The sequence below is a fragment of the Mixophyes fleayi genome, chromosome 2, assembly GCF_038048845.1.
Source record: "Mixophyes fleayi isolate aMixFle1 chromosome 2, aMixFle1.hap1, whole genome shotgun sequence".
Taxonomy (NCBI): domain Eukaryota; kingdom Metazoa; phylum Chordata; class Amphibia; order Anura; family Limnodynastidae; genus Mixophyes; species Mixophyes fleayi.
Genome location: NC_134403.1, coordinates 14,083,794 through 14,155,882, shown reverse-complemented (window position 1 = coordinate 14,155,882; position 72,089 = coordinate 14,083,794). Strand labels below are relative to the sequence as shown.

At 42.0% G+C, this 72,089-nt stretch overlaps 1 protein-coding gene across 2 annotated transcripts; it reads right to left on the bottom strand.

Annotated features, from left to right (window-relative positions):
- Positions 1 to 22,470: 22,470 nt before the first annotated feature.
- FAM168A (family with sequence similarity 168 member A) lies at positions 22,471 to 64,257 on the bottom strand. 2 transcript variants are annotated; one of them, XM_075198528.1, is made up of 7 exons: positions 64,172 to 64,257; positions 44,892 to 44,972; positions 32,196 to 32,321; positions 27,575 to 27,717; positions 26,075 to 26,249; positions 25,561 to 25,691; positions 22,471 to 24,637 (listed from the first exon to the last, which is right to left on the bottom strand). In XM_075198528.1, the coding sequence occupies exons 1-6, from the start codon at positions 64,239 to 64,241 to the stop codon at positions 25,579 to 25,581; spliced, it is 708 nt and encodes a 235-aa protein (XP_075054629.1). In that variant the 5' UTR covers positions 64,242 to 64,257; the 3' UTR covers positions 22,471 to 24,637; positions 25,561 to 25,578. The 2 variants fall into 2 exon arrangements, with proteins under 2 accessions (XP_075054629.1, XP_075054630.1); XM_075198529.1 differs by lacking the exon at positions 32,196 to 32,321.
- Between the last annotated feature and the right edge of the window lie 7,832 nt (positions 64,258 to 72,089).

Sequence of the window (72,089 nt, the reverse complement as noted above, 5' to 3'; positions counted from 1 at the left end):
ACCTCACAGGAAGAGGACGTTGGGAGATATTTTCAGTTTTATTTATTTAAACCTAACAAAGTTGCTCTGTTTGTTGATCCTCATTTAACCTTCACCTCAAGCCCTCCGTATTCTCTCTCTCCCCTATTATTAATAATAACTAATAAAAACTTGACATATATGTTGTACAGAGAAATGGCTCTTTCAGATTAGAATGTCCTTAAGCACAGGCCATGATAATTCCAGTCTGAAGATACTACCCTCCTCCAGACCCCTCCTATTCTCAGGCTACATCTTTTTTGGTAGCCTAATCATCTACTGGGGGTAACAAATGTTAGTCAGATCCACCTAGTTTTCAAAAACCAATCATCCTCTGTCTTGTCTTGGTCTTATCTGTCACTGCCCTCTCCTCTACATCCACATTTAGTCCATCTTTAAGTTTTAGGATTAAGGTCCAGGAATTCATCATATCAATCATAAAATACTGTTATCCGCTGTCTACAGCATGCCCTCTTCTCTGTTACCAGGTTCATCTGCACCTCTCATTCCACCATATTGGCATATTACTGTGCTAGTACCATCCATTCAATGGCTGCGCCTCCAGAATCAAATTCTAGCTTAAATAATGATGTCACGTTTTCTGGTTTTCTCAGGACATCCCTGTTTTTTGTTATTGGGAATCCAGTTGGCGTAATTATATCTCTGAATTCTGTCCTGATACACTTGAATATAAGTTAGGATAACTATGCTAAGTTTCTATACCATTTTGGTACACAAAGGGCAGCATAGGGTGACTTTTATGTAAAAAAAAAAGTGTCCCATTTTTTTATTTGAAAATGATGAAAGCCCATTACCTACAAAACAAGTTTGACCCCTCTGAAGAAGTCATTGTCCTAGCTAAAAAAAAAAAGTTTTGGGTATCATAGTATGCAGTGATTTTATTTTGAAGCTCTTAGGATCTCATGGGACTGTTATTTGGTCCCTGACAGAACTGCGTTTTCATGAATATGAACAGCTGACTTTCATATGGAGACCAGAATGATGTGATCCATGTCCCCCATCTCACCCACTTCATTAGGATGGGGCAGGATGCGGGTGAATGGCCTGCGCCCCATGAGACCTACCTGGAATTTGGAAGGTCATAGAACTGAAAGGTGACTATAATTCTTATATCTCACAGAAGGGGGTGTATCATTCCCTATAATAATAGAGCAGTAGGTTCATGACAAAAAATTAAAACCTTTTAGGGCAGCACATTACATCGCTGGCCACATAGCAACATTTATTTTTTTTTGGGGTGGGGGAGCAGTTCTAGCCATGCAGTGCATCCTCCCCCTGATCTATTCTGTTCATCTGAGCATGTGTGGGGCCTGCGCATGCACATGAAGCCCTGTTTGGGCTTTGCTGCAATCTCTTGTCCAGATGGCGGATGCAGGCAGTGACGGAACTACTTGCCTTGTGGGGTGTGAGGCAGCTACAGGGCCCACCCTCACCTCTGGGCCCCACAGCCACTACACCCAGGTTAGGGGTGGTTGTTCGCCAACTGCTTTTACCCTCATAATATGCAGCACTGTACATTGAGAAGATCATCAAACACACAAATTACGTACAATGACCTGAAGGAAACATGAGCGTTTAGTCTGAGAGGTGTGGGACACATTTTATATATAAAATAACAATTGTAGTTGCTGGTGGTGGGGACAGTTTGTGTAACTACTGTAAGGCAGCATCATTATCAGCCACCAATAATAAAGCAGCCATTGGCGACTGGCATCTCACCACTACCGGTGGTGTGGTACAATTGGAATGGTAGAAGCATAAAAGATGAACTAGTCTTTGCAGGGCCGAATTTACCACTATGCAACCTAGGCACTTGCCTAGGGCCCAGCGGTCCCCAGAGGGCCCTCCCAGGGCTGGCGGTGAGACCAACCTTTAAAAATGGGCCACTACTTATGGGACAGTGCTATGTGCTTGCTCCCCTGGGCTAAAGTCTGCCAGCCAGGCCCTGAATTAGGCTATATGTTATGCTAAAAACTATAGTGCTATGGATTTTTTCAGGGAGGGGGCCCCAAACCAGTATCTTGCCTAGGGCCCCATGAGGTCTAAATCCGGCTCTGAGTCTTTGTGAATGTCTTACGACAGTCAGCTACTGGTAACCATGATTGTCTGTATCTAAATCAAGTGTATTAATGAACTTGAAATATAGTTATGTTTGTCCCACTTTAGCATGAATGAAGAAGGTCATGGACTCTGTAATGAGAAATGTTATTATCATTAATCAGTGATGATGTAAGAGGTTGTCAAACCTTTCACAGATGTCTATACAGATATTCACACCACTCAAATAGTAATAATAAAAATTAGTGAGGTTTAATTGGGAGAATACCTACCTTCAGTACTCTGTTACTGTGTGCTGGAAACTGATGGCTGTTTATCATCGTCATCATCACTCACAGCAGTCCAAAAACATACTAGTAGGTTAATTGGCTGCTATCAAAATTGACCCTAGTCAAGTGGTTCCCAAACTTTCTCAGTTCAAGGCACCCTTAGGCTCACCATAATTTTTCCAAGGCACCCCTAAGCAAAAATAGTTACCAGGTAGTCCCGTTTCTTGGGTCAAAATGACGTAAGATGTATTTAGACCCCATTCACCATCACATTGTGCCTCTTTATCACTGCGCCCCTTCGCCATCTCACACCCTGTGTCCCCTCCTTCAGCGTCTCTCTCTGTCCCCCTCCTTCAGCATGTGTGTCTCTCCCTCTCTCTCTCTGTCCCCATCCTTCAGCGTGTCTCTCTCTCTGTCCCCCTCCTTCAGCGTGTCTCTCTCTCTCTCTCTCTGTCCCCTCCTTCAGCGTATCTCTCTCTCTGTCCCCCCCCTCCTTCAGTCCCCCCCCCTCCTTCAGTCCCCCCCTCCTTCAGCATGTCTCTCTCTGTCAGTACGTTTTGTTTTTTTTTGTTTGTTTTTTCTCTTTTTTTTATTGGAGGGTCGATCGCGGCACACCTGTGACAGCGCTGCAGCACCCCAGGGAGCCGCCCTAGTCTCTCTCTGTCTGTCTGTGTATTAGGGAATTTAGACTGTAAGCTCCAATGGAGCAGAGACTGATGTGAGTGAGTTCTCTGTACAGCGCTGCAGAATTAGTAGCGCTATATAAATAGCTGCTGATGATGATGATCAGCCCTGTCCCATTGGGGGAGGGGAAGGGAGGGGGGAGAGAGAGAGAGATCAATTTTTGATAGTAGCAGACAATTAACCTACTAGTATGTTTTTTGGATTGTGGTTGGAAACTCACGTAAACCCGAGGAGAACGTACAAACTCCACACAGCGCTGTGAGGCAGAAATGCTAAAGTTGGTAAATGCCACCTCCAAGGAAAATAAGCAGCTGTCCTGGCAGAAATCTTCCTCTTTGTTTCCCTTTTCTGCTTACATTTCAAATTAAACTTCATCCCACTACTGATCACCCCATCGGTGGGATCATGGCCGACTCATTGTGGACCCAGAGGTTGCTGACTACTTGAAAATGATCCTCATTATATGACACTTCTGTGACTCCGCAGGCTGGAGTGCTCTGCTGAACAATGGTGCCAATGTACAGAGCGGGGAATGAATCGTTTCATTGTTCCAGCCTTCAGCTCCGTATCACTTACGAGAAGTTTACAGGTTGAGGTTCTGCCACTTAATATAGAGAACCACAAGAAAAGACTTGGGGTTATCCCCAGGCGCCTGTAGTGATGGAACAATCAAGGAATATGTATAAGATGTTTAATGTGATCAAAATCTAATCTCAGAGATGAAATAAAAATGTGTATTGCATCTTTTTCTCTATAATACAACCAGGGGGAGGGGTCCCCCCTTTTACAGTGTCCCTGTTTTTGGCAGCCATTTCCTATCTATACTGGTTGTTTGCGCAGGTATTACCCCACAAACTGTCTGCCACTTAATAGCCAAATACCACATCTGTATAATTTAAACCAGTAAAAAAAAAAAATGCCACGGACACTTTTTGATGGGTTTACAGCATTTATCTCATCGACTCACATAACTTTTAAAATGACCACCTGGATGACATTATAAACACTTTATAACAAGGTTATAGGTTGATAAAACATTGCTGAGTGAGACAGTTGTCTGTATGGGTTATTTTGGAGTGATGTGCCATTCTCTTGCATAAATAGACATTTGCAAAGGACTGCGGGTGAGTACTGGGATTTTCCTTTGATTAAATAAATCTTGACAATGCCACAATAAAACCCATCTTCCAAGCCTGCTACCTTCCAGGTATCTGTGACCCTGCCCCTCATTTAGTCGGTCTTTAAGTCCTGACTCCTCCAGAATATGGTCCTTCCACAGGATTCTAATGATCTACTAATCGTGTTCTCATTGTACCTGCTATGACTACTGTCGTCAACTGTGTGTCCTCAACTCTGCCACCAGTCTAATCTACATTATGCGTGCCTTCATATCAGCTTCCTTTTTGGCTTTCTAGCAAAGTTGACCATACATTATGTCATTTAATTTTTCCAGTACAATTTGAGCTAACTGACTTAGCACAGTGTGTTGGCTCCTAATCAATATAACCAATCAAGATCTAATCTTATTGGGTCGTGCTGTATTGCCGACTGTGCAAGATGACGTCATCCCAAACCGCGACTTGTCTTAAAGCGTCGATGGACGGACCCAGCTGTCATTGACGTAATGTACCGTATATACTCGAGTATAAGCCGAGTTTTTCAGCACATTTTTTGTGCTGGAAAAGCCCCCCCTCGGCTTATACTCGAGTGAAGCTCCAGGACCACAATGAAAAGAACCAACCAATAGCATCTGATTAGACGCCCACTTCCGGATATCGTCACATGCGTTCCACTGTGGAACGCACGCCATGCTGAGTGAGACCATACGGATTACAGCCTCTGTGCAACGTCTGGGACTAGTGGAACTTCACCGCTTTTTTTTTGTTTGATCGATGTTCACGCAGACCGTTACGTGGAACTGATTATTTCAACCAGGTCTGACTGATGAACCCGCGGCATATGGATAACGGGACATTCACCTTTCAGGTTTCATATCTGGGGACTGACGGTAATATTCTGTTTACACTTATCATACTTGTATTTGAAGAATCAATTTGCATTCAGCCCCGGAGCTAAGATCATCATCAGCATTTAAGGAACATATCAGCTAAATGTTTTTGGTGTGGCCACACCGGTAATATCTTTTACTCCGGATTATGTTTATTGGAGTGTTCGCAGGACTATTGCAGTTATTCACAACAACCCGTGTTTATGACTAGTTTCAATTTTTTGTGGCTTCAGATTTGTAACGTTTTTTATCCATGTGACTTATATCTAGTGGTATTCTGCAGTTTTTTATTGTTTTACTGGCCAGTGATAGCTCTGATATTGTCATAATATATTTTATCAATAAATTGTTTTTATTTATACAACGGATCATTCTATGTTGATGGGGTGCACTCATTGTCAGCGCTGATATTTGTGCTTGTTCATTTTATGATCCATCTATGCACCGATACAATATATTAATTAGCCTATTTGTTTTATTTTTAATTAATGTAATTTTATTAGTATCTATTTTTATTTTTAAAATTTACCAGTAGCTGCTGCATTTCCCACCTTAGGCTTATACTCGAGTCAATAAGTTTTCCCAGTTTTTTGTGGTAAAATTAGGTGCCTCGGCTTATATTCGGGTCGACTTATACTCGAGTATATACGGTAAGTATTATTTTAGGAGTTAGGATTGGGGGTATTAGGGTTAGAAGGTTAGGATTAACCCTAACCCTAGTCCTAACCTGTAAAATAATACTTCCATTACATCAATGACAGCTGGGTCCTTCCATCGCCGCTTTAAAACAAGTCGCGGTTTGGGATGACGTCATCTTGCACAGTAGGCAACACACAGCGAGTCGTCCCACGAGGACATCTGCATCCTGGTAAGTAGTTATTTTTTCAGGTTGCTCTATTATGCATTCAGTGTCCTCCTGTCATCATCTTCTCTGTCGGGGTAGTCAGTACCGTTATACTGACTACCACCGGAGAAAACAGGGTAAGCAGCTTGGGTGATGGGTCTGTCAGATTCCATTCAGTGGTACTGCAGACAATTTCTGATCTACTCTGGCTTACTGACGTTCCCTTTAGTGATCAAGTCATGGCTGCTGACATGGTAACCAAAGGAAAGACTGTGGTTGGTTAAAAGTGTAGGGTAATTCCTATTGGTGACTATAACAACAGTCATGGACTGATCAGTAGAGGGAGCTTCAGTAAGCTGAGAAAACGTCTGCTTTAAGGACAGTAACCAAATTGAAGCCTGTGACTGGTTAACAGTGTAGGCTGACTCCTATTGATGACCATAACAGCGGCCATGGACTGATCAGAAGAGGGAGCTTCAGTAAGCTAAGAGATTGTCTGCTATAACTACATGGGGAGGGGAAGGGGGCACCACAGCAGATACACAGGAAATAATTATAAAGGGTTTTCAGATGGTAGATCAATAAGTGAATATTTCACATTAAATCATATGTACAAGGAAATGAAAACAATATTTCTGGGAGTGCAGATGTTAGTTTTTATTTTATTACAAATTAATGAGTGTTCTGTCTTGATGTCGGACTTTCCAACTCTCCTGGCTAAAACCTAGTTGATAGGATTTCTAGGAATCTGACGTTTTAATTTTCTCTGACTTCATTTCTGCTCTGGGAGTGAAGGTTGTGAAACTTTCCATTATGTGTAATTGTAATTCAAGAAAATGATATCAAATGCATTGGCTGCCCTCTGTTGGATTTAAAGAGAATAGTGGCAATATAAAGCATACTATTATTTTGTTTCAGAGGTAGGCAGGCTGTGAGTCTCAAGCTGATGTAGAACTATTAATCTTAAGTGGGAGTAGTATGCTGGGACTTTTAGTTGCACAACAGCTGAAGAGACACAAGTTCCCTACTACTTCAATAAAATAATATACCCAACTTATTAACAATGATCTATCATTTGTTTTCTGGGTGGATGTGAGTTCAATTCCTGACAATTATTTTATCCGTGTGGAGTTTGTATCTTCTCCCCGTGTTTGCGTGGGTTTCCTCCAGGTGCTCCGGTTTCCTCCCACACTCCAAAAACATACCAGTGATGTAATTGACTGCTATTAAATTGACCTTAGTCTCTCTCAGTCTGTGTGTGTGTGTGTATGTTAGGGAATTTAGACTATAAGATCCAATGCGGCAGGGACTGATGTGAGTTCTTTGTACAGCGCTGCGGAATTACTGGTGCTATATAAATAGCTGCTGCTGATGATGATGTTTCCCTGATAAAAATGGAAAGTAATTTTCCACACTCATACAACTTTAATTTACATGTTTGTATATGCAGGCCAATTTACAAACTTTTGTTTGAAGAAATTATTTAGTGGAGCAGTTCTGAAAATGTAAATATAATTGGACAGGACAAAATGGAGTCTGACAGAAATATGACAAACTGGCATTAGAATATTCCTTTAGTAAATCATCCTAATAGTTCAAACCCTTTAATGTGATGTTACACAATAAAGGAAGACAGAGTTCTCTAATTGTGACAGCTCATTCGGGAATACAGAACACAGCTTGTCATGTCTCCGCTGTATTATGTATACGCAGAGGTCGAGGTGGAAGTGACGGTATGGAAATTTAGAAGTGGTGGTATGAAAAATGTAATAGGAATGTAAGTGACTACAATGTGATAGTTTTACATTAAAGGCAGTAGGAGAAGTGGCGGTATAGTATACCACTACATACACTCCCCATTTCCACCACGTGAATATGGTTTGGATATATCTCAGTTGTCTACTGTGGCAGGGGAGAGCCGGCAAATTTTAGCCCGGGGGGCAAGACTGGACTCAGCAGCTTATTAGGAACATTTTAAAGGAAAATTAATGCAGGTGCCCCCCTTACCCACAGCCCGGCCATCTTGATAAGACATTATTATACCAACAACTGTAAGCAAAGACAATGAATGGAGTAAACAGATTTAAATCTGAACGTACTATTTTATACTATTATTCCATTCAAATGCATGAATTGATTATTATTTGGAGGTTTTTTTGCATTTTTTTTTTGTTTTTAGGTCGAACTGAAGCATCTTGCCACAGAAAACAGAATATTAGGGAAAGATTGGAAAAGGCAGGGGTATTTCCTCTTCCTCCACTCGCATGCATTCAGCCTTTTGCAGCGCTCCTCGTTAATTAGTGTTAATAGATATCTATGGCTATTTTACTGTGTTTGACACACAAAAGGAGGTGTTTTATGTATTAATAAAAATAAAACAAAACTGTGCCTTTCACTAGTATAGATCTGAACCTAGTCTAGTGTAAGTATATTAGGGTAAATATAGTAGACTTATATTGCATTATACAGAATATGAGAAGATTGACTGTGCACTGTATAAGGAAAATACTGATATCCAGCAGAGAATAATAGGAGTGGGGCTGTGCAGTTGGTATATATGGTAAATATTATGACCCAAGTCTCACTACCAGATAATAAAAATACTTAACCATTTATGTGCTATAATAATGCAAAGTATATTGTGTCTGAGGCAGAATTTACCTCAATATGGCAATGAAATGAGAGTATAATAACTTAATATATAACACAGGGATATACATATAATGTAAAAAAAACGTTCCAGCATTTTCAAGGTGCTTCCAGGTTTATGTCAATATTATTTTGTTGTGTCTTCTATAAATACAGCTTTTTAATGTAAAATATTCTACATTTTCCATTATGTGACTGGAAATCTCTACATATTGAAATTCTTCCCATCCACAGCGAAGTAACATCACATTGTATTCAGTGTTTGAGTACATTTATCAGATAGTCGATATAAATATTATTGTTTATTGTACACGGAGGCTGCCGCGCACGCCCTGATCTCAACCGCCAGCCAATAGCAGCCTCTGGACACTTCCCGCCCGTGTGACGTTTCAAACAGCGGCACATTTCATTGGCCAGGGCTTTGTTTTAAACGCGTGTTCCAGAGTGGTTGCGAACCTTCTCTTGGCCATGACGCGATGGCCACATGCCCGTGATTGGTCGCTGTATAGGGAGTTACTATGGAAACAGTTGCAGCGTATTGTGATTGGTTGTTACCTCAGCGGCTGGAATGCGCTTTTCATATAACGACGTCATAGGCAGACATGTAAAAAGAATGTAGGAGAGAGAAGCAAATAGTTCACCGACCTAACAGAGCTAATTTATATATATATCTATATATCTTGAATTGTCCCATGTCCTTGACACACTGGAAGAACAAATTCTGAATATGTAAAATACATATCTAAAATATGTACATGGGACACTGAAACCAGTAATGCATATAATAAAAAGCACCAGAATATGAGGTACTATAGAGCCTCCAGATAGGAACCTGAGAAGAAAAAAATATGATCACAATCTAAAACTAATATAAGATCTAAAGCCAATATATAAAATCATATAACACCTTTAATACAAATAATGCATCAAATATAAAACAATTATGTTACTCTGCACCAAGATAATTACTTTATGAATACATCATTACTACTACTGGCTGGCCAGTACCAATAGATTCAAAAGAGTCTATAACTCAGTGATGGCGAACCTGTGACACTCCAGGTGTTGTGAAACTACAAGCCCCAGCATGCTTTGCCAGCTATCAGCTAGTTATCACAGGTTAGCCATCACTGGTATAACTTAACTAGGGAGCTGTGACTAGTGTACAAATGTTGGAAATCATGAAAACATGGTCAGCATTATAGGAAAGGGTGAAGGAACCAACCAGATTCCACTTCGCCTCTTCCGTAGACCAGAGGAATTAGTGTATGGACGCTGTAAACCTGTTAAATCCACAGATCAATAATCTGATTATTGTCTCCTAACACATTTAAAGCACAATGGTCATATATATCGTTCCACAGGACCACACTAAGGGGCGTATTCAATTGTTCCTCCGGGCGCCGGAAAAACGAGCGCGTTAAAACTATTACCGTTTATACGGTAATATTGCACGTAAAAACCGTTAATACGGTAGTTTACTCGCTGAATTTCATCTCGCAGCTCAGGGAGCTGCGAGGTGAAATTCAGCGAGTAATTACCGTATTAACGGTATTAGTTTTAGAGCACTCGTTTTTCCGGCGGCCGGAAGAATAATTGAATACGCCTCTATTGCTGACAATTTGCTGCACAGACATCACCGCGATGTCCGGCTGCGCACATTCCCAGCCATTACGTTGGCATCTCCACTCATTTTTCTGAGCACCTCTATGGGGTTGCGCAAATGTTCCGGAGACGCATTGCGCTGAATTGAATCTCCCCCTGAAAGTTCAGTTTTTCTAAATCGTGTATTTTTATTTAAACTGTTATATATACATATATATCTATATATTTATAGATATATATCTATCTATATATATATATATATATATATATATATATATACATATATATATATATATACATACACACACACACACACACACACACATAAATAAAGCCATTCCAACAAAGAACTAATGCACAGTGCAAAAAAAAAGTTCAGATTATGATGGCTGAAACGGAGTATCTACGCATGCGCTGCAGCTCAGTTTCGTCCGTCATCGGCTGCTTTAGTGAAGCAGTTTGCAACAAAGGCAGCCCAGAAAAGTGCACCCTCTACAGGTGGTGTGAAAAAGCCCCATTGGTACAGGCCAGGAACCGTTGCTCTCCGTGAGATCCGTAGCTACCAGCAATCAACAGAGCTACTGATTCGCAAGCTCCCATTCCAGCATCTGGTGAGAGAAATTGCACAGGACTTTAAGACTGACTTGCGGTTCCAGAGTGCGGTTATTGGTGCACTGCAGGAGGCCAGTGAAGCATATTTGGTTGGCCTTTTTGAAGACACCAACCTATGTCCAATTCATGCCAAAAGGGCATGCAACTTGCTCGCAGGATACGGGAGAAACCGCATAGCCACTTGCGATTTGTTTTAATAGGAAATCCTGTATAATACTTTGGTTTTCATTTGTTTTATATTCTGTCTCCTTTTATACCTTGCAATCCATTACATCTGTCACTCAGGATGAATGCTTATGATCATGGCTGCCCTTCTGTCTGCTCCAATTAGAGCCTAACATTGGGCAGTAGGTGCTTTTACTGCTTTTGCATGACTCTGACCCTGTACTACAATGTGTTGCCAACAATGCAATAACTTGTCAGTTATAGATTCTCCAGCCTGTGAACCAGACACAATGACAAATTTACCTTGTAGTCCATATTTGGACTAATGTATTACAGGGTTATTCTGTTGTGATTATGCTGCCTAGAACTTGATCACACGAAATAGTGGGGCTGCTAGTTTTGGTATTACTTACATTTTCTTCATGTTTCATGTAACTCAGAGCTGACAAATTTAATGCAGCTAGTTCAACTTGTGAGGATTTTCTGGTGGTTATGAAGTGTGGATTGGTGTGTTAAGGCAGCTACAGAACACAACTTGCATTTATGAGAGCTATTTTATATATTATAGTGTATATTTTAAATTAAATGTTTTACATTTTAAAAAATGAGGGGCACGTGTATGTGGCATATTATGAATTGAGGGGCACCTCTATGTGGTATATTATTAATTGAATTAAGGGGCACCTCTATGTGGCATATTATGAATTGAGGGGCACATATGTGGCATACTATGAATTGAGGAACACATCATTGTGGAATATTAAGAATTGAGGGGCACCTCTATGTGGCATATTATGAATTGAGGGGCACCTCTATGTGGCATATTATGAATTAAGGGGCACATCTTTGTGGCATATTATGAATTGAGGGGCACATCTTTGTGCATATTATGAATTGAGGGGCACATCTTTGTGGCATATTATGAATTGAGGAGCACATCTTTGTGGCATATTATGAATTGAGGAGCACATCTTTGTGGCATATTATGAATTGAGGGGCACATCTTTGTGGCATATTATGAATTAAGGGGCACATCTTTGTGGCATATTATGAATTGAGGGGCACATCTTTGTGGCATATTTAATGCAGCTAGTTCAACTCGTGAGGATTTTCTGGTGCTTATGAAGTGCGGATTGGTGTGTTAAGGCAGCTACAGAACACAAATTGCATTTATGAGAGCTATTTTATATATTATAGTGTATATTTTAAATTAAATATTTTACATTTAAAATAAATAAATGAGGGGCACCTCTGTGTGGCATATTATGAAGTGAGGGGCACGTCTTTGTGGCATAATATGAATTGAGGGGTACATCTTTGTGGCATACTAATTGGCATAACATAAATTGGGGGACAGAGAGGTGGCATGATATGATTTGGGGGCACAACTATGTGGCATACTATGAATTGGGGAACATATATGTGGCATATTATGATATGGGGGTACATCTAATTAGCATAACATGAATTGGGGGCACAACTATGATGCATAATATGAATTGGATGCACAACTATGAGGCATGATATGAATTTGGGGCTCAACTATGTAACATAATACAAAGTGGGGGGGCACTACTATATCATAACATGAATTGAGGGCACTACTGAGTGTCATAACGCAGTAGTTTGTTGGTCCCATTACTATTAATATTATATTAGCATCATAAAATAGGACACAATCAAATGATTATATGTATATATTATATATATTTATATACACCCAACTGGCACACCTGGACTTGGCTAGCCCCTGACCTATACTCTTCTAATAACTACAGAAAGCCTCCGCCTATACCTTTCTAATATCTGCAGAAAGGCTCTGACTGTATAGCAACTGCAGAAATGCTGTGTCTATACTGTTCTAATAACTACGGAGAAGCTGCACGATATCGATCTAGTTTATTTCAATTTGATTATTAGATAATGGGCCTGATTCATCTTCGATCGCAACTTGTGTTTAACAATTGACCACAAGAATTGAGCATAGTTCTGACCCTATTCAAATACAAGCAGATCTCAGAATGGGTTTTCCATTTCAATCTGGGTATAAGTACGCTGTGCCTTCACGTTACTTGCTGTATGTAAACTGCAGGATACGCACATGAATATATGCAATATAAAATCTCATCAGAATAAATGCAAAAAAAATATATACACATTTTATAAAATAAATTAACAACTCAGGAGACTGAAATAAGAAGTTTTTTGAGTTAAGATCCTTAATGAATCAGGCCCTATATTCTTATATTTTATTTCCATGGTCCCTGTGTTGAGCGATACTTTCTTGCTGGGTAAATAAAAACCTACAGCCCGCCTCTCCTATCGCCATGTCTGGTGGACCTGTCCAAAGATTTCAGCTTCCTGTGATGAATTCTCCCCTTTTGCTGGGTAATATTATTAAAGCACCCCATCCTGAATGATCCGTTTTCTTCTCTTGGTCCTACCAGTAGATGGAATCAACAAACATGAAGATACATTAACCTCCCAGATCCTAAAAATGACTTAATATTTAGTTGTAAACTATGGAGACAGACATCATCCTAACCATTGCTTCATTATATAATATAGCATATAAATAAATGGTGATGATGATGATAGAGGCCATGGGGAAAATGACATCGTCCCTATATAACAAAACCTTTAACTCTGTCTAGATGTTGGACTATGGTTCCTAAGTAATAGAGCTATTAGGAGGCAGCTTTTGGACTATTCCTGAGACCTCTATAATTCAAAAATAGGCATACCCATGTCGTCAGGTTTAATTGGCCTCGAGGTCCAGCTGTCCATTATTTTGGCCAATGGGGTAACAAATTTCCGCTCATTTTCTCCTCATTGCTCTACGGGACACGAGGGGAAAATGTGCAGAGACTTTAGTAGAGACTCTGACATCCACGGTCTGGTCCGGAGACACATCGCGGCCAATTGAATTCTCCCCCTCAGAGTTAGTTTAGCACTATGTCTCCCACTGAGACTTCACCCATCCTCCCCCAACCCCATTCACAACCATTCCCTTACTAATCTTCCACACGTTTCTTAAACCAACATATGGCTGCTTCGATACTATAAACTGGGTCTAGGTTTCTAATACACGTGTCTCTTGTAACTGTTTATGTATTGAATTGTGCATGTATTATCCCTATCAACTGGAATAAGCGTTTGTATTGAAAAAAATAATACATGCTAATAATAAATGTTTATAATCATATTAATGAAATTCCACATTGGGCTTATGCCTGTAAATGTTCAGAACAACTTTGAGTCCACCACATTTAATTTTTCACACTGCAATGCTTGGCTGAAAAGCTTCAAAACAACACAGTCCAATGGTTTACACTCATTATTTCAAAAGCCCCCTTCCCCCTTTTGCAGTAATATTAAGTGGTAATTGTTTACCTCGTTTCTGTTAGAGAGTGCCCATAGCCTTATTCAAACCAGAGAAATATGTTCTGCAGGGATCATTTCTGCAATAGCTCCTTTGTACAAGATCTTTATTTATTTGAATTGCTAATGTCCTCCCTATTCTAAAAGTTGCAAATGCTTTTGTCTATCTACCCTTTGTATGCAAAGGAGGAGACTGAAGGAATTCCTGTAATGTACAAAGGTAGAGAGGCGCTATAGCTTCACACGGAGACATTCATACAATAATTAGAGGCGTTCCTCCACATCTCCTTTAATGATGTTTTGAAGACCCCAGTTTGCTTTTCTGTAGTGATAGAATTTCCACTTAATTGTCTTGGAAGGATCATTAATTTAAATCATTCAGACTTTTTTTTTGGAAACATTTTAATAGTTATTGAATGTTCTACATCTTACAGTAAATATACAGTTACAAACTCTTGGCTTAAATGTTTTGGGGAGATCTTTAAAATAAAAATAGAAACAGATTTACACTTCATATTCACAAGCGAGAGCTGTTGGGCTTTCACAATTCTTTGCAGTCAGGAGCTTGAAGTTACCACTTGGAAGACTCATTTAATTTGCTTTTTTTATTTGTTTATTTTTTTTTAAATCCCACCATTAATACCCAATAAAGCTGAAAAATCAAGAAGTCCAAGCTGTATTTATTTTCTTTTAAAATTGATTATGACCACTGCTCAACAAAATGACAAATTAACGGCTGGTCAATAAATAAAAGTGGGATAGAAAATGAGACTCAGCTCACATTTAATGTAGAATAATAATCATAATAAAGAAACTATATTAATCTGTGAGGAGCAGAGTGTACAACGCTGCCCCCTGCTGGACAATATATAAACACACAACACACACAGGCAGTTTGCGGCTGAATGTGCAGTAAGTTAGTTATACATCTGTTGCAGAACTGTGTACATTTACCATGCAACTGAAGCCATGACCAACAGACAATAATTACACCGAACGGCAGGCTTAAGATTGCGGACAGTAGGTCTATTTCTACACTTACCGTGGAATTTGGAAATGAACAAAAACTACACTTATATTTACTATGAACGAATGACTCCACACGAAATGGCAGCTGAAACGGACCATGTGCATTATACATTGTTCTTTTACAGTGCATCAGAAATAACACGTGTTGTTGCATGGATAGACACAGTAGGATTTACCAACACTGAACATTTTTGGCAAGTTTGCACCAAATCATCGCAAGCAGACACTTGCTTTCACTGTGTAACTGGTAGATAAAAGCTGACTGCCGATTGGTTGATGTGGTTCAGTGCATTTTGTGTACCTACATGCAATGTTGGGAAACGAGCCCTAGGGGTATATTTACTAAAGTGCGTGTTTGAAAAAGTGGAGATGTTGCCTATAGCAACCAATCAGATTCTAGCAATCATTTATTTATTATATTCTACAAAATGACAGCTAGAATCTGATTGGTTGCTATAGACAACATCTCCACTTTTTCAGTCATTTTGTAGAATATAATAAATAAATGATTGAAAAAGTGGAGTCATTAGAAAGCAATGACACCGAGTTTGTGGGCTGAATTGTCACGAATATGGAATGGCTTCCCCCACCGTGTATAAGAGACCGCGATACTTTTAGCCACTTTTGGTCCTGTCTTAAAGGCAAGGCATCTGGGGCTGACTGCGGCTGATGTAAAGGATAATTGGAAGCTCTGGGTGGAGGAGAAATTGACAACATCACTGTCTAGTTGAATCAGACAAGTGATAGTAGGATGGATTGCAGTGTTGTAACCATAAGGGAGATCAGATCGGAGGTTCACCGCACAGAAAATAAGCAATACCTTCCATGTTACCAATCCTAGTGAGCTCCGACCAAAACTTACAACCTGAAATACAAATGTATCCTAAAGAAAGTGTTGTTATGTAATATATGTATATGTCCATGTGCCTTGACCAAGCTTAAGATGTTTGACGTTGTATATATGCTGGCTTTGCAGTTGGATGTGACTTCTTCATGTCATTTTTTTTAAAAGAAGTCTCCTTGTGTACTGTTCTTACAGCCCAGAAGTCCATTCTTCATAGCAGAACACAGAGTAAAAGTCATGTCACTATTTTGCATTGTGATTATTTCTTAAAATGTTTCCAATACCTATGTACAATGGTCAATGGTAGCTCTTCCATAAGACACAAGCTGCACTTACGGGGTTAGTAATCCTGCACCAAGAATTACTGGAAGAGAAATGTCTGAAACGTACAATGTTACCTGTGGATGATGGAGGAGAGTGGAGGTTGGTAACCTGCAGCCTTCCAGCCATGTCCCCAGCACAGGACATTCTAGGACATGTAGTTCAGCAACAGATGAACCAACACAGTCCGCCTAAGCCTAAGGTGCAGTCTCCCATTGGTCATGCTCAGTGGCTGGAAAGAAACATACAGATCCTGCTAACAGCGTCCATTTAATTTTTGTGAGCTTTGTTTTAAAAACAAACACACATTAAAAAAAAAAAAAAAAAGTTGCTCCTACAAAAAAATAAAAAAAAAAAAAGAGAGAAAGCTCCCAGCCTTGTGTTCTGAAATGATACAGAGACATAAATTTCCTCTACTTAAGTATAACATCAACTGTTGAAACATAACTTAAATAACACTTATGGTATAAAAAGTGTCTTAAATTACATAACAGAACTGCAAAAAAATAAAATAAAAATACTAATCATTCATAAAATACAAGAGCAAATACTCATACGCACAGATCAGTCTCTTGAGGTTTTCAGTTCTTCTCCTAGACACTGACATTTGGGCCAAGAAAATTATTAATATGCATTTTTTTCAAGTCTTGCATTACAGTATGTTTAAAGCAAAGATATATTTTATATTTATATATATATATAAGGGCTTGCTTAATAATGGTATATTTGTGGTAACTGAACCATTATAACTACTTTATATTCCCCTTTATAAAGATCCATTCATGATTGAAGATGCATGGAAGGAAATCATCTCTGCTTTTCAATCCACCCTTCCTGAATAAAATAAAAAAAAATGAAAACTATTTCTATACAGTGTGTGCGAATCGTAAAGATGTCTGACTATGAAAACGCAGACGCCTCTGATCCTCTTTGCTCAGTCTCCTCACCTTAAGATGTTGTGGACACCACTAACCCACCCGCAAACAAAAGGGCATTGATGGATACTTGGACCCTTTGGGGTAATCTCTATCTTTTATTGTATCGTAGTGAATTGTGCGTGACGTTCTCCCTTTAAGGCCCTACCAATGTCCTGCACAGAACATACACACTGCTATATCCCCTCGAATACTTATTATATGTGCAGTATTATGAGTTATAAGAGATTATTATACTAACTTAATGACAGAAAGTGTAGTGTTTAATAAACAGAGCTTTAGTCCATATAATGTGGATCCCGGGAACAATCTCAATACATTTGGCCATCTGGGCAGCCGGATTGGTGAGTAATTTGGTGACGCACTTGGAAGGTTATGATGGGTAACGTGCCGGGGGATGAATAAACGGATCACAATGTGAATTTGGCAGCACCCCTTCAGAGTCAGCCTTAAACATAACAACAGAGGTCAGCGGACGACTCGGCTTTACCATCCTCCAAGACCAATCCCATTAGGAGTTCAATCATATCCAACAGGCCAAACACTTTGCAGTGGACAGCCAATTTGAGGTAACCAAATAATTGCACCATTAAAATGTTTATTCATAAACAGACCTCACACACAGTGAAGGCAGCCATTTTGTGAACAAAATATTCATGAATATGAAGCATACGGATTCATTAGGAACTAGTGATATCACTAAATTACAAAATGGCCGCCTACATCTGTGTAGGTGAAAGGCCCAATCTGACACATCTGCCATGAACCAAAATGGCTGCTTTCTCAAGACACAATATTACAAAAACGGCAATATGCAGAAGAGAAGCGATAGATATAGATAACCAAACCCAATTTAATACACCAGGTAAGAGACATTCATCATAACTGCCTTTAACCCACTGCTGCGGTAGTACAACATTGTGAGCTAACCTTGTCCAATCACAACCAATATCAGTCAAACGATGACCAGGCTCCATGATAAACTAAACCAGGGTTATAACGTGTATCACCAGATGTATAAGGCTGCATTATAATAGCGTTATACTGATCCCCGAATTCAATTTATGCCAAACAGTGCTTTTCGTGGGGCAATATTATCCTCAGCAATAGAAACGTACGATATGCGAACACAGCAAGGTTCAACTGCGGTGTGAAATGATCAAACAAAGACAAACACTTTCTTTTTCCACCTAATAGACCTAATACTAAATACTAAAATAACAAACAAAATAATAAAATAAAATCACACAGCAAACTTGATATATCTCCATAAACAGACACTGCGATAGTTAGTACCACCTCATTTCTGGGAGAACACTCAGTGTATAAATAAATGCATTTTCAAATATTAACTATAGAGTCAAGATATGAAGAACAGGGTAATCAATGGCGATAAACCGTAACTCCCACAATCCTTAGCCAGAATTAGCAAACAGCAGTCCCATTTACCACACTGACCTTTCCATTGCATGTAATGTTCACAGCTTAAATTTTTAACATATCCACCTTAATGGGCACCTGTTGCCTATATCCAGTGAAAGCTGCCATTTTGTGGGTGAAAATAATAGGACATCAATTTTCTAGGAACTTTGTGTCTCAGTGATGTCACCAGCCCCCAGCAAACCCATGGGTTGCATTCCCGTGAATATTGCTCCAATTAAATGGCCGCCATAACTGCGTTAAGACAATAGGTACAATTTACAATGTTGGCTCTTACCAACAGCTGAACATTTCCTCCATGTCACTGAATATTCTACCTGCAGAGGTCTGTACTACTGCAACTCAGCACCACTTACTAAATCTCCTCCTCACTCTGACTAAACTCACTGTCCTCTTTATTCACATACCAAATATTTTTATTGTCCTCTCATAAGAAACTGAAATGAAAAAGAAACTAAGAGGGTATATATTATAAGGGACTGATGCAGTTGCACAGTTTCCATAACGTAAAATATGCAATTTGGTTCTGCACATGTCCACAACGAACCAATTGTTTGAGGGCTGGTGCAAATACACTTACACGCTGATAATGAAAAAGTCTAGTGCTGATGCACCGAGTAAAAGATTATTTGACTCTAGACACGACTAATATTAGTAGCACATGCTCACTAAAGACCATATAGTGTAATATCTTCACTATGTGCGCTGATCAATCAGGAATACTTATGAGAACTCTTGCACAGATAATTGTGCAGAACAAGGTGCTGTAACCCGTACCAAAGTAAACATCTGAGTTGTTGATATGGGAACCTGTGCACCAGCTGTAAAAAAATTACACCCCCCCCCCCCCAAATCCTGTTTGTATTATAAATTACATATGGGGACATTTATTAAAAATTGTAGAAAACAAAACAACACAGTACAAATACAACATACCAAACCTCTGTTACATAGCAGTATAATGGTTCTGGGTGACTCTATAGGAAACAAGTAATGTATGTGCCAAATATACTTCATGCTACAGCTGCTCAAACATGTTTTATATTGTACACCATTCTTCAACACTGCATGCAATCCTGCGTCATCGTACAACATTGTTTTATAGAATAGATGGTGAATACTACCTACATTATACCGACAACATTCCCATAGCTAAGACGGCATCACAAGCAATACACATTGTGCTTATCGGATAATTCACAGCAGGTTAAGGTAACCTGAGAGTTGTAGTTCCACAGCGGATAGAGCCCTAGAGACTGGAAGGCCTGTATGTCTAGCAAAATTAGGTCTGGGACCAGGCCACGCAATTATTGCAATACTCTAGCTGCTGCCTATTATCCACTGAATGGTTACAGAATTATTTTTTTTTTAAATGTTTATTCTCATTTCCTGGACAGTGGCAGAGAAGCAGCGACTAGAAGTGATGAGACGCCATTTGTCCGCGGTTAAACTATCAAAAGAACAGATGTGAAGATAACAACTGATCGCATAATGTATCCACCACTTTGTATCCGACATTTATGGATTGGTAGCAGAATGACACTGGTCTTAGTTTATAAATACACTACAGAAAATTAAGCTGTTTTTTTAAACAATATATATATATAATTTATCCTTAGTTATGAATGAAGCATACCGATGAATATATGTGCATATCAATGCACAGTGGAGGCAGCCATTCTGTGACTGTGTACGGATATTGGGTAGAGTTGAAAACTAGCATAAGGTTTGGGATATAGGAAGACAGGGCTAATGAGTATGTATATACTGGTCCCTGTAAGACGTGGGATGGTTTGTGGAGCGGAGGTACACAAAACTGGTAAATAACAAAATTCCAGGTAGAGAGAGAGGAGGAATCAGATTTAATGAATGACCTAAATCAATGTCATAGCCGTTTCAGTAAAGGACGCCCCTTACATCCTGACCATGCTACCAAAAGCCGCAACGCACAATCCTGGAGGGGTTAGAACCATTCCAGTCACTGCCAAACACTGACTGGTTATTAGTTACTGTCTTACTTGTCTGCCTTCTAATTACAGCACATGGGGAGGGACGGGACCCTTAATGATCCTCACACTGAGAATATTACAGCACCAAATACAATTGTCCTATGCAATCTCTGCACATCTCAACCAAAAACGTCACCAACACTAAATACAACTGACGGACAATAATAATATACGGACAACCTGCTGCTATTTCTCCAACAGACTGGTAGCAGTAACTTGCAGGGAGGGGTCTTGGACTAGAGAAAGCATATTAAGGAGGGGGGGGGGATACAAACTTGCAAGTGTACAACAGTGACACATGTAACAATGACAGATATTCTCTCATGGTTAGGATTATTTAAGGTGTATTTTAGGATGGTGCTAGTAGGTAGTGGTAGGATTTTGAAGGGACATTTTAACTCCTTTCTACCAATCCTTCTTTTCACGCAGACCTAGAAAAATAACTGCATCCATCTTCTTTTGTGGGAGATTGCAGGATTGGGAAGTGGTTTCAAACGGGAGAACTAGTGAAAATAAAAGAGCAGCGCAGTTGGTGAATGACCCTGCGCGTGTCGTCTCCTGCGTGGGGTTATTGTTGTAAGCTCAGCTTTAACTGTTCATCAATGTTCTGATGTCGGAGAACAAGTTTCAATTTAGTGTTTATTATAGATTAAGTATACAACTATGAAATTGCGGAATACACACCTTTGTATGTTTAGTTTAAAGGAAGCGGATAGTGTAAATATAAACCTTTAATTACTTAAAAAAACCTAAACAAAACAGTATCATTGTATATATTTAAAAGAAAAGTGCATTCACACATTGACAGATATGAATACCAGCATTTCCCCCCGACTTCTGCTCTGTGTGTACCTGGGTCCTACACAGCCTAGCAATCCTAGAAACCAATGACCTCGCTGAGGCACGAGGCACTGGGTTTCTAGTGAATGGATTGCCTGCTTTATCCAGCATATTGGTTCAGTTCACAAAATGGCTGTGATCCACATTGTGTCATAACAAAAAGCTTGCCTTGATAGTTTTCACCGGCTAGGATGAGAGCTGGCAGATACAAAGTAAGATTAAGGTGTACCGCTATCCACACACAGCGGAAGCAGCCATTTTGTATGTTGAACCTAGATTCATGAAAACGCAGACAATCAATACACTAAAAATTGTTGTTTCCACTCACACAATGGCTGCACTGAAACGTGGGCAGCTATGTCTAATATGGAACTGCTTGATTCTGATCCAACGCAAATCTCACACAACATAAAACAGACATTGGGGATAAACACTGCTGGCTTCTGGTGATACTGGTGGACAAACATAATTCTACACAATTCCATATACCGTCTATAACTCTTACTTAATAACATGGCAGAGTTATGCTGCCGCCGATAAAAAACAATCACACATTTATATCATCAGCACATTCAGAGCGAGTCTGTTGGTGGCTGTTTAATGTTAGTTATTAAGTTGCAGTGGGTTAACCCAGCGAAGGTACCTTACAAAACTATCAAAGACTTTCTGATAACCCCTAAAAAAAAATAAAAAATCAAATCACATTACTCGCTCGAAAAAAAAAAAGTACAAAGCAAAAAACAAAAAAAGACCCAAAATTTTATTTTTTTTCATGCTCACAATAAAACAAATTGCTTCAACCTATTCTCTCCAATTACATAGAGCTATAATGCATTTTTATTAATAAAAATCAAAGTACCATTAGTAAAACAAGATTATGTCACACGTACAAAGTACCTTTAGAATGACGTTGGTCGGTTATGGTGCAGCTGGGATAAGTGATAAGTGTTATGATGTCTCAGTTGCCACAACATCTAAAACACACTTCAACACAAACATACAACATGGCTGCCCCCACGCACAGAGAACTACTTCCGACAACAGGTGGACTGTACAGACAGGATATTTGTAGATGAAGGGCTGAAACATTTGTGTTTTTAAAGGGAAGTATCAGTTTTGTTTTACGGAGTACAGTATAGTGACCAGTATTTCAATCATTATTTAAAGGACCAGTAGACCTAAAATACAAAGTGGCTAATTTAAAGGAGCTACGAATAACATTCACAAACATACGGATGTTTTAGGGGCTTATCAGAATGGAGGAAAGCACATCTCTTATGCTTCCTGCAAGGAGCCCCCCACGGATCAAATTTCTGCACTTAGTGACCAAACAAGGGCACATTAGAACTGGGATCTTAGGCTTAGCAGGCTATTATAAATTTACTTTACAAACTGAGGTGTGAAGGCAGAAAATTAGTGTATCACAACACTTTATTTCTACAAATCTCTGCAATAACACACAAGGTTCACTGGAAAAATGTCTAGTCTACATCTATGGCTCGTGAAGAAAAAGTGATACTTCCCTTGTAAGTAATTCTCAATACAGAGTCTATTTGTATATCGGTCCGAAACCCTCCGTAGTTCCAACAAACTAACAAGAAAAAGTTCTGTTGCGCATCCAGATCAGTGCTGTGATTTTGAGTCAGGGGTATTAATCTTCGTTCAAAATCCAGTGCAAAGCTGAGGTAATATTGTCACAGCGGGGGAGGTGTCACGTATATACCAACACACAGCTAAATAAATATGGAAACATTTGTCTGCGATCAGGAAACATTTACAGCTAATACTGCGTAGACTAAGGCTTTGTATATTTGCATATCTGCTGCGTAGGCAAATATTAAAACTTGTAACTGAACAGACTGCCCCCCCTAACCAGATCTACACTTGGGCAATCAACGGTGGTCCGGAGGTCTGCTGGCGTAAGGAGAAAGTTATTAATCAACTATTGACCTGTACGCTGGCACCAATGCCGGTATATTACTGAATAATCTTCAACGCTTAAAACACACATGCAAACTGGTACTGGTCTATCTACGGAACACTCAGTCCTTCTACTGTAACACTGTCTCACACAATAACTAGAGTAAAACCTTGTGCCGGGTGATCTGAAAGCTCCAGAATACGGGTACATTGGAGGTGTATTTGTGATTGTCTGGTTGCCCAGTAGGTTTGTGGTAGTGTGTGGTCTTCAGTTGCAACGGGCAAAGACTTGCGCCCTCCAAAAACAATATACGGAAATAACAGACACATAGGTGTTTTGTGCTTTTACAGAAATTGGTTTTGCTATTACAGAACGTCTAGTCCCTAGTTTTCCCATGAAAAACTAGTGTAGCAGCCTTGAATTTCAATGCAAGTTAAAAGTAAGAAACAAAATTAGTTATTCGAATTTTGCAGTTTTCCTATGACAGGTGTACCATCACAGCTTCAATTTTTCGAGATTGTTATTCTAATGCCATTTTAGATATAATTATAGTTTTGGAAGACACCAATTTTTAAAACTGCTTTTATGAAAATTTTACCTAAGAAAACATTTCTGGGAACAAACATAAAAAAATAAAAGTGTTCAATGTCGCAAAATGCATAAAACAACGAAACTTTTCATGGAAAAACAATACTGCAATGATGGTTAAAGCACAGAAACCTGTGGAGGTGCGAGCGGCAGGCAATGGCAGCCATCGAGGGAACGCACTCTATGCGACAGCAAACGCATAACACATGAAAAATTAAAATGGTGGAAGGTTAAAGAAAAGCAGCTTTTACAAAAACACTAAAAGAATATTAAAGTGACCATTGCACTTTCGTGTTTCGTTGTTTTTGTTCTTGTAGACAAACTTGGTGCCGTCGTCCGGATGTTACAGCACCGATGTAAGACTTGAGCGTTTGCATACAATGTTTTACTCCAGGCCTGCAAGGGAGAAATATTCTGATATCACCGACATGGGGAAAGAGTGCTTCATACCAAATATGTCCGTTCTCACCCTACCGTCATTTGTACAGATGCAGTGTTCCTGCCTTGTAACCCTAATAATTTTCTGTATTTATACTGAAAGTGGGGTCTTGTCGCTGTAAGCTAGTCATAACCCATTACACTCTTTTATAAGCCAATCATGTTTCGCTTGTGGTTAAATTGCAAAACAATTACTACAACCTACACATTGTATCCAATCAGAAATTAATTTGGTTGCATCTAAAAAATAGATAAAAATAAAATAAAATTACCCCATACACCTAGATATTTTCCTGTTCATCTCGAATAGAACAAAATATGTGCCCCACAGTCAAAGAGGATATAAGAACAGCATATATACAACAATTTAATTGCATTTAGATATTTTAAGCTTATCCAATCTTCATTCTACACAAATGAATTGATTGCATGTCTTCCACACATCAAAATCAAACTGTATTACGAAATTGTAATGTGTGTAACTTTAGTAATTTCTCTAGGACATGGGCTTTTTGCATTAATAATGTATTTGTCTGTAGTGACTTCAGATTTCTTGCAGACTCGATACACTCTACCTCTGTCTGTACAAATTCAGGGCATTCGCAAATACTGTCTATAATAATCCCACTAACATTTGTGTTATACCATCATATGCACGTGTAGACTAAAATCCCCTAACAGATCATAACACTATGCTTAAGAGAGGGAGACGCAGGACAACACACTAAATACTGTACGACCAAAACAAAGAAAAGTTTTGAAATAAAGGCTACAAAGCGATGGCAATACTTGCTGCTCACTAAATGTCCAGAAGAGGTCACCCTAACATAACCTGCTGCATTCTTTCCATGCATGCACACACATTGCTAGACAATACTTACATAGACAGGCCAGTCAGATTACCAGTGGGGAGGTACGTAGCTGTACGCTGGGGTTCCTTGAGCTCTGTATGTTGGCACAGAGACTGGATGTGCTCCGATGGCAGTGTGCTGTGGTGTTGACAGCAGTGTACCTGACAGGACACAGGACAATGTTACATTATCATAACGAGTTGACTGGACCAGTGGAAAGGTTTATAAATACCTAAACGCTGAAAAAATGTGATCTCTGCATTGCTCTTACACAGTCCCCTTATGTTCACCTTCCAGAAGTGTTTAGGACAATATAAAAGATATTGAGCCAAATTCACAAGTGTATCCCTATAATAAACCAAGGCAGCAAACTTCACTGACAATATACTTACAGTATCTAGAACACTGCTGCCCTCTAGTGGGGATCAATGTTAGTGCTTGTTTTGGAAACACAGATCAGACATTAAATAAAGGATTTGGAAACACAATATTGTACATCTCCCACCGTCAGAGGTCTTTGGTTTCTACAAGGTCTGTAACCTACCTGCAGACATAGCCATGGTGGTCCCGGCGACCATTCCCATTGCGACGCTGTTAGATCGCGGTGCAGCTACGGGAGCTGGGTAAATAGCAGAAGGAATGCTGTTTGGTTGGACCACAGTGGTGTGGTGGATAACGTGTGGCTGTGCCGCATAGACGGGCTGCGTGTAGTAAGCGCCCTGGGGAGCAAACACGAGAGGTCGGTTAGAGAGAGATATCTGGGTGGAGGACAAATGGTTATACAATCGTCTCTTTCTCTAACAAAGCATAACATGATTGTGCTCCAATAGCTAAACCAAGCAGTGATATCAGAGATTCAATTCAGAGCGAAGTGTCGATAAACATCTCCTCGATGTTTTGATGAGATTGGAGAAATGAGTGGAGATTTCAGCCTGAACATCGAGGCGATGTGTCTCCGCAGACTGTTCTCCAGAGACACATCGCGTTGAATTGAATCTTGTCCATGATGGCTGAGAAACGGGATCATTGGTCAGTTTGGCTCCTCGCGAACGGCCAGGTTTGAGGAGAACCAGTCATTTGACAAATCAGTGTTTGGATTACATCCAGCATCACGGTCCCTATTAATGTGGTTGAAAGATGACAGGCAGTGGTCACATTCTTAATGCTTTTACCAACATGCCCGATAATGATCTTGATTAAGTTAGGATCATTACTGAGCATCAAGTCATTTGGTTGCCACATTGGGCGGATTCTCCAATATTGACTATAATACCACAGGGTGTGTAGCCAACATTACTCCAGTCAATGTGAGAGCTTTCTAGTGTGCAGCCAGCAAGCCCTCTCCACAGGACGCTGATAAGACCACTTAGCCCGTCCAGTTATTTTATCCCCATCATCAGACCCTATCATCTCAGATTTAGGATAGCCCTGTGTCTGTCCCACGCATGTTTAAATTCCCCCACGTATCAACCGCTAACGCCTCTGTCTGGAGGCTATTCCACCTATCCACTACCCTTTAGGTAAAGTAACTTCTGCAGATTTGCCCTAAACTTGCTACTCTCCAGTTTTGGCGCATTTCGTCTTGATCTAATATTTCTCTTTTTCTGTAGAGTGATCCCCCCACGTGCTGCTCTCCTCCAAGCTCTACATATTAAGGTGCTTTAGTCTTTCCTGGGAGTACAGCAATAGTGATATTTGAAGGCAATTAGCGGGACATCCAACGTACATAGAGAGGGGAAAGGTGGTATTATACAAGCAGAGATATACAGCCAGACGACTATTATTACTGATCAGAATAGATCGGGCAGGATGAAATGGAAATACTGTCAATGATGACACATATTGGGTGCATGCATTGAATTAACTGACTGGAGTACACAGTGGCCATGTTTGGGTCGGTCACTTATGACAATGTATGTAATGATAATGTAGTTGTTCTCCTATTGATTGCACAGCTCTACAGCAGCTTGTCCTGAATCCTATCAGACAGAAAGGCCAATTGTATCTACAGGGAACACTGTATCTGATCAGCTGATACGCTTACCTGGGCGTATAGGTTTTGCTGTGGGTAGGCACTTCTGATGGGGTACATCGCTGTTTGGTATGGGTTTGGGGACGGAGAGTACGGCGGTGGAGCACTGTTACTCTGCGTAGGGGGGACTTTGTATGGAGTCCCAGCAGTGTACCCTAAAAACAAAGAAAAACACAGGGAGCTATTAAATAATTAAGTGGACAACATTAGCACAAGAACTGATCATATAAACATTTCTATAGGTTCGTCCTCTTCTCCCCCCTTACAGTACATCAGAAAAGGAAGTAAGGAATCTCCAGAGACTTCATTTAAAGTGAACATGTTAACCCAGGGGTGGGCAAACCTGTCCTCAAGGGCCATATCCAGTTCATGTTTTTAGGATTTCTGTCTGTAGAAACAGGTGGGATAATTACTGACCCAGCCAAATAGATTAACTCAGCTGTACATGATTAAAGAAATCCTAAAAACATGAACTGGATATGGCCCTTGAGGACAGGTTTGCCCACCCCTGTGTTAACCGGTTCAACATTTAATTAGCTAGCAAACCCCTTAGTCCATGACAGAACATTTAGTATGAGAGAGGAAGCTTGCCCCAGGAGAGACCATTTAATATAGGGATGGCTCTATGCTCTCTCCGGATCATCGTACTCCATACAACAGGAGAACAGCCAATGATGGAGAAAGCCAGCCCTGGGTGAGACCATTTAATATAGGGATGCCTCTATGCTCTCTCCGGGCCATCGTACTCCATACAACAAGAGAACAGCCAGTGAGGGAGGAATCCAGCCCCGGGAGAGACCATTTAATATAGGGATGGCTCTGTGCTCTCTCTGGGCCATTGTAATTCATACTACAGGAGAACAGCCAATGATGGAGAAAGCCGGCCCTGGGTGAGACCATTTAATATAGGGATGCCTCTATGCTCTCTCCGGGTCATACTTCATACAACAGGAAAACAGCCAGTCAGATAGGAAGCCGAACCCGGGAGAGACCATTTAATATAGGGATGGCTCTATGCTCTCTCCGGATCATCGTACTCCATACAACAGGAGAACAGCCAATGATGGAGAAAGCCGGCCCTGGGTGAGACCATTTAATATAGGGATGCCTCTATGCTCTCTCCGGGCCATCGTACTCCATACAACAAGAGAACAGCCAGTGAGGGAGGAATCCAGCCCCGGGAGAGACCATTTAATATAGGGATGGCTCTGTGCTCTCTCTGGGCCATTGTAATTCATACTACAGGAGAACAGCCAATGATGGAGAAAGCCGGCCCTGGGTGAGACCATTTAATATAGGGATGCCTCTATGCTCTCTCCGGGCCATCGTACTCCATACAACAAGAGAACAGCCAATGAGGGAGGAAGCCGGCCCTGGGAGAGACCATTTAATATAGGGATGCCTCTATGCTCTCTCCGGGTCATACTTCATACAACAGGAAAACAGCCAGTCAGATAGGAAGCCGAACCCGGGAGAGACCATGTAATATAGGGAAGGCTCTATGCTCTCTCCGGGTCAGCGCACTCAATACAACAAGAGAACAGCCAGTGAGAGAGGAAGCCGAACCCGGGAGATATGTTTTAAAAAAAAAAAATAACAATAATAAAAAAGATATCTCATCCCTAAATGTTAACTCCTCATATAAAAGACAAAACATACATGATGTATTCAAATCATATTCTATAAACAAGATCCAACTTTCACCAAAGTAACACATTGCAACTAGTAATTATTAAAGTTAATTAACAGTGAAAAAAATTAATTATGCAAATTATGCACAGGTTAGGCCAGTCAAAGAACCTCTCCCCTCCCTCCTTTCCTCCAACGGATCAAATAAGAATTACAAGGGTAAATACAGATTATTCCAGACTCATCAAATCCTCCGAACTAGTTTGATATCTAGATATATAACATCTAGACCATACAAGGTGGTCCAGAAGTGTGGAAACACCCTTTTAAAATGGAAATGAGTAAAGAAATATAAAATATGATCTGGGTGAAGTCGGCCATCTTGAATGCAACTCTAATTGTAAATGAGAAAGTAGTCATGTGATATCAAACAGATGCCGAATTTCATAAGAAAAACAATGGAGTTCTTTGTTAGCTAAAACTTAAGAATGAATAAAATTACGTTCTGAGTTTTCTTTTGCAGTCAGTGGCATTAATGACAATGGCACAAACACAAACAGAACGTGTTGAGATTGCCTTGGTATCTGCAGAACGAAGCACACGTGTTATAGCAAATGATTTCAACCAACTTCACCCAAATAATCCATCTGACACTTATGTGTAGACAAAATTCTCAAAATGGCCGTACGACTAACCCCACATTCAAGAGACAGGTTTTGAGCGTTACATTGTTGGCTCTTTGAAAATGATGCCAGCACAGCAATTATTATTGCTTCATCTGTAGCAGTTTCTGCTTGCCCACTATTTGGTTTATCTGCAACTGATCCGGTTTGTTAAAATTTAGCAAGGAGTTTGCCAACTGCACTGTGACCAATGTGTGGCCTATTTAGGCGACGTTGGTTGAAATAATTTGCTATAGCACGTGTGCTTCGTTCTCCAGATATCAAGACAATCTCAACATGTTCAAGATATACTAGTAGGTTAATTGGCTGCTATAAAATTGACCCTAGTCTGTGTGTGTTACGGAATTTAGGCTGTAAGCTCCAATGGGGCAGGGACTGATGTGAGTTCTCTGTACAGCGCTGCAGAATTAGTGGCGCTATATAAATTGCTGATGAGACGCTAAAAACTGGATTAATATTTCCTTCCTCATTTCCGTTTTAAAAGGGTGTTTCCACACTTATGGACCCTCCTGTATTTTATGATATTGCACTTTTGTCTTCCTGCAGATATACATATATATCGCATGCTGGCCCGGGAGAGAGCATATAATTATAGGGCAGGCTCTATGCTGTCTCCGGGCCAGCTTCCTGCATACAGCAAGAGAACATCCAGTTATAGAGGAAGCTGGCGCGGGAGAGAGCATATAATTATAGGGCAGGCTCTATGCTGTCTCCGGGCCAGCTTCCTGCATACAGCAAGAGAACATCCAGTTATAGAGGAAGCTGGCGCGGGAGAGAGCATATAATTATAGGGCAGGCTCTATGCTGTCTCCGGGCCAGCTTCCTGCATACAGCAAGAGAACATCCAGTTATAGAGGAAGCTGGCGCGGGAGAGAGCATATAATTATAGGGCAGGCTCTATGCTGTCTCCGGGCCAGCTTCCTGCATACAGCAAGAGAACAGCCAGTTATAGAGGAAGCTGGCGCGGGAGAGAACATATAATTATAGGGCAGGCTCTATGCTCTCTCCGGGCCAGCTTCCTGCATACAGCAAGAGAACAGCCAGTTATAGAGGAAGCTGGCGCGGGAGAGAACATATAATTATAGGGCAGGCTCTATGCTCTCTCCGGGCCAGCTTCCTGCATAATACAGCAAGAGAACAGCCAGTTATAGAGGAAGCTGGCGCGGGAGAGAACATATAATTATAGGGCAGGCTCTATGCTCTCTCCGGGTCAGCTTCCTGCATACATACTTCCAGGATACAATGAGACACTTTAATAGCACAGTCCTGTCAGCACTGCATCGGTCACATACACAGTGGAGGAAAGCATTTTGTGGACTGACCAATATTCATAAGAATGCAGAATATCAATACAGTAAGTAGGAAGATAGAGCCTCAGTGATGTATATAATTTACTTACATTGCATTCAAAAAAATAAATAAAAAAAAAGGAGATGAGAGGGGGTCTCCTATCCTTCACCTTCCTCTACATTTTCTGCCTTTAGGTGTTTCAACTCCAGTATTTAAATTAGAACTTCTGGTTCAGTTTTGAATAAATAATGTATAATCATTGATATGAGAAAGTAACGGAAGCAAAAAAATAAAACATGTATCTAGTGAAAGTTGCAGGAGAACATGTACAAGCTAATAACTAAAAGTCAGGTGAAGGTGGAAACCCCTTTACGACCACAGAGTAGGGGTACGGTGGTGGGGTTTAGAGATGGACTATATATTTAAGTACATTACCTTAATTTCAACAGAACGGAGATTAATATAAATGCACAAAAAATTTAACTATAGCATTGTCGCTTATTGGCTGCTGGTGAACAAGTTTTACAAAAATAAGATATTGACTAGGCCACCCTACATAGCAAAGGGAATCATTTTATTTTAGGATTATGACCAACAGGTTAAGAACCCATCAACATTTCTCAGACTCCAACTGCTAGCGTCACCCTGTTATAAAACAGACCGAAAACATTTCGGCAACACAGAGATATCAGACTGTATTGAGAACGGACTGGGTAAAAACGAGAGGTCCGTGTTTTGGGGACTGTAGTTAATGCACGTTGTGAATTATAGTAATGATTACAAGCCGCTTTATGTCCAAATCAAGACCGTCCCGAGAACACGTAGAGCGCGGACTGAATAAGACTTATGAACATAACGGCTGGTTACAGGGGGGTTTCCCGACGCCGCCGCAGATGTAAAAATAACTTGGGCAGGCCGCTGACAAACCTCGAATGCTCTGCAGCCACTTTAGACCACTGTGCTCAGTCAGCAAATTACTCCGCAATTTACATGGAAAATAAAAAAAAAAGAAGAGAAAATAAGTTATTTACTGAATGCGGCAGAAGATGCTTGATAGGTCCTGTTCTCAGTCGCAGAATCCACAGGGAGGTGGAAAGTGCCCTCGTTGGCACAGGATGAAGACGTTTGAGGCCACCCTTGTTTCATCAGCAGCGTTGCTTAAAAACAAAATAGAAAAGAGGGTTACACATCGGGCACACGGAGCGCTGAAGATGTAACTCCTCAAAGAGCAGCCAGGGAGACGGACCACCTGCTACAGGATAGTCTCAAAAAATGCTCTTCATTAAAAAAAAAAAAATTGTAAAAAGTAATAAAAAATTTTTTTAACAGCAAGAAATTTGAAAAATATACATTTACTATATGGTGTCAAAGTCACATCATCTAATTAATCTAATTTCCTATATGCAAATCTTTAGAATAACTTCATTGGGAAACACCATCTGCAACGTGCATGTTTTTTTTAAAAAAAAAAAAAAACACAACAAAAAATAAACCGTTTTCACGACCCTGAAGACGACACTTCAACAAACCATTATTTCACACGACAGTTTTTTTCCTTTTTGTTTTACTGCAAACTTTTATTACTCCAGTTTTCATTTATTTGGACGTTAAAGTCTTATAAAAATGTTATGTATTGCTAAGATGCTCTCTGACCTGACTTCCTGGAAACGCCTCATTATCTCCTGGCTGGGCAGGCTCATAGCAATCAAAATGTCTATTATACCTAAATGGCTATACCTCTTTCATACATTGCCAGTTGCAGTTCCTGCTTCCTTCCTTTCTAACGTTCAAAAATCCCTCATTCGTTTCATTTGGAATCATAGACCCCCACGGATCAGCCAGCATTCTCAAAAGGCCAATCTCTTCTGGCGGCAGAGGCCTTCCTGATATTAGGCTATATTACCTGGCCTCCCACTTTTCGCACATTGTTACCTCATATGCCCCCTCAGGCTCCACCTCCTGGCTCAATATAGAATCGGCTTATACTACCCTGCCCGTCTCTCCCCTACACATCGCCCTCCTGCATCCAAAATGCTCCCTATTCTCAAGTTTGACATCAAGCTCTGGGATTCTCACTCCCTTAAACTGAAGCTTACCACACCACTATCCCCTTTAACCCCCATTTGGCACAATCCTGTATTGCCTCCTGGACTCTCCGCCGCGAGAGCTAGTCTTTGGACTCAAGCTGGCCTTAAATTTCCGATAGATTTCTCCAAAGTAGGCCACTGGCTCCCGCTGGCAGAACTTCAACGCCGCTCCCTATCCGGCATACTTAGTCCGTTTGAGTTTTTCCAAATTAGTCATTTCCTACGGTCCCTTCCACCTACCTATGTTTTGCGAGACCTAAAACCCTTTGAAGATCTTTGTAAAAATCACCCTGAGCAGAGAGGTATGATATCCCAACTTTATGGTATATTTATCGCTGCTGTCTTTCCTACTCCGAGGGCCCATGAGGCTGATTGGGAAAGGGATCTTGGCAGCCGTCCGGATGACGAGGCTTGGGATGACATGAGACTGGGGATAGCCAAAAGCTCCATATCCACCAAACTTAAAGAAACCTCCTACAAAATCTATTATCGTTGGTATTACACTCCTGCACAACTTCATTGCATGTTTCCCTCCTCTTCACCTTACTGTTGGAGGGGCTGTGGTCACATGGGAACTATGCTCCATATATGGTGGACCTGCCCAATTATCTCCTCCTTCTGGGATGCGGTTTGTGGCCTTCTAAACTCTCTATTTGAGGCTCCCGTTGTGAAGGACCCTTGGGTGTTCCTACTATGTTGTCCTCCTCCAGAGCTCGACAAATTTTCCCAAAAATTAGCTACACATATACTAACAGCAGCTAAATCCCTTATCGCACTAAACTGGGGAAAAACTCCCCCCCCCCCCATCCCCCTTCTCTAACAGCACTTAAAAAGCAAATCAAAGCCATGGGACAGATTACCTATTACCTCCATGATAGAGGCCATTTTTTCAACCAGGTTTGGGCTCCGTGGCAATTTGTAGAACACTCGCTCCCCTCTAACCCTTAGTCCTGTGATGAGGGCCCATGTGTGGTGAACACGGTTCCCTTATACGCTTTGCTCTTTTACCGTCTTGAGCCATCTACTTACTCTCCACCTCCTGAGCTCTTTCATATCCCTGCTTTGTGGTCTTCCCGCCCACTAACTCCCCTCCGTCTACCCCATCCCCGTATCTCTCACTTTCACTACAGTTATATATTATTTGATACCGCATATAAAATTGTAAAAATGGTTGCTTTTCATTATAAGCTATGTACAGCATGTCGATTTTATTGTTTTGACTCTGTTTCTATATGTCTGTACAACAATAATACAGTGTAATTCCCTGTGTTTGCTTATTTGACCAACCAAAATAAATATTTTTTTTAAAAAAATGTTATATAACGCTTTTCTAAGAAAAAGTTGGTAAACTTAAATTTTCCTCTCCTGTTTTTGCCTTCTTTTCTCCAACCAGCATTTAAAATATAAATTAGACTATGGCCCCCTGTGTACTAGTTGTCTGACTTCATGCCCCACACCCACTGTGACTAAGGTTATCTGGTTTACAAGCAGCGAGATATACACAGAATTACCTCCCTCACTAGATATTTGTACATTTTATTACAACACTGGCTGCCTGGATGCGCCCTTGATTGTTGTGAGATAGCACCTTGGCACCATATATCCGTTTAGATATAGAGCACACAGCGTTTGAAACGTGGATCGTTTTTCATGTTTGTAATTCAACTAAAAAAAAAAAAGTATAATATATATATATATATATATATATATATATATATATATATATATATATATATATATATATATACATTAACCCAACAAAGCCTATGTGGATGTCCGCAGTAATCACACTTAGGGGTCTATATATCAGTAGTAGCTAGTGGGCCACAGTGAGATTAATTTTGCATCACTGAATACCGCTGGAGCAAGGGCTCATTGCAGACCCCATCCTAGAACTAAAAGCTCAACACTGACGGTGAATGGAGGACCTGACCTGGCGCTGGATGCAGCGGCACTTCTCCAGTGGCGATGGAGTCTGTAGGTCTCCATTATAAAGGTAAGCTGACGCCATCTAAGGATGGCGTTCGTTTTTTTTAAGGCTGGCGGTGAAAATCAAAACTGGTTCACACGGCAGGAACCAGCGTTAGACAGGTTAACCCCTAGATAAATAAAAATTAAAAAAAAAAAAGAGAGCCGTGATGGCCATTAGCTCTTTTCTCCATATTTCTGGTTCATCACAGCTTAGTAAATAGACCCCTTAAAACAATTTAACAGAAATGTACATAGAATCTACACCAACAATGCATCCATCTATGAAGATGCCAACCCACCAACATTGGCTATACTGAGAACAATGGCAGCAGAGCATTCATTAGCCAGGCACGTAGTTTGGAGAGTAAAGTGTCTTTTTTTTTTTTTCTTAAAGGGGGATCTTAAAAATGAATGATTAATGATTGTCCTCTCCACAACCCTTTTATCACCTCTCATCTATTCATTATGGGCGGACATTGGTTCTAAAGTCTGATAGCCTAGTGAAGTCTCACATCGCTACTGCTGGCAGCTACCCAGAGGCTTTCACTTCCAAATGACAGGTGAATGTAATTCTTAAATGTAATTCAAGCCCAGATATTGCTGCTTGATCAATGTGACCTCTCTCGCTGTTCTGTAATTTGCTGAGCTGTCACTCTCAAGGTCTACGGATGCTGCAGCGTTTCCAGCGCCGCCTCTAGAAAATCAGGGTTAGGAAACCCGAGGACCTTCAGGTGCTGTCGAACCACAAGTAGCAGCATGTCCTGCCAGCTGGGACTTCTAGTTCCACCAACACAGGAGAGCCACAGTTTGCTTATGGCTGCTGTAAACTAAAGACATCTAATAGAGAAAGAGACAGCAGGCTATGAACCATGACAGCTCTGCACAGATATCGCTGCAACTGGCTCAGAAGAGCCAAATCTTTCTAGATCATTGAATCAAACCGCATTTTTACATTCTAAAATAAACTTGTGCAGACAGTATTGCCAACCACAAAATAAGCACAAATGTTACGTCTGTGGCTACTGAACTATTAACAAGCTCATTTAGAAAAACCGTAGGGTTCATTTATACGTATAATGCCGTTAGCCACCAAGAATAAATGAAGGGACAGTCTCTAAGCCGAGAGATGCCAGTGTGCTGGTGCAATGATCTGCAGCCTGTGCTGTCCGGTAACCTCCACTGCACTAGTTAACCCAGCCACCTTCATCTCACATTTACATCTCCCAACACAACATTCTGACGTAACTTACACTAATTCCTTGCTTCCTATTAAACAATTGTGGAATATAATACAGGTGTGGAATCTGTTAGCCAGAAAGCCATTACCCAGAAAATTCACTGTGAGAAGCACTGCTAAGCAATGAGGATGTAAATGTCATTTACACCGACATAATCGCCAAGTGTCTTTGCCTGCAGTTACTGTGATGAGCACTGGTAAACAATTTAATGAGAAGGGGGATGTGATATACACAGACATGATCACCAAGTGTCTCTGCCAGCGGTTACTGTGAGGAGTGCTGCTAAACAATTTAATGAGGATGTAAAAGTCATATACGCAGACATGACCACCAAATAAGTTAATGAAGTGGGGGATGATAATTCTGGGGGGATTTTTATATGAAATTTAGTATATTTTAGGGATGAAGGAAAACCCCTCACACAGAACCCTAAGCACTGTGGCTAGTGGATCCCATATACATCACTCTCTCAACACTAATGTTTATCTTCCTGGAATGACAGCATTGGAAACACAACACTATTTATATACTCGATAAAAAAGGACATCATCTAAAGCACAAGTTGTTGTATACAGAAAAGTGACGAGTACACTGTTGTATGTATGTACACATGAAGCGCCAACATGTTCCGCAATGCAGTACTGAGTAACATGACAACAATTACACACATGACATTATGTATTAGCATTTGCAAGATGTGAATTAAGATTAATGTAAAGAAACTTGGTCTTTAATTCTGTGGCTTTTTCAAAGGATTCTAGTAAATTGTCTGGGTGTGGAAAGCTGTAATGGGATTAATGTCTGTAAAATTCCTGGGTGCACTAGGGGTGTATTAATAATCCAGAGTCTCCAGTCATTTTCTGCTGATGAGCTCGGTCAGGAATATTAATGGATGGCTGCAATAACCTGCCAGCGCTTTGTGTGCGTCAGTGTAACGATCACTGCGAGCAGACGTGTCCTACAAATAAGCGGCTGGAAGATATCCATGTAAAAAGGTTTTTCGGAAGCCGGCATTCTCATACATTACAGCAGACATGTCCTCTTTAATTGTGAATGTGATTTAGCTGCATAACACAATCAAACCCTATGTACAACCGGCATCTTCTTTATCCCTAATATAGGAAATAGTTCTCCAAGGTGCATTATGGTTTAACAGGCACTTTGTGTAACCCCAGAACAGTTAGTAAATTTAAGTGGGATTTACTATGAATATTTAAGAGAGTTGTCCACTTTTATTTTGCTATATACCCCCCACCAGTACTTTGGTGGCGGTGCCTTTCCGGTGACTGCCGCTGTGTGTTGAATTCAGCAGGGTCCTATTACTTAGTCAGTGGGGACTTCTTCAGGTCAGGCTACAAATTACAGCTGGAAGAGCACAGTGGCCATCCTTTGAAGAGCTGGTTATCACATCTAGCCCTGCATTGGATCATTACACAGTCCCCACTAATTAGTAAGTGCTGGGTCTGCTGAACGCAGACTGAGGTCTCATGGGGAAGAGAGGAGTATATAAGAAATATGTATTATGCCCAGAAAGCCTTAAACTTGCTAAAGATATTCTTAAAGTCACATGGAGAAAATGCATTTCTAGAACATCACACGTTGTATCCTTCATACAAGAGTCAGGCACTGGGATGTCTGTCAGATCTTTGGAGATATATCAGATGCTGCAAGTAACCAAGGATGCCTATTTCTGTATAGCCTGACAGGTGAAATCACAGGGAGACAAAGTATGCTTTTTATTTTCTGCCACTTTAAGATTGAATGCATGACGATCGGGCAGACACGCTTCCTATGGCATTACCCCAGCGCTCCATAGGATATTCCCACCAGGAGAGCTGACGAACCCATCTCACTCCCCATCTCCCAGACCGCACGGCACAGTCTAACATTTACTGCAACATCTAACCTGCTGGGCTGACATTTCCGAGAAACAGTCTAGTATAGTCTCTAATATTCATCACGACAAGTTAGCGTTCGCACCCTCGTTGGCTCAGCAGTAGTTTTGTGCATGAACAAGCGCGGAAATAAGAAAAAGCTTGGGAAACATGTTAAAAGTTTCAACCATAATTGTATCCACATCTAGCCCTTATTATCCTTCCCAGTTACAGTCCCTACTTATTATTTTCTATTATTATTAGACATAGTTATATGGAATATATTAATAGCATAATGGTCAATAATATGTTATTATAATCTATTTTCTTTTACTTATTAAAAGTTCTTAAAGGGTAACTGCACTCAATTGATGTTACCTAATTACCATAATTATGCCTTAATGGAATAACTCCTGATGCTTGAAATAGGGCTAATATGTTGTGAATAACTAACCATGTAACCATGGAAACAAAATGTGGATTTCACCAATTGTTTCCAAGTTTGCAGATGTCGCAAAGCAAGGTTAGCGATTCATAACCTTTCTGATTTTCTGACTAATGGCAGCAACAGTGTGTTTCAGAGTTCTCAACAGGGGATTTAAGGCCAAAATCTTATTTCAAGTACCAGGAGTTATTCCAGTGAGCTAGAGCACCCAGCAAAATTATTTCACTTGGGCAACATAGCTTTTGAGTGAAAATACCTTTTAATAAGCAAATGTAACAAGTGGATACTGTCAACACTAGCCAGATGTTAGGGGTAACTGCACTGGTGAGTAGCTGTTGCTGTTTTTAAGATTATGGGTATACCCATAAGGATACTTTTAGAACTAAAAGGAGCGGACATGCTAGACTGTGTCTAATTGGTGGGAATTGTTCAATAAGACAGGGATTTCCCCTCTTTAGCCAATCAAATGGTTGCTATATGCAGGAAATATAGGTAAGTATAGGCTCTTGTCTGAGTCTTGTCTGTCAGACGAGAAAGCATTGTCCATGTTTCAAACATGATCCAAGAAACACAGGAAGATCTATGGAATAATCTGAAACAACGGGAGCTGAACACTACACAACACATAAACTAAATATCTGAAAATACCAACTACCAAATATTTATCAACTACACCTAACACCCGGTCACACAATCACAGCTCAACAAGCGGGACAAGGTTGTTAAAAGCACTTAAATGTCATCATCCTGAAGTGGTTTCAAGAGCCGTAAAAAATAAAATAAAATCCTGAATGATGCCGTATGACCCATCATGTGTGTACTATTCAGTATTACACACATACAAGCTCCCATAACGTGACGGAATGGAACGTACGTGACACTTATTTAATAAGGCCTAAAAAAGAAAAAAAAAAAAAAAACAGTCCCCCACGAAAATGTTGTGACATGTGGCATATATAAAATTGTGACTTTTACACAAAGCATCTGGTAGGATTGGTATACCACACATCTAAGGTCTTCGCATTGTAGTGTGTGTGAGAGTGGTTTAATAGAAAATGAAGAGCAGAATGCAGAGTGATAGCCGCGTCTTCCCCGCACAACACTAGACCGACCATCGCTGCAGTCTGGACATAAGGTGACAAACAAGAGAATCCAATCACAATACTTGTACAGGAAGTGGAGAAACAATTCAGCGATGATGGAGGGAATTCCTATCGCCTTCAGCTGGACAGACATCAAGAGAGGAAACCAAACAAATCACAAGGATTGTATCCTTTCCTATTTCCTCCGGAGCCAAAGTAACACTAACAGTCCATAACTTGACGATGTTATCTGTCTAATGACCAGATAATTTCCTGTTCTTACATTTACAGTGTTGTAAGTGCTGAACTGCACTTAGTACAGTAATAGCCACTTGTAATGCGTTTGTAAGTTCCCAGCAAACATGAAATTACTGGGCAGTGTGTGTAAGTGTTGTGCAATTATCTCCGGGTATCTCATCGCCATGAGAGCAGTAATAGTGAGGAATGTAATGACTGGCAGGTAAAATTACAAGGGTTAAAATAATACACTAAAAAAATCATTTAAAACTATATAGCGAGTAACTGTGATTGAATTAAACAGTGTCCCTGCTGCGTCCCTGGAAAAGGTAATGTTATTCCTCCATTTTCCACAACGATTTGGCCACTAGGTGCTGTTCATGGTCTCGTACACAGAGGGGGCAGACATTTTGTGGGTTGAACCAATATTCATCAGAGTCCAGTCACATGACCAAGGAGGAGGTTCCTGAATGACCAGCATGATATAAGCACGTCTACCACCATAAGACATGTCAGCACTATTTGCTATTCAGAAACACAGATAAAGACGCTACGTCATCCAATTTCTTCTTTGTGCTTTTTTCACTAGTTAATAAAAGCCTGGAAAAAAACATTAAACATAGGTCAAGCCGTTCCCACCATTGAAATCTAGAATTTTAACTTCACATTTACGCAGCATGACCAAGCTCTCGTCTGTTAATGCTCATTATCAGCATAATAAAGCAGAGTTTGACAAACCCTGGCTTGCGTGATTGTTAAATCAACTTTAAACAAAATAACAGAATCAGAGGGTCCTGCAAGGAATTAGAATTATTCTTCAACTCGGTAATAAAGTCTGAAAGCTCTAAAGGGGCAAAAAAAAAAAAAGTATTTTTGCCCTAGGATAGTATAGGACAGGCTCTAATATATATAATACAGGCAGCACAGTGGCTTAATGGTTAGCGATTCTGCCACACAGCACTGGGGTCATGAGTTTGATTCCTGACCATGGCCTTATCTGTGTGGACTTTGTATGTTCTCCCCGTGTTTGCGTGGGTTTCCTCAGGGTGCTCCGGTTTCCTCCTACACTCCAAAAACATATTTATATGTTAGGGAATTTGGACTGTAAGCTCCAATGGGGCAGGGACTGATGTGAGCGAGTTCTCTGTACAGCGCTGCGGAATTAGTGGTGCTATATAAATAGCTGCTGATAATATAAAGTGGCACCATCAGCCTCATGGAATGGTGTCCAGTCAGATGGTCCGATGAGGTCATTAGATCAGGACAGGGGGTCTTTGTGGGCCGATCTGCTCTGTCATTTGCGGGCAGTTACGTCTAAAACTTCCTAATCAGCTGCCCTCAAATAAGTGTCCTGGAAATACAAAGCTCCCTGGTTTCACAGATAGAAGTTTTACCTCTCTCTATGGTTGATCTCTTGGGATAAGTAAAAAATATAAATATAAAAAAAAAAAAAATCATTAACTTTTCACTTGTTCCTTTTGTTAACTTCATTAAACAATTTGAAGCTTATAACAGGAAAAACATAACTGAACAATGCAATCCCCAATTTACAGAGTTCATTACAATTTCCACGTGGGATTTCGATAACTCTCAGTACCGTTGATGCCATCAGTTTTCTCCACGAAAGGTGCCTATAGCAAGAACAGGGCAAATTACTGCTGCCGAAGGTTCCCACCAAACACCTTCTACAACTTGCCAGGACACCCTCGGTATCGAGAGACAACTTTTTCACAAATATAATATTAAAATATTCAGATGAAGTGGATCCGAGATGAGGACATCTATCTTGGGGCTATTGGCTTTTTGGAGAACAGCGATTCTCTGGTAAAGATTTGCGATTGGTGCTTCCTCGTCCAGAAGGTCCAACAAGCATATCTGTGGGTTCTATGTAGCGGACATTAGGAATGGAAACTCGTAGCACTTGCCATAATGTGGAGAGCGCAGAGCAGAACCGAATTAAGTGCAAAACATCCACATTTAATAAGGAGCATTTGGGAGAGCTCAGTGGTCTGAGAGGTGTGAGGTAAGCTGGGTGTGTGACATACATATAAAATACATTAATAGTGTGAAGCCTAAGGAGGGGGACACAGTCACACCCATGTGAATAATGGCATCTCAATGGGTAGACTAGCAGACACAAGAAGACTTTACACACCCACAACACAGGCTGCATGGATCATGCTCCAAACTTGTTATAGGATTAAATCCCTGCAGGAAATACAATGCAGTTTTCTCCCCGGCCCTATTTCCCGGGGGCTCCACCCGGCTCTTGGGGCCCAACAGAGTCTTCTTATGATAGAATAAATCATTGTTTCTCCTACTAGAACAGACACTATGTGAGCACTACAGCCAGCAGTGTGTGTTAGACCACTGACCACCAGTCTGACCAGTCCTCGCAGGTGTGGGCAATAACCAACAACATGATTCATTATTTATTGCAAAGTATTACAACTGCCCCTACCCGGCTGCTTCTTTATGCCACCCGGCTGGCAACATTTTTTGGGGAGATCACTGCAATGTAACATGTACAGAGAGAATGCAGCGAGAATTCCGGAACTCAAAATTTGTGACATTACATAAGAGAAGATTGGAACTACATTACATAGCAGGAGGACAGCCGCAGATTGCCCCCCGGTCACTAGGAGAAGCTTTGTCTGATATTAGGCCCCCATAATCACCCAGTGGTGGACTTAACATAGAACACTGGTGGACAATAGGATGCAGCTCTGCCTCCTGAACGGTTCTCACACCAGATCCAGGGTATAAACAAACCCCACCGATTGAGCCCCTATTCCACAGCCCGGGATGAATGTCGCCTCTTTATACAGTTCATCAGACACCCACGGGGAAAATTCCAAACTACGTTTCACACACACAGCCCCCGCCGTCCGCCCCGCTGGGCTCAAATCCACACCAGCAGCAAAACAGCGCGTGCAGAACCTGCCCCTCCGTAATTAGAGCACTTCAAAACAAACATGGCTACATAAAATGGCTCTTGTAAATATGGACAAAAGCCGAGAGCCGCCTATAACATTCAACCGCAGCCAGTCAGCCGTACAGACCTTCCTCAGTAGCTTTTATAGGGCAATTAGTACGCAGACATTGTTATTCTGCCGTAATCTACTATCACTGAAACGTTATAAAGTCTTCAAGCAAAACAGAAATGGCCTCTTTTACTGCTGTAACTAAACCGAAATACAATTCATTATGTTTTATTTGCTTAGTAACATTACAGCAACAATGTATAAAGAGAGATGATAACACATGTAATCACGTGTTCAAACAGAAATTACACTTTTGCATTCACCTTATTTATCCTCTGTCTAATTAGAAAGCCGTCTTTTCGGAGGGGGACATGACCTTCTGTGTGAGGCCCAAGCTTTCCTACAAACCTCATAGACTCCGATGGACGATATATAGTTTTTCAAGGAGACGTTTATACAGCGCTAACTAACAGAATGCCTGCTGAATCTGTCTCCTTCCTCTCATGTACATAAAACACAGCTAGCACTGAAATGCACTTTTCAGCAGCAGGTAAAAATGGAAAAGCTGCAGGGTACCCGCCGTTAGCCGCAGGGTCATCGCCGTTAGCCGCAGGGTCCCAGCAATCCCCTGGGGGAATATAGCCAGTAAATAAAGCCCCATTCCCCAGTTATGTCACATCACGGTGTCCACTGGCATTAGTGTATCAAGCTTTTAGTATGGCGGGGCTATGATGTCACCAGCGGAGAGAGCAGGGCGTTTCTACTATCTGAAGTCAGCCAGCATCTCCCAGTTATGTCACATCCCTGGTCCTAGGCCTTATATTGTACCATGTACAGGAGGCGGGGCTATGATGTCACCAGCGGAGAGGGCAGGGCGTTTCTACTATCTGAAATCAGCCAGCATCTCCCAGTTATGTCACATCCCTGGTCCTAGGCCTTATAGTGTACCATGTACAGGAGGCAGAACTATGATGTCAGAGAGGGGGCAGGGCATTGTTGTAGATTGCAGAGACTAACAGCAAGGTGTAGATACTTTGTGGCAGTCTGTGGATTTGTACCTGCTTCTTGTATATAGAATATGTGGAAGAATGACAGCAAATGATCAGTAGCGGGCAGACAAGAGGACTTAAAAACTAGATCTGATGTAAAGTAGGTCAGAAATTTTTGGTGCAGTTACAGGACGTTAATTCAATGTAACAGGCCCAGCTTAAGTGATCAGATCAAGTGCACACAGTGCATAGGCAGCAGTACGACACTCGACACGGTTTGGGGGGAAAATGCGAATAAGCTACAAGATTATATACAATCGTTGCTGCAGTTGAGTAGAAAACCTAAACCTCAACGCAAGACGTCTGCTTCGCTGCATGAATGCTACCCTGTTACTTATTTAACATACTGCCATGTGGAAATGGCTGTCATGAAATATTAAATTTAAAAATGTAAAGTTCCGGCACACTGGAATTATTTGCGGCTTACTGACACGGAGCGACGTTCACAGTGTAAATAGCAATCCCGATTTATGTTGCATTTTTGAATCCCAAGACTAAAGTTGTGTGTTTAGACGGCTGGGGGTACAGACACTCTGTTCTGAAACACGATGGCGCCCGCACCCCACCACTCGTTACCCAGCTCCTTGCCCTCCCTGCAGAGACCGCAGGCATCTAACAACACATCTCACTCCTTACCTCTCCTTCAGACAAACAATAGACATGAAATAAACATAAAGGAAGCAGATGAGGGAAAGAACAGCTTGGCGATGTTTGAAGCCAGCTGAAGAGAGTCCTCCGGGGCTGCGGGAGGCATTCTTACCTGGGGCATAGCCTGGGCTGCTGGCGGCATACATGTTGGGATTATAAGCAGGAGCAGCTGTGGGGTATCCAGCGGGGTAACCTAAGGGGTGAGAGACAACGATCATAAGATTAAAGCATTAGAAATCCTCCCAGGAATGAGACGTTAAGGGGTTAAAACAATCAACACCAAAAATGCTCATTTAGCAGAATATTTAATTGCCTGAAACATGCAACCAAAAATCAGCGATGACAGATAAGAATATTGAATGCCACAGAGCCTGCCCTCCCCTATCTGAGGTCTGTGTGTGATGCTTTATAGCCACTAACAAGAGCCTGATCTTTATCTCAAGTAGTGTTCATTAAATCACTCTTCCCACCTCTTGTGCCTGTGCCCTGGAGAGATTTATTATAGGGTTGGCAGATACACATGCAATAAAAAGCAAAATATAGCATAATATAATACAAAATACATGACAGAAGTAATACATGCAAAAAGTCAAGGCATTAAACCATCCCATATATAGGACTATGTTACAGAAGTACAGAAAGATGATGGAGGGACGATCAGAATAACAGAATATAATAATGGAAGGACAGAATGATGTGTTACACACTGTGTAATACCGTACAGTGGCCTGGGGGCTTATGAAAGGTCACAGAGGGCTCCATATTCCTTTATTTATTAATTTGTGCCCCCTTCTCCCCAAATACCAGTTTTATGTTAAACAAGGACAACGCTGACAGCTGCATATTATGAGAAAAAGTAATTGCCAAAAGAAAAAGCACAAAGCAATAATGTTATAAAATATATACATTTTCCTGTTGACATGAAAACATCATATTAAACATACATTGGAGACCGCGCTCCTTCCTGTTGGTGTACAGTTCCCGTGTAGAGGACATGTGAATGTAATAGGACCATCCTCTGCCTGCATTATAATGCACGGCAGAGAAATGTCACTGCGCTGGAATGACTAAATGGCAGCCCGGGGCCCCGCCAGACACAGATAAGATTTTCATTATACACAAACTGCATTTCTGAGGACTTGCAGGTCACTGAAACGAGCGGCGACTGCGAGATCAATATTACTTTACACAGAATAAAGAGCTGCGAGTCACTTAATATAAAGCTCTTGTGTAGCTCACCCCGTACTGCTAGCTCTTCTCTAAGTGAACGTGGACCCTTTATATAGCGCCGCTCAGTACAATACACCAAGCGAGCTGGATGTATACATTTCCTCATATCAACCATCTGTGCTGGTAGAGGACCCCGCTCATTTCACTATACAACGAACAGGCTTATCTAATAAGGCAATGTTAAAGCGTTACCATGTTCTTATCTGCTCAATTCAGCAACAGCAGCATCAGCATTTGCCAAATATCCTCAGCACCTATATCTTATGGCCGGGACCCCTCATGTTCCACGAGACAAAAAAGTGTCCGCCTTCGTGCCAGAAGTGTTTTTGTCCAGTTGTTGCAGCGCCGAATGGGTTAAAACCCGCGATCAAGTGCAGAGGATACAAAAAAGGTATTTAAATATCTCTTTGTAAATTAAATATGCATTGTGTGTGCCTCATGGGGGCCTCAGCAGGCAAAGGGCCACGTAGAGAGCTCCAGCATCGGCAGTCCAGGGACTGCTGCCCCAGTGCTCTGGCTACACATCCCGTGGAGCCAGACGTCAGAGAAGGATTTTAGGCGGGAGATTTAAAGACTAAATATCCCACCCTAGAGCCTCCCTCACCCTGGCAGCCCATGGACAGGGTGGGGTAAGGTACTCTCCCCCTGTCACTAGCTGTAAGTGTGAAACCCCTCCAGGCTGATGCACGTGCTCACTGCATGAATCATCCAGTGCAAAAGGCTAGATTACCTCCTGCCAGGTATTGTGCAAAAACTAAAAAAAAGCAGTATTGTCCATGTATTCCTTGGGTGTACTTCTGTATGATCACCAGTACCTTTCACACTGGTGTGTAACAGTCCTTACAACGATCCTTGAGCAATAAACATCACTGCTTCAAGATTCTGGCCAACGCCGATAGCCAGCTGTATCCTGTAACTAACAGATAACAGCTAAACTGTATACGTTCCTTGGAAGTCCTGCTTTGAACCCAGCATCCTATATCAACGCTCTGCCCGCTACCCCGCAGCCCTAATCCATCATCATCATTTATTTATATAACGCTAATTCCACAGCACTGTACAGAGAACTCACCTACATCAGTCCCTGCCCCATTGGAGCTTACAGTCTAAATTCCCTAACATACATACACAGACACACTCTAAGGTCAATTTAGTAGCAGCCAATTAACCTACTAGTATGTTTTTGGAATAGTAAGTGGTCGGGAGGAACCAGCCATAGTCCCCAGCAAAGAGGCGCTGCAGCAGCTACACACTGTACCCAGAAATAAGCGGTTACAGGTGGCGGTGAAGGAGTCGGTGATGGCAGTGGTTACTCTCCTACAACTAGTACTTAGTTGGCAGTCGGTGACTGGTGTCTGAGAACACCAGCAGGAGTGACCAGTAACGGTGGTTAATGAGTAAACCCCAAGACAGATAAAAGAAGGGTGGCAGATTAAGCCCATCACAATCTACCTTAGCATGGCATTTTTGCCATCACACTGTCAGGGCTCCTCTTTAAACTGCCCATAAAGTTAATCACATTGCAATTTGCGTCTTTTTGCAACAATTTTAATAACTATATTACTAAAAATCTCGTTTGGCATCATACAGCATTTGTACGAATTACAGCAGACACCGTATTAATGGTTCCTGTAAGCCTGTGACTTCCCACCTCCCCGCCCACATCACAATACTACCCCCCTCGCCCCTCCGTATGAGGGCACCCAGCCGTACCGCCATCACCCTTACAGACAGTGGTATCGCGAGGAGGCTGGCATGTGAAACCTGTCACTTTCTATATCGCACTATAAATCTTATTTTGGGCTATTACCCAATCTAAGGGGGGGACAATTCTGATTATCAAATATGAAGACAAAATAGAAGTATTGTAAAGAGAATTTTGTCCAGTTTCTTAAAATTAGTTTATATCTGGTCTATCTGATGAATGTAAAACATTACATCTATTGCAATTGCCCCTTGATTTTGAGATGTGTAACTTTGGTACAACACATCTTATATCTAAATACCTGTAACTGAGCGGCAACACTGGATTCCCACAATGCATTGCATTTTTCACGTTGCTGCGACCCTGAAGAAACAAGCCATGTTGTATTAATGCATAAGGCACACAAGCTTTATAATTAACTTATAATTTATAAGTCACTCTTGCTTTAGAATAGAGAGTGATATTTTCAGTTAGTCCGTGACCAAATAAAGCATTTTTACAAATTTTATGATGAACAGATGAAACTTGGAATTTCCTTACGGTTGTTATAGGCCAAAATCAATATGTAAAGATGGGCAAGAACAAAAAATGCAAAGTTACCAAAATAGATGGCCATGGACTAACAAGGCCACAGACTAACATGGCCACAAACTAACATGGCCACGGACTGACATGACCACGGACTGACATGGCCACGGACTGACATGGCCACGGACTGACATGGCCACGGACTGACATGGCCACGGACTAACAGACATCTCAATGATCATAGCCAATATTGGTTTACCCTATTTAAGTTACATGTAAACTAAACTTATCCTGAAACATGGGTTGTGTAACTTATAATCGAGCTACGTAATGGGGCATGAAGCTTTATAAACTATAATACTGTGAGGCAATTATACCACTTACTGAGACATTGACAGTGTCAGAAGCCCCATCAAACCTGGGCAGTTTTCCTGCCAATATAGAATTTCTGCCACGCTCTCTCTCACCCCGTCCTTCCCCAACTCCCCACCACTGAAGTTATGTATCTGATGTGCCAGAAGAGCGACGCTAAGGACTGTGCACTGCGCAGGCCAAGTGGCTGAGCTTTTAGGAAGTGGTCGCACTTGAAATAAGCTATCTGCAGGAGGAGGGTGAACCGTGCGTGTTCAGTTAGCAGGAAGTGTTGCTGATGCAGCAGCTTCCATAAGCTTCATTTAGAAGGAGCAGGCAGAATATAGCCATATATTATTAATGATGGAGGAGGAAGGGGCTGAGCTGTGAGTGGAATTCACCAGGTTCACGGCGCACATCGGAGCCAGATTACACACTATACGGCTAGTGCTGGGTGTCCAATAATAGATAGTTGTATCTGAGAGCCTCTCTCATGAGAGTTATGCCACATATGTGTCTATAAAACTTATCATAGAAGACCTAAGGAAACACTGGACAAAGTTTGGGCTCCATGGTGCTGGGCAACAATTCAAGCTCTTTAAATATGAATATATTGATAGTATTTAATCTTACTTTAAACACAATCCCTGAATGGCATTTCTCTGCCTTTTCTCATGGTAAAGGGGCACAGGCCTGGGTACCGTGAAGCGGATGATGCCCAACAAAATCCAGTCCACACGTTACATAAATTTGAAGTGCCCGGGGAGCTTGTTAATGAACGTTCGTGTTAACCAAGTGCTCAGGTTACCAGTGTTTTTATATTCATATCATATGTAATACTAATAATATTTAATATTATTTATTCATTAATAAAACTAGAGCAGAAACACTTGATAAATGCAGTTTCAGGCCGATAGCTCATTATGTTAGTCCATGACCCGTCCCAGGTTAGTCCGTAATTACGGGTTTTGGTTCCGACAGTAAAGTAATAGCTGCTGTAAGAGGATAGCACATTAACGTAACACCTCGCAGTAAATTATTCATCCGGCAGTAAGAGGGTAAATGAGTCAGAAGAGACGAGCTTCCGTCTCACATTCCTCGTCTCAGTGAGAAAATGGTGTTAAGGGGCTCTTTATACATGGAAAATAAGCTGCTATAATCCCCAAATCACCAAAGTAGACCACCGTGAAATAGCATTTATCCCTGCCAAAGATGTAGATAGATAGAGATAGATATGGAGATAGATACACACACACACATATATATATATATATATATATATATATATATATATATATATATATATATATATATATATATATATATATATATATATACACACACACACATATACATACATACACACACAGTAGCTGTATCAGGAGAAACTTGCTGATCATTTATAGGATATCGTCGCTCTGATGTCAGACATTATTCTGTAGTTGCTCACTGAAAGCTGCCATAGTTCTGCAACCATCCATCCCACATCTCGACACAGTACGGTGACCCAAGTTTAGAGCAAGCATATCATGGGATTTTTGTTATGGTACCTACACACCTAGGCAATTTATGTGTTTTTGTTTCTGCATAGTAAATACATGAAAATGGACAGAAGGTAATTGCTGTAATAATGTGTTTGCACACACTGCTGTGTTTGAATGTATTGCATTTAGCTGCAATTTTTTTAAAATGCAGCCTATAATTATTTGTGCATGTGCGTGGTGTAAACAGGTTTATTATTTTATATGGAACCGCACACCATGATTGTCTTGTTTGACATACATGCCAAAAGGAATTGTGGGAAAGATAACAGCATTGGACTGGGCGGCATGGTGGCACAGTGGTTAACATTGCTGGCTCACGGCGCTGGGGCCACGTCTTTCAATGAGAGCCCTATCTGTGTGCAGTTTGTATGTTCTATCCGTGTTTGCGTTTAGGTTTCCTCCAGATGCTCTGGGTAATTGGCTACTGACGCCCTAAGTTGTCCGGTTGAGAAATTAGATCGTAAGCTCCACTGGGGCAGCGACATGTGAATGATTGGTCTTCCTCTGTAAAGTGCTGCGTAACATGTTGGTGTTCTATAAAAGTTAAGCATAATAATATAACTTGAAATTATACTGAAATTAAATATGTACCTAGAATAAGTAAAGGTGCACTGACAATACAATCAGTAGCCGCATTACAAGCGTCTACGTTCACAGTCAGCAGCAGAATACTTTCCCTAACCCCCACTATATACAGCTCAGTATTACCCACTTGTAAAGAGAGAATGCCGGGACTGGCATTACATTCTGGAACTTGTAGTTCCACAACTGCTGGAAAGTCACAGGTCAGCCTGCTGCAGGCGCACAATAAGGCACTCTCTGCATTTCTCTGTAGATTCCCGAAAACAGAAGTTATAGGTTAAAAGTCATATCTCCCCTTATCACATGGTTAAATAAGGTTGGAGAATGTGTTACAAAATATCTGACACAAAGGGATTTCAGGCAGATCTGATGGCTCCGTGTGAAGGGGAAGTATATGGAAATAATGGAATAGAGACCTTTAATGTATGTGTGCCAATGTGCTCCCGCGTCCGTCCACAGCCTAAGCTGCTGGTGTCAGACATTAGTTATCAGCATTGTACAGGAAACGCTCTGCGGTACCCTCACTCTGCCCGTTCCCGTGGCGATGCTGATAATTGTCCTGACTGCAATGGATTCCCCGTGATGTGCTGAGTGGCTACAAAGTTACCCCACCTTGCCTCACTACGTTATACTTAGAGGACCAGACGCACATCCCACAAACATTATACAATATATTTCTTTCAAGGATAACAAAAAAATCAATTTGTTGAGTGACAATTCATAATAAAAAGTTTAGTCTTTCCTCCGACTGATAAACCCACTGGGCCTAATAAAAGAAGCAGCTATGTACACAATAGCCATTCATATGACCGCAAGTTATATATAGTGTGTGGTCTGTAACAATTTGTGTAAAATATTGTGAATCTAATCTTTGTGCATGTGAAGTGCAAATAATGTCCCGATATACGTTCCACTAGTTTCTCTACAATATAAGTATTATTATGTATGTACATTGTCTGCACACTCAAGCTTCAGCCCACTAGAAGAACAGTGACCGGCTGACAGTCATTACAGTTAGAAGGATATATTTGTAGCGTGCTGTATAACTGTCAGTGTTCTCCACAGCACTTATTTCCTGCGTGCTCCACCCGGCTGGTTTACTAGTCACCCGGCTCTTGGAGCCCAACAGAGTCCTATATAATAGAATAAACCATTGTTTCTCCTATTAGAACAGACACCATTTGAGCACTACAGCCAGCAGTGTGTGTTAGACCACTGACCACCAGTCTGACCAGTCCTGGCAGGTGTGGGCAATAACCTCCAACATTTTTCCATATTATTACAAAGTATTGCACTCCCCCCACCCAGCTACTTCTTAATGCCACCCGGCTGGCAACATTTTCTGGGGAGAACACTGACTGGTACTAGAGACGTCTGCAGATGAGATTTAAAAGGGAGTAAAACACTACGATCTACAGGATGTCTACTTACAAGGGTCAGCAGACAATGCATAGAGATATTACAATAGACAATGATCTCTGCGCAGACACTGACTGGTCAGTGTAAATCTCAGGCTCTGCAGAAGGTGCAATTATTTCTAAAGCTTTCCTGTATTATTTATCTAATGGAGTTATAAAGAAATACATGGACATAAAGAAGTTCTCTGAGAGCACTTGATACAGTTACAGTCTGACTAACGCACAACCATTGTTCTTGCTCTATTTCCAGATAAAACCTTCTCCTCTATGTGTACGTTAAATATCCCCCTCTCAATGCACCTCTCCCCTTTTATACTGCAGATAGATTCACTATCAGATGTTTGGGTGGGAGAGGGGGACAGACCACAAGGGATCTCCGGGGACCACTCATAGACACATTGACACCCATAGAAGGGTCTTTACGTAGACACAGATAAGGTAATCCATGCAGTATCTTAGGAGAAAACACAACCATTGGCAGAAATGAAGGGGATGGTCCAGATGTGATATACTAGTTTCAGGTTCATGTGATTCCTAATATTATCACATTTACTGTCCTGCACACACAACACAAATACAGTGTTAAAAACATGAGGGCACTGTCCCATAAATAAGAGAAAATCAGATTAAACTAGAAAGGGTGCCCCTGATGTGTATTATATTCCTCGCAGCAGCTCACCAGCCGGATCCGGGCATGGAGCGTAGGCTTGGCATCGCTGTCCTCAGTGGGGTTCCCCTGTTACTACCCACTGACATGGACATGAGAGAACCCACAGATACAGCTTACTGTCAAATAAACGAAGCCTGACTTTCAAGCCTCCTGACAAGAAGGCTCCACACCCCTCCAGCAACCCCCAGACCCACCAAGTCATGGCCATAACGGTCCATACTACTCCCCAAACTACCAAACCTTACCGCATCTTACAAATGCTGAAAATCTGAGCTGTCGTATTAATATTGGGACTTGGTATGTTAAAGCCACTCTATACCTACAAAGGCAGTCACTTAAAGGTGTGAAAGGCTCACAATAGCTACAACAATTTGGATTGTAAGCTCTTGCGAGCAAGGCCCCCTTCACCCTTGTCTCTGTTTGTATGGCAGTCCTATGTATTGTCTGTCTGTGCACCTCTCGTACCACCTACAAATGTTACAGCTCTGCATAAAACCGCTGCACTTTATAAATAATGGATTACTGTAATAATAACAGAGCTGGAGGGGCAGTGTGATAATATTACAATCAATTCCACTGTAAAACAGAAGACAGAAACCCTGACAAAGAACAGAACGGAGTAAATATGATCACAGTACAGCGTTGTTGGAGAGCATTTATGAAGGTTCATCCCGTCTGTCGCACATTCGGCAGCTCATAAGACGATTTTAGGTTTTCTTAGAGACGCTGGCCGCCTTCGTAAGGCAGGGTATGTGGAATAAACAGGTCATCTGATTGTTTTGTGTCAATACGGTCTGGAAGTATTAACTCTCCAAACAAATGCCCCACATGTGTGAGGGCCTTAACCAATTCTAATACTATACACACACATAGTAAGATTATTAGAAGTAAGCCATGTTTCTGTGTAAGTGAGTGAGACGCAGTAACTATGTACATTATATATGCTAAGTGGTGAATGCACAGACCATCTCTCCAACCCAGCACATTACACGGTGTACAGCTAGTTCCTGTGCTGGCTATCACCGATACACGGCACAGGGAGGACACCAGAGGAAGAATCTATATGCTCTGTTTCCCAGGCAGGTGTGAAGATACCGGGTTTATCTGGCCTAATTCTACCCACTTCATGCTGACTGGTCACCCAGGGGTGCCTTCCTATGCCAGGGAAGTCTACCCAGTACCTTCTAGGATTCATATAGTCACTCAGGCAAATGCAATTAGGAAATAAAGCAATACATTTATTCTATTAAAAACAATCACTAGATTATTATGTACCCACAGTAAATAAATACCAGGCAGGTTTACTACATCATCTGTCCCTTACCCCACTAGCTTAAGGAGCTACAGTCACCTGGATGTCCTGACTTAAAGGCCCATGGAGTTCTCCTCTTAGCTGCAGCTGTAGTCCATTGGTAGAGAACGAAAACTCAGAACCAGCTACACTGCACCTTCCTGAATCAAATCCCAGTATGAACACTCCCTCCAGTATCTTGCAACCTGATCAATACCCATAACCCCCCTGTCCTTCACTTTAAGGACAATGAATAACAACCTGACTGCCACATCACCAATATACAATAAACAATATACATGTTTACAAGGAGCTACAATGTCCCCTTAATCACATGTAATTAGACACTGCAGTTGTAGTCTGTTGAGCTGAAGAACAGAAGCAAGGGCTATAAAAAGTACTTGCTATCATCCACATTATGTGAGAAACGAGGAACAGGATGGTAACAGTGTTATCACACTCGTTTCATCACAGCAGGTATCACACCACCAGGCGTACACAATTATTTTGATAATCTGCACTCGCCGCCTACTCCCAGAGGCCTGAGCTATATATAGCTCTCTCCATCTAATACAAAGCTTTGTGTAATAACTGAGGGGAAAAAGGCCTAAATTAACAGAGCTGTGTCATTAAACAAAATTATAAAATGTAAAAATCTAAGAGGTTGTCCTTATTTTATTTACACCTACATACATACTATAATTTTTTTTATTTTATGGGATGAACATTTTCTCTGCATTCAAAGCTCAGCTCTGGCATTTCAGCAACTTTGACGATCAGATCACACAACAGAGAATCGATACACGAACGGTACGAAGGAGGAGACGATCCCCCCACCGGCAGTCACAGGAGTCCGGATAGTGATACAGCAGCGAATTATACAATAATCGCCAAACAATATGCACAACACCTTCAATACAATGGCCGCTTTCCAGCCAAATTACCAGGAGGGGAAAGAAAGAAAGAAGAAAAAATAAAAAGAGCTTCCAATTACAGCAGCGGAGGCGAATGCAAAATTCAAGAAATTCCCTTTATCACATTTAAATTGCACACGCAGTCTCAAATTAAATTTAGGGGCTATAAAAGCTCATTAGGTTTTGCAGTTTCTAGCAGATTGGATAATGAAGTTATGTCATTCACAATTAGCAGGAATTGATACCGCAGCTTTTCTCTCCCCCTCAGCAGAAACGAAATGTGAAACAATTTCTACTTAGGTTATAGATCAAAGTCTCAGCTATCTGAGCGCGAGTACAAAGTGGGGACAATCCTCTCTGAGCTTCCAGATAAAACCTGATTTTTAGGGCGTTCACCCAGAAAAATGACAACAAAAAGACACCATGCGATAATTGCTAATTTTTAAGAAAAAAAAAAATGAGTTGGGATTTAGGTCTCCAATGCGGATATTTCATGAGTGCCGAGCTCTTGAGTTTCTGGGTCATATTCCTAGACTCCAACTAAACCACGCAGGTGGTCATGGGGACACAGTGCTATACGGATGATGGAAATGACACAAGTTCCGATTAATTGGAAGTGCGGCTGTGAATTACTGGTATATTACCAAAACATCAACATTTTCCCCCACACTGGGATAGAGAAGTAGCAGGCAGTGTCTGGGAATCCTGCACAAGAAACGGTGCACTGGCATTGTCCGCAACCAACTGCATTAACAAAGAAAAAGACACAGAAGGGGACAATTTGGAGAAAATTCTTAACTTACGTTTCAGATTCTGTTAAAGACCCTGCAACAATAAATCATTCTCCACCTGTGTGGCCGGATCCACTGTCTGTCTGCCAAACGTGTGCAGCAGCCATCTTTAAATGTGTTCCGGAACTGGGAGGGACAATACCCGGTGTTGGAGGGATTAATTCACCGGCGCTAGGGGCTGCGTGTGTAAAATAGATAGTTAAAAAAAAGATATATATTAAAAATAAATGTATTTATTATGTGCGCTGCGGCGCTGGAAGAGTAAAACTGGGGCACACCAACCAGTGGGTTAACCCTCCACAGCGCAGGGGAGTGAGTAATGTATTTTTAAAAGTAATGAATGAGTATTAAACGTATGGGTGCTGCGGCGCCGGCAAGTAACCGGAGAGCAGCTCCAGAAAGTTTCGGCGCTGGGAATAAAAATGTATTTATTTTCATATTGTTCATCTGTTGATTTATGAGGTAAAAATAAAAGGATAATAATAAGAATTATTAAAACTCCCAGCTCTGTGTCAGGGTGTAATATAACATCCTGGGCTGTATGGAATGTGCATCTCCACGGTAACCGTCGGACTACTGACGGCTGGATGTGTGGACTGTGACGGAGAAGAGTTTATCCCGTTGTCATGGAAACAAAGGTTTAATATTAGACTGCATCTGAACACATCACTGACAGCTAAATTAGATTTTCTGAACCACGTTATGCGCCAGGCACTGAAACCCTCTGCCACAATATGCAGCAGAATACATTATCTCCTTATATATACACAAGTGATGGTAATATGAGGGTAGGGTGTACACCCTACTGTAAATTATATTGATATTACAAGTCGATAAGCCTAAAAGCACAATAATAATTTATAGGACGGGGTGCATTATTCTGTATAATACACAACACAGACATAAAAAGTCACTGATTATAAGAGAAGTCCTCAGAGCTCAAGATGTATATAGACATTAGATGAGTTTATACATCTAGTAACATCACTTGTGTATTACATATTTATAAAATAAATAATATCTGTATAATCTGTGAGTTCTGATGTCATCACGGCAGAGCTCATGTGGAAAACGTGTATTATAAGGAATATTACGTCACCTACTGTAAAGTATAAGGGGCGAGGACGAGAGGTCGGGCGAGGAAGAGAGAGCGCGAGGTCGGGCGAGGAAGAGAGAGCGCGAGGACGAGAGAGCGCGAGGTCGGGCGAGCGCGAGGTCGGGCGAGCGCGAGGTCGGGCGAGGAAGAGAGAGCGCGAGGACGAGAGAGCGCGAGGACGAGAGAGCGCGAGGACGAGAGAGCGCGAGGACGAGAGAGCGCGAGGTCGGGCGAGGAAGAGAGAGCGCGAGGACGAGAGAGCGCGAGGACGAGAGAGCGCGAGGTCGGGCGAGGACGAGGTCGGGCGAGGAAGAGAGAGCGCGAGGACGAGGTCGGGCGAGGAAGAGAGAGCGCGAGGACAAGAGAGCGCGAGGTCGGGCGAGGAAGAGAGAGCGCGAGGTCGGGCGAGGAAGAGAGCGCGCGAGGTCGGGCGAGGAAGAGAGAGCGAGAGGACGAGAGAGCGCGAGGTCGGGCGAGGACGAGGTCGGGCGAGGACGAGGTCGGGCGAGGACGAGAGAGCGCGAGGACGAGGTCGGGCGAGGACGAGGTCGGGCGAGGACGAGAGAGCGCGAGGACGAGGTCGGGCGAGGACGAGGTCGGGCGAGGACGAGGTCGGGCGAGGACGAGGTCGGGCGAGGACGAGAGAGCGCGAGGACGAGAGAGCGCGAGGACGAGAGAGCGCGAGGACGAGAGAGCGCGAGGACGGACGAGAGAGCGCGAGGACGAGAGAGCGCGAGGTCGGGCGAGGAAGAGAGAGCGCGAGGAAGAGAAAGCGCGAGGAAGAGAAAGCGCGAGGAAGAGAGAGAGCGAGGAAGAGAGAGAGCGAGGTCGGGCGAGGAAGAGAGAGCGCGAGGAAGAGAGAGCGCGAGGTCGGGCGAGGAAGAGAGAGCGCGAGGAAGAGAGAGCGCGTGGTCGGGCGAGGAAGAGAGAGCGCGAGGACGAAAGAGCGCGAGGACGAGAGAGCGCGAGGTCGGGCGAGGAAGAGAGCGTGAGGTCGGGCGAGGACGAGAGAGCGCGAGGATAGGCGAGGTCGGGCGAGGACGAGAGAGCGCGAGGGGGGGTCGGGCGAGGACGAGAGAGAGAGAGAGAGAGGGGATATCGAGCGAGAGAGAGGGGGGTCGAGCGAGAGAGAGGGGGGTCGAGAGAGAGGGGGGTCGAGCGAGAGAGAGGGGGGTCGAGCGAGAGAGAGGGGGGTCGAGCGAGAGAGAGGGGTCGAGAGGGGGGGGGGTCGGGCGAGAGGGGGGGGGTCGGGAGAGAGGGGGGTCGGGAGAGAGAGAGGGGGGTCAAGAGAGAGAGAGAGGGGGGTCAAGAGAGAGAGAGAGGGGGGTCAAGAGAGAGAGAGAGGGGTCGGGAGAGAGAGAGGGGGGTCAAGAGAGAGAGAGGGGGGTCAAGAGAGAGAGAGGGGGGGGGGTCAAGAGAGAGAGGGGGGATCAAGAGAGAGAGGGGGGGGTCAAGAGAGAGAGAGGGGGGGGTCAAGAGAGAGAGAGGGGGGGGTCAAGAGAGAGAGAGGGGGGGGTCAAGAGAGAGAGAGGGGGGGGGTCAAGAGAGAGAGGGGGGGGGTCAAGCGAGAGAGGGGGGGGGGTCGAGCGAGAGAGGGGGGGGGTCGAGCGAGAGAGAGGGGGGTCGAGCGAGAGAGAGGGGGAGTCGAGCGAGAGAGAGGGGGAGTCGAGCGAGAGAGGGGGGGGGGGTCGAGCGAGAGGGGGGGGGGGGGGTCGAGCGAGAGGGGGGGGGGGTCGAGCGAGAGGGGGGGGGGGTCGAGCGAGAGGGGGGGGTCGAGCGAGAGAGGGGGGGGTCGAGCGAGAGAGAGAGGGGGGGTCGAGAGAGAGGGGGGTCGAGCGAGAGAGAGAGGGGGGAGGTCGAGCGAGAGAGAGAGGGGGGGTCGAGAGAGAGGGGGGTCGAGCGAGAGAGAGAGGGGGGAGGTCGAGCGAGAGAGAGAGGGGGGAGGTCGAGCGAGAGAGAGAGGGGGGAGGTCGAGCGAGAGAGTGGGGGGTCGAGAGAGAGGGGGGGGAGGTCGAGCGAGAGAGAGAGGGGGGAGGTCGAGCGAGAGAGAGAGGGGGGAGGTCGAGCGAGAGAGAGAGGGGGGGGGTCGAGAGAGAGAGGGGGGGGGGGTCGAGAGAGAGAGGGGGGAGGTCGAGCGAGAGAGAGAGGGGGGAGGTCGAGCGAGAGAGAGAGGGGGAGGTCGAGCGAGAGAGAGAGGGGGAGGTCGAGCGAGAGAGAGAGGGGGAGGTCGAGCGAGAGAGAGAGGGGGGAGGTCGAGCGAGAGAGAGGGGGGGGAGGTCGAGCGAGAGAGAGAGGGGGGAGGTCGAGCGAGAGAGAGGGGGGGGAGGTCGAGCGAGAGAGAGGGGGGGGAGGTCGAGCGAGAGAGAGAGGGGGGAGGTCGAGCGAGAGAGAGAGGGGGGAGGTCGAGCGAGAGAGAGAGGGGGGAGGTCGAGCGAGAGAGAGAGGGGGGAGGTCGAGCGAGAGAGAGAGGGGGGAGGTCGAGCGAGAGAGAGAGGGGGGTGTTCAAAGAGAGAGGGGTCGAGCGAGGACGAGAGAGAGAGGGGAGGGAGAGAGAGAGGGTGTGAAGGGGGAGATTGCTAGAGAGGAGAGGGGGCCAGAGAGAGAGGAGAGGGGGAGGCGGTCCAGAGAGAGAAAGGAAGATGTGAAAGAAGAGAAACAGAAGGAGAAAGTGTGTAAATAGAAAGAACAGAAAGCTGAGCGAGATAGAATAATAGCAAGGAAACAGCAGAAAAGACAGATGAGACAGGATGGGGAGGGGAGGAAGAGAAGGGGGAGACTAGTGAGAACACAGCCAGCTATACTGAGAAGTCTTTCAGGACTCAGTTATAAGAACAGTGCCAGAGAAAGTCACTGATGCAATATTTTCTTCCTGTGCTGTGAGCCAGGACTGTGGGACCTAATCAATCACTGCTAGCTGCAGAGGCATTAACATTCTAGCCCAGCTCTCCGTCTACATGAAAGGAGGATGACTGCCAGCCAGGAGCTGCAAGAGAAACTGATAATCACCCATCACTGCTGGGCTGGGGAGCATGCAATAACCACAGGGTGTAAAGTGCACATTTTTACACTAATCATAGTGACATTTTACACCCCCGTAATACAGGACCCAACTGGTCTTCAACTGCCAGCCTCCTGTGTGTCAGTAACCATTGCTTGTGTGCATCAAAACATCTCACAATAAAACATAAAGACAATTACAAGCAGGAAGTATGGCTTAATGCAATGCCGATAAATCATAGTTCATGGGCTCTATCTGCAGATCAGTAATCCCTATTGACCTGCAAATTACAGGTAGTAAGTAATCACTTTACAGTACATGTTGTGCATGTAAGACATCCTTATCATTGCCATCATTAGTCAAAGATAATACATTTCACTAGGGTTGCCATTTTCGGATATAGCCCAGGCATGCTGGAGAGCGAGATCGGAATCATACCGTACTTCACAATGTGCAAACACGGCATTTAGGCAACACCTACAGCTTCTCTCCTTCATTCCTACATTACCTCAGCCAGACAATATCCTGTCCACAGTACACTCAGTATCAGTCTTGCACCGGACCTCGTTACCTCCAATACAGCACCCAATTGTCACTTTATTAGAGGACGATACAACGTTACCAAGAACGATATATTTGTCCTAAGCATTCTTCAATTACTTCCGGTTTGAGTCTCCACCTTAATTCATGGATCTATCGACCTTTCTGTGAGAAAGTTACTCCTTATGTTCCCTCTCAATCGTCCTTCCACCAATTTCAAAGTTTGTCTCCTTGTTTGAGAGACCCTCTTAATAATAAATATACTGCCTTCCTGAACTCTATTAATACTTTGATTGTTTCTATCTTATGATCTCTGCTTCTTCGCTCCTCTAAGCATCTTGATGGGTTTTTTGTTCCTCTCCTCAGCTGTTACCGATATTACATCACCAGTCATTGTGAATTCTTTGTCAGATTTTGGTTACCAGCCCTACCACTGGGCGGACACCATTGGCTACAACACTCTCCTCTCCGTTAGCCGAAACTTTATCCATTTCCCATCTAAGACAAATCTGAGGATTATCAGTTTCTGCATTCATTTATTGTGGAATATTGCACCAAATACCTTCCTAAAATCTAAATAAGCCCTGTCCACTCTTTCACCCCGATGTGTCACTTTAGTTACAGAATCAGATATGGATCTCCCAGCATGTAACCAATGCTGTCGCGGATATTGCTATTTATGTAGTTATCACATTCTCCCCTACTGCTATCTTAGTGTAGTGAAACTACATCAGTCATTCTCCAATCACCAGGAATTACACCCGTCAGCAGCGATTGGTTAAACGGTTTAGTTAATGGCGCTGCGAGCAGGACACTCCGTTCTTTTAATACCTTTGGATGCATACTGTCTGAATCCATTGATGCATCCATTTAAATTTGAGAGTTCAAGTAACTTAACCTTTTCTATAGTAAGCATATTTGTGTCTACACTATAGTAGGATATTTTCCCCCTCTAGTGTAGATGACCACTTTGAATTTCCAACAGTAAATACAGAACAAAAATAGTAACTTCTACAGTCTGCAATTTCCTTGTCTCCAACAACATATCCACCCCATCTGCTTTCCCTGAAGGAATGTTTCGTTGTTCTAGCCATTTATGCTTTAGCGGGTTTTACTGTGTTTTGTCCCTTAGACTAGCTTTATATGCTTGTTTATGCTCCTCCGATTGGGTGTCTATATTTCTTATATGAAGTTTTTTTTAGCACTTCTAACAACTTAATTTACACCAAAACACCCACTCCCTTGCCACGGGTCATCTAGAACAACTCACAACTCTCATCATAGAACCAATGTTCCCCACTCGACAGAAAGTTCCTACGGAGGATCCAGCCTGATCTATTGGCATTCTGCCTACACACATTACCGATAATGGGCTTAGCAGAGAAATATCTGTCCTCTCGTCGTCGCTGTGGAACGCTCTGTTCTTAGTGTATAAGAAAGCGATGGCATTTCAGCGAGAGATCAGCACATTATCTGACCTTACACAGAACGTAATGTTCTTTTGCATGTTGTGAAACCTCTGAAAGCAGCTGCACATTATTTCTAAATTTAGAAAGACAATAGCGGTGACATATTCCTCCTATTAGCACTAACTATGGGGCTAGAAAGGCAGATTATCACGTTAGGCTGTCTACAAACTCACTGCGGTGATCTGAGCTGCTCTGTCCTTAATAAAGAACCGCACGTATAACCAGGGAATAGCTGGAGGGTATTCGCCGTTCTAGCTGCAACGTGAGGAGGAGGACAGAGTATTTCAGAGAGTCTAACACATCGGAGGACTTTATAACAGCGTTAAGACTGAAATACAGAGCAACAACAAATAAGATGGGTGAAACAGTCTACACAAAACACACATAATGCAAATATAGTATTACCATAGTATAAGTCACTGGTCAGACCACATCTGCAACATAGGGTACTATGGGGCAGTATGAGAGGGGTCAGAGTATTGGCTGAATATTCAGCCTACACTCAGGCTAAGCTGTGCAATCAGTAACTCAATAAACTGCTTTGTAACTATGTGTGAGCAGAATGGGCAGATTGCGGACACCTGGTGGTGACCCTAAGAGGTGCATACTGGTAACGGACTGGGAGAACAGAGGCTGTACAGGGGAGGGACTTACACAGCTACCAGTGGGTGGATGGAACCCTCCTTGGCTAGGACACCTGTAAAATGAAGCTTATAAATCACATTTTTGGCTCTGGGAGAGAGAGACAATGTAACCTGTCTGCGGCCACAAGGGGCTGACACTGGGATACAAAATTGGGGTTTTTGGCAATCCCCCCGTCAGTCATACAAAGCATTTAACCCGCGCTCCGTAACGTTCTGTAATGGGGGTGTCTGTTCCTGCACTAAGAACCCAACCACTAGAATTAACTCCCCAGAGTTGCTTCAAAGCAAAAAGATCCAGCAGTATTCAAAACAGGTAATTGAAATCGGATTTTAGAATTATATTTGATCATCATCATCAATAGACCTTCAGGTATTAATCTGTACACAGACATTTACGTTTCTTTCTGCTTCTCACCCCCTCTGGTACCTCTGCTCTCCAAAACACCTTTCTCCCCAGTTTCCAAATCCCTCTGGGACTTACTATTTTTTTTTGTTTGTCTGCTCCAGTTTCATATAGATTTCCTATAAATGGTATATACGGTTCTAGCCAGAATCAGTGCAGTATCTCAATATGGGGACAAGCATTCATAATCCACAAGAACACAATGCATCACCGAGAACCAACTGCAAGAAGGCTGAAACCCTCCATAGTAATATTAATAAGAAAGACCAGCAGCCGACAGTGTAAGAGAACCGCTACATACATCACAACATGCGCCAGCGGTCACTATCCAGCCTGTCACATGACCTATCAGCAGAACAAATTGAAGATTTTTAGGACTTTGTTTTTTTGCATAAAAAAAAAACAAAAAAACACACATGAAACATTTGGCATGTGATGGTTAGTAACACTTTAGAGGTCACTGTGACCTTCCATTATGGGATTACTTGCAGTAAATACAAGTGAGATGTGTAGAGGAAAATGTCACGGAACGAACAGAAGTGCTATTAAACACACCCTTGGTAGGTGGCCATTAGGAAGGGGGTTATTACACCCATTTACCTGTATTGTAGCAGTATTACAAACACTAGTGATCAACAGCAGTGGGCGTGAGGCCTTGGTAAAAACCTTACACCAACAAAGTGATAACATGCAGTAAACCAGGACAAGAGCAAATCAGACATTAATTAACATTATGCGCCTTGAAAACTGTTACAACGGTGGTGCGGTTGCCCATAGCAACCAGACAGATGTTTGTTTTCACTTTGATACATTACTAGTGTAATTTAGCCCTTAGACAATGAAAGCAGGGATCTGATTGGATGCTGTGTTATTCATATTTGCATGCCGTTAGTAAGTAACTTCCACTGAGTGAATCGGGATCTGAGCTTCAACCACTGAAACATTCCTGTAGGTCCGACAAAACCAGCACCCAGGAGGATATGGCAAAGACTTTACCAAATGAAAGCAGGCTGGGTTTTCCGCTACCTTCGGGGATCAGTATATTATTGCTATGGAGTTTGCCAATAGTGAAGTCATGTTTCACATCAGGGATATACAATTCTTAGTTGTCAGGTATCAAATATCTAACGTTGTCATTTCTCTTAAGGTCAATGCATGCACCCGTCCCTTAGAGGACCCTGCACTTTCACACAGTTTAACCTCTCACATCCTCCATACCTGCGTAGGTCATATTTTTCGGATTTCCATAGGGAGCCCCTGGCTGGACAGGGCTGTAAACAGGATTCATCGTGGAAGACGGAGAGATTACTGCAAGACAAAATACAAAAAGGAGAATGAACAGACGTTATATATACAGGCAAACTATCCACAACCGACCGACGACATAATCAGTGTCAATGTATCAGTGTATAATATTATAGATATAGCATTAATCATCATCATCACCACCATTTATTTATATAGCGCCACTAATGCCGAAGCGCAGTATAGAGAACTCACTCACATCAGTCCCTGCCCCATTGGGGCTTAGTCTAAATTCCCTAACACACACACACACACACACACACACACACACACACACACACACACACACACACACACAGACAGAGACTAGGGTCAATTTAGTTAGCAGCCAATTAACCTACCAGTATGGTTTTGGAGTGTGGGAGGAAACCAGAGCACCCGGAGGAAACCCACGCAAACACGGAGAGAACATACAAACTCCACACAGATAAGGCCATGGTCGGGAATTGAACTCATGACCCCAGCGCTGTGAGCCAGAAGTGCTAACCACTGAGCCACCATGCTGCCCATCTTATAATACAAACATCTTATACTATGTTGGTAGAACCGTCCATTGTGTAAAACGTTAGGACGCTACAAGAAAAAAAAAAAGAAAAAGCAAATATAAAACCAGCAAACACCCTTTTCATTGTAAGAGCTCCGGCAGGGCCCTCTCCCCCTCCGGTTTGGGTTTGTGCTGGTATGTAAGGCCTGGGATAACCTGTGTCATTACATCATGCAGTTTTCAGAGAACTATTTCCACCGCCACATTCTTGGCCTGTTGTACGTGTCTTTCTGGCTTGTCCTCCTCAAATATCATGAAACAGGGTTATAACCGACCTGAAAACCTTCCAGCCATAAACCAATCTTCCCTATTTTTATACTTTCAGTAACATTTGCAATAAACAGTATCGTAAGTTCGTAACCAAAATATTGGCAGCGTGCATCCAGCAATGGTGAGAGAAACGGTCACTTTGTTTAACGCGACTTTCAGAAGAGTTCCTCGTAGTTTCATAGTTTGTTCCCTTTGAACGGTCCCTTTGTTTCTCTGAATTATGTTCTCGCTGCCCCTTTGCTAAAACTCAGAATTCCTGCATTTAATTCAAGGCCACAAACAATAAGTGGCAAAGTATCAATAAAACGGGGAATATATATGTGCATATAAAATCATATAAAATCTCGGTCACATGTGTGAATATTCAGAGGCTACTCGGATTGTATAATATAAGGAATCACTCTGGGAAAAAGATTATACATAAAAAAAAGTCAGAGTTATATTAATCCCAGAAGTCCAAAAATGAAAATGATTGTAATAACCAAATATGCCGCTTAATAATTGACAAGTGTTTTAAGCGGTTGTGGTAACAGGTTGTAGGAGGCGGAACCCAACAGTTATAAATATGCGGAATAACAGTAATTTTATTTTATCCATGGTTCATAGTTGATGTTTGGATACGTATACACTATTGCATATGTTTTCTTTTCAGTTATTGTTTATTGGAGGATTGCAAACCTCCTGCAATTAGTGTTTTGTATCCATTGCCAATACAGCACCAAGAGAAAAACCTTCTTTTTTTATAATTTAATTCAAGGCATATAGTACAGCCATGTAAGAATACATAGGCTCCATAATAATAATAATAATAATAATAATAATAATAATAATAATAATACAAACAGTAATATTTCTCCATTGATCTCGTCATCTATTTAAGCACTCGGCTCCATTTGAGATTTCTGGATTATCTTCAATAACGAGAGTTGAAGCATTTCTGTGGCTTGGGACTGAGGTCTGCCGATAAGAGGATATCTGCAGTGACATCAAAACACGTCTTCGTACCGCCTGTGGTATGCGGGAGAAGAGATAAGAGGCCGTCTCTTCATCGTACCGCAGGAGCCAGCCGGCTACACTTCTCTCCTGTAATATCGCCTCTCTGCGGGATTACAGGAAGATCCTTAGGCCGGCTCCTGGCTGTTACCAACTACAACGGTCTCTCAGTTACAATTACTGGCAGAAAGACTCAATTTACATATATAAATAGCTGGTTATACATTACTAAGCCTAAGGAGTATCTAGAACTGGGAGCACTGGTGAGTAGGGGCCCCCCCGAGTCCCAGCCTGCGCTCCACCCCCTATTGTACAACACTACAGAATATGTTTCTGTTCTATGAATAAAGGGACACTAACAGGGAGGAATCCGCAGACCATTACTACAATGTGAAGCACAGGAAACACCAACACTATCGGGGAAATGGCGTACAATGCTGCTGGACGCAAGACGGGAAAATAGCGGTCTAACCCATTATACCCATAATAATGTTACAGTTGTTATAAACGCATAAATAAAACGCAGAGAAGATGGTCAGAATTGCATTCAGTATGCAGAGTAAATTGTGGGGGCGGAGCAATGGCACAGTGGTCAGTATTGCTATCTGTCTGGGTTCTAAAATGACCCGGGGGTTATCTGCATGGAGCTCTAGCGTGTGGATGCGTATTTATGTACCTGTTATAGGGAAATTAGATTGCAAGCTCCATTGGTGATGCCCTAGACGTTGGGGAATAACTAGGCTGCATTTTCATTGGTCGGGTAGATGTAGATGGATGGATGCACTTAGTGTTATTAGACTCAAACTCTGCAGTAATTCAGAGATCTGCGGATTCTATTGTTCTACAACGAGACAAGAATATTCCTCTACGCATCAGAGATTTCACAAAGCCAGTATTACAAGGGGAGAAAATCAATAGTCTGCTGTCCATAAGCACATTACGTATCCGTTTTCAGGGACAAGGATTTCAAAACTAGAGGGAAAAATAACATACAAGACACAGACAGCCTGTTTATCATTGTGGTGATTGGAGAAATCTGTTCTCTCACCAATTAAAATCATCTCTCAGTCATGTTGTAGAGTTTCACACGTCCTTAGGAGTGTGCAGACACCTTACAGACAATTAACTCTTCTACTATTCACAAGGTTTATTTTAGCGCATACTTGCTACAGTACTTCCCATACATCCGGGACTTATTCTGTGTCTGGAGGGTCTGTGAGCTTATATTGGGGCAATGAGCCGAATCAGATTTTGGGGTGTGACAAAAATAAAAAACAACTTTAATTTCCAGAATCTTTCTTTTCATTCCTACCTGTCTAATTCACTGTATAACGCCATAATTGTATAGAAGAGAGTCTCAATTCATCTTTTGTTACTTCTCCGGCAAAGTTACAGTCGTTCTTTTAAACAAGATTTGTTGTTGCTGTTTTTTGAACGTTCATTTTTCCACCCAACTAGAAGAATTTGTCAGAAGATCGATCTTTTCAGTTCAGTTTAGAAATCAGTAACCACCAAAATTCAATAATGATCTTTATACCTTTTATCAGAACTGGTTGTAAAAGAAACCTTCTTGTAAGACTACGATGACGTAAAATGAGGTGACCACACGTCATTATTGGAAGATCCCAGTATTGCAGGTCCTCGGTGGAATCTGATTGGGTGGAGGGGGGGTCCAGAAATTAGGTGAAGCACGAGAGAAGTACAGCAGGAGTAGGCGATGACAAGTGTTGGAGCACACAGAGGTCTGGGTGTAGTATATTTAGGAGATTATGACAAGGAGAAAAGAGCTGGTTCTGAAAAGAATGTACTGAATCTCCGACAGTCAGCGGACTAAGACCACCAGCTGTGGCCCCAGACTCGAAGATCGCTCTAAAGCTGAGGGTTTGGGCACCAGTTACAATATTTAAGGAAAACCGTATGAGTTGTAGGTATATAGAAGTAGGTCTTCCTATAAATGAATGAAGTGGATTACAGTCAAATACTGGTGGAATATTTGCAGGAAACGTTGCACTAAAATTTTAATTATATTCACAGCAAGTGCTGCTGGTTTAAGAGCTTGAAAAAGTCACCACCTTTACCCGCTCCCAGGTTTGACATCAATATGTCAAAAACAGACAAGGGAGAACTAAGAAGGTACCGGGGTATGTTTACCTCCCCCCCACACACTATCCCCCCCTCACCGCTCACCTCAGAAGTAATAATCTGACTTCCTCTGGCTGATCGCACATTTCTCTGCTTGGCCGCTTCCAGTTTTAGGCTTTCTGCTTATTGAATACTTTGCACATTATTATTACCGGAGACGCCGAGCTGTGGACGTGAGAAGCGTTCATTCTTCATGCAGCAAATAGACTCTACAGACCCTTATTACATGGAGGAGAGGAGACCTGATACTGTCCTACGTGTTGTGGTGATCGGGGTCTTACAGTGATTGTATCGTGAACCCTATGAATTATATACATCAGTAAACAAAGTCTTATACTGTCACCTTGATCTATGGGGTTAATATATAACAATACTCCAAGATATTCATTGAAATCTTTTTAAATCAGAATTACAACAATGTCCTAAAAATATGTATGTATGTATGTATTCATGTATGTATGTATGTATTCATGTATGTATGTATTCATGTATGTATGTATGTATTCATGTATGTATTCATGTATGTATGTATGTATGTATGTATGTATTCATGTACGTACGTACGTATTCATGTATGTACGTATGTATGTATTCATGTATGTATGTATTCATGTATGTATGTATGTACGTACGTACGTACTCATGTATGTATTCATGTATGTATTCATGTATGTACGTATGTATGTACGTATTCATGTACGTATGTATGTATTCATGTACGTATGTATGTATTCATGTATGTACGTATTCATGTACGTATGTATGTATTCATGTATATATGTACGTATTCATGTATGTACGTATTCATGTATGTATGTATGTATTCATGTATGTATGTATGTATTCATGTATGTATGTATTCATGTATGTATGTATTCATGTATGTATGTATTCATGTATATATGTATGTATTCATGTATGTATGTATTCATGTATGTATGTATTCATGTATGTACGTATTCATGTATGTACGTATGTATTCATGTATGTATGTATTCATGTATGTATGTATTCATGTATGTATGTATTCATGTATGTACGTATGTATTCATGTATGTACGTATGTATTCATGTATGTACGTATTCATGTATGTACGTATTCATGTACATATGTACGTATTCATGTACATATGTACGTATTCATGTACATATGTACGTATTCATGTATGTATGTATTCATGTATGTATGTATGTATTCATGTATGTACGTATTCATGTATATATGTATGTATTCATGTATGTACGTATTCATGTATATATGTACGTATTCATGTATGTATGTATTCATGTATGTATGTATGTACTCATGTATTTATGTACGTATTCATGTATGTATGTATGTATTCATCTATGTACGTACGTACGTATGTATGTATGTATGTATGTACGTACGTATTCATGTATGTACGTATTCATGTATGTACGTATTCATGTATGTATGTACGTACTCATGTATGTATGTTTATTCATGTATTATGTATGTATGCATGCATGTATGTATGCATGTAATGCCACAACATCTTAGAACGATTAGTAAGCCTGTTACATCAGTATTTCTATATTTAGTTTACTTTACTACAAAATGTTTATGAATTTATGAATTTAGGATAAAGGGTCTCCCTAAATTTAAAAAAAATAAATAAAAAAAAATAATGGTTCGATGGGACCTACAGTTCAGTTCCTTCTCCCGAGTAGCAGAGAGCTTCAATCTCACAATATTATATATAGAGAATGAGTGGGGTCTGCTGGATATAACAATAAGAAGATATAAAGGACTTTGTATGGGCAATCATTATCATTCTTCATACAGTCATGGCCAGAAGTTTTGAGAATGACACAAATATTAATTTTCACAAAGTCTGCTGCCTCAGTTTTTATGTTGACAATTTGCATATACTCCAGAATGTCATGAAGACTGATCAGATGAATTGCAATTAAGTCCCTCTTTGCCACGACAATGAACTTTATTCCAAAAATAAAATTTCCACTGCATTTCAGCCCTGCCACAAAAGGACCAGCTGACATCAGGTCAGTGGTTCTCTCGTTAACACAGATGAGAATGTTGACGAGGAAAAGGCTGGAGATCACTTTGTCATGCCGATTGAGTTAGAACAACACACTGGAAGCTTTAAAAAGATGGTGGGGCTTGAAATCATTGTTCTTCTGTTAGCCATGTTTATCTGCAAAGAAACATGTGCAGTCATCATTGCTTTGCACAAAAAGGTCTTCACAGGCAAGGATATTGCTGCTAGTAAGATTGCACCTAAATCAACCATTTATTGGATCATCAAGAACTTCATGAGAGAGGTTCAATATTTGTGAAGAAGGCTTCAGGGCGCCCAAGAACCTCCAGCAAGTGCCAGGACCATCACCTAAAGTGGACTCAGCTGTGGGATCAGGGCACCACAAGTGCACCGCTTGCTCACAAATGGCAGCAGGCAGGTGTGAGTGCATCTGCACGCACAGTGAGGCGAACACTTTTGGAGGATGGCCTGGTGTCAAAAAGGCCAGCAAAGAAGCCACTTCTCTCCAGGAGAAACATCAGAGACAGACTGATATTCTGCAAAAGATACAGGGATTGGACTGCTGAGGATAGAGGTAAAGTAATTTTCTCTGATGAATCCCCTTTCAGATTGTTTGGGGCATATGGAAAAACGCTTGTCCGGAGAAGGAAAGGTGAGAGCTACCATCAGTCCTGTGTCATGCCAACAGTAAAGCATCCTGAGACCATTCATGTATGGGGTTGCTTCTCAGCCAAGGGAGTGGGCTCACTCACAATTTTGCCCAAGAACACAGCCATGAATAAAGAATGGTACCAAACCATCCTCCAAGAGCAACTTCTCCCAACCATCCAAGAACAGTTTGGTGATGAACAATGCCTCTTCCAGCATGATGGAGCACCTTGCCATAAGGCAAAAGTGATAACTAAGTGGCTCGGGGATCAAAACATCTTGGGTCCATGACTAGGAAACTCCCCAGATCTTAATCCCATTGAGAACTTGTGGTCAATCCTCAGGTGGCGGACATACCTAGCCGAGTGTGTGATAAACTGTCAGAGGACACGGTCTACGGACCCTCCTTTCTCCCGCTTACCCTACAGAGAGGTCACAAACCCTTGATGCTTCTTAGCCCCATCATTCAGTGACCAGACACAGCACTCTACCACTCAGCTCAGATCCAGGCATCATTAGATAAATTCTACTAGAGTTTATCAAACCAACTAACGCAGGAACTTCAATTACTGGCCCTTCTCTATAAATTATACGGTAACAATACAAGTCAGGAATGTAATTCAGAAAAGTGACACGTAAAGTTTGCACCTTTTAAACATATATTTTATTTAAACTAAAGTCAGACCTTTCAGATACCGAGTTCAAAATCTTTTATCTGTGATTACTGTGCATTAAAAAATGCAAATACATACCCCTCTGAAACTGCACGTCAAACCAGTTGACAGGTGGGTATTATTGGTTTTATCTGCAAACAGGAGGTCAGGGATGGTCCCAATCTGATCACTTGCTGTCAGCACAAGTAGAAGGTGCAGTGTCCAGAAAACAAACAACGCTCCCAAACACGAGTAACGTCACAAGAGGGGGATGAGGTTATTGGAAACAATGGGTTCCACCTCTAGACCTGTTTCCATGCATTGAACTAGCCTCAGCCACTAGTACAATGCACAAAATTGAGGGTTTACAGTCCAGTTATAGTCTTTGTAATAATGACAAAGCAGTAATAACTTTTCTTACCATTATAACCGATAATGGTGATCTACAGTGAATTATCACACTTGATATTATGTTACGGAGGACCCTTGCTGGAGACAAGCAGACACAATATAACACAGGGTTATACATGAGCACAGTCCGTTCTCATTATGAAGGA

Excerpts from the sequence above, each read along its gene's own strand:
- FAM168A (XM_075198528.1), bottom strand. The coding sequence starts at position 64,241 with ATGAATCCTGTTTACAGCCCTGTCCAGCCAGGGGCTCCCTATGGAAAT. Across the intron at positions 27,718-32,195 it reads AGCATCTTCTGCCGCATTCA|GGTACACTGCTGGGACTCCA; the intron begins GTAAATAACTTA and ends CTTTGTTTTTAG. Across the intron at positions 25,692-26,074 it reads CACCATGGCTATGTCTGCAG|GTACACTGCTGTCAACACCA; the intron begins GTAGGTTACAGA and ends GTGTCCTGTCAG.